At 35.2% G+C, this 72,089-nt stretch overlaps 4 protein-coding genes and 1 pseudogene across 5 annotated transcripts in view; 4 read left to right on the top strand and 1 right to left on the bottom strand.

Annotated features, from left to right (window-relative positions):
• The first annotated feature begins 22,797 nt into the window (after positions 1–22,797).
• On the top strand, positions 22,798–23,829 carry LOC138308857 (uncharacterized). The gene has a single exon (XM_069249891.1). The coding sequence runs from the start codon at positions 22,798–22,800 to the stop codon at positions 23,827–23,829; it is 1,032 nt and encodes a 343-aa protein (XP_069105992.1).
• A 24-nt stretch (positions 23,830–23,853) lies between these two features.
• LOC138308849 (cardiomyopathy-associated protein 5-like) lies at positions 23,854–24,786 on the top strand. The gene has a single exon (XM_069249881.1). The coding sequence runs from the start codon at positions 23,854–23,856 to the stop codon at positions 24,784–24,786; it is 933 nt and encodes a 310-aa protein (XP_069105982.1).
• A 10,562-nt stretch (positions 24,787–35,348) lies between these two features.
• Positions 35,349–38,030, bottom strand: LOC138309363 (uncharacterized). The gene is made up of 4 exons (XM_069250546.1): positions 37,945–38,030; positions 36,529–36,630; positions 35,855–35,956; positions 35,349–35,588 (listed from the first exon to the last, which is right to left on the bottom strand). Exons 1-4 carry the CDS (start codon positions 37,996–37,998, stop codon positions 35,418–35,420), a joined length of 429 nt encoding a protein of 142 aa, XP_069106647.1. The 5' UTR covers positions 37,999–38,030; the 3' UTR covers positions 35,349–35,417.
• Positions 38,031–41,446: 3,416 nt separating this feature from the next.
• LOC138315784 (uncharacterized) lies at positions 41,447–52,311 on the top strand (annotated as a pseudogene).
• Positions 52,312–69,787: 17,476 nt separating this feature from the next.
• The window catches only part of LOC138315772 (scavenger receptor cysteine-rich domain-containing protein DMBT1-like), a 14,067-nt gene continuing 11,765 nt past the window's right edge, over positions 69,788–72,089 (top strand). For both annotated transcript variants that reach the window (XM_069257038.1, XM_069257030.1), the window contains exons 1-3: positions 69,788–69,844; positions 70,290–70,565; positions 71,841–71,886. In XM_069257038.1, the coding sequence (XP_069113139.1) occupies positions 70,290–70,565; positions 71,841–71,886 (322 nt within the window). In that variant the 5' untranslated portion in view covers positions 69,788–69,844. The remainder of the gene's footprint in view (positions 69,845–70,289; positions 70,566–71,840; positions 71,887–72,089) is intronic.

Raw genomic sequence — 72,089 nt, 5'->3', positions numbered from 1 at the left:
AATCAATATCAGGCTGATTAAAATCACGTGCGCTTCCCAACACTCACATTCACACGAATTAATCCCGCCACACAAAGGCGACCAGCAGACTCAAGTCTTCATTCATGTTTTTATATCAATCAATATTGTCGTGCTCGGTCGGCTGCTCGTGGAGCATCAAGTACGTGTACTACGCTACACAGCGTAATAGTAGTGATATTTTTGCTCTCAGAAGCATACAGTCAGGACCAGAGTTAATGTAACTCGGGTCCTTGTTGGGCACACACAAGTATAAATTTATTGAATATTAAATTGTGTGTGTTATTTCTTGATCCTCATCGTACCATTACAGTGACACAGATTCTAATGTGAAAATAGTGAGGAAAATCACGATTAAGACTTCCTCATTTTCATTAATCACTACAATCCTATAATTACACCAGTAGTGTTGGCTTCGCTCTGCTGCTTCTTATTTGGTTGATACATTGTTTCTCTTTATTGTCTCCCTTGGATGTATCACAGATAAATGATAAACAAAAGACAAATTATTACACTGTGTACCAAAATGATACCTATGTTTTTTACTCTGTGACCTCTTAGTGTCGTCCCGTACGAACTATGTTTTTATAATCATCATTGTTGCAACCTCTAACATTCATGGACCGAGAATAACTACCAGTAATGAGACATGAAATGTATGTGTCTAATACAATCCCTTGGCTTTATAGACACGTAGCAGAGCAGAACTGGGAAGATGCTCCGAGAGAAAATATCAAATCGATAGTCAAGGTACATATTACTCATAACCGTGTCATTCCATGGCTCAACCTTACACCAAGTACTCAAAATCTGCAATTCAAGGGGACACAACTTTTTTTTAAACTGCATAAAGATTTCCTTTACATAAGTTTGTAGAAGGCAACTTTATACTATTTATTTCTCAAACGGTTTATTTGTGTGATTAATCAACGACAGCCAGGGTCATGTAAGGACGGCCTCCCATGTATGCGATGTGTTGCGTGTATGTGTGTGTGGTGCATGTTTTGGGAGACTGTGGTATTTCCGTGTTGTTTCCCCTTGCATTGTGGAACTATTGCCATTTTATAGTGCTACATTTGTATATCACTGAAGCATGCCGAAGACACCAAGCAACACACCCACCCGGTCACATTTTATTGACAACGGACGAACCAGTTGCCCACTCCCTTTAGTCTGAGCGCTAATAAAGCAACTTCGGTGTGTCTCAGCCAGGGAACAGAATCTTCAGAGACTTCCTTCAGGGACGAGCGCTCAACAGAAGGCCAAAAGTGAGGTAAAAAGAAGAGAAAAGATAGGATCCCAAATTTTGTCGCCTTTTACGATCTAACTCCCTACCTGCAGGACAGTCATGAAACGGAAATATAGGACCTTTTTGGTTCCGAATGTCCGTAATAATGAAGGTTTGAAGCAATTGGAATATGGGATTTGTCAAGATATATAACAATAATCAATTATTAGCTCTCCCCTATTCCAAGAATAGGGGGAGCTAATGTTGTCACCCCGGGGTCGGCGTCGGCGTCGGCGTCAGCGTTGGCGTCCCATTTCACGTTAAAGTTTTTGAGCAAGTTTCTGTTTCGTCAATTGTTTAAGCTTAAGTCATCATAAATGTTTATGATTTTATTTTCCTAATGTGTATGGATGCTGAACGTGATAATACAACCAATTTGGGGCCCTTTAGGGGGTTTTTGAGTCTGTTAATTTGTCATATTTCCATGTTAAAGTTTTTGAGCAAGTTTCTATTTTGTCAATTGTTTAAGCTTAAGTCATCATAAATGTTTATGATTTTATTTTCCTAATGTGTATGGATGCTGAACGTGATAATACAACCAATTTGGGGCCCTTTAGGGGGTTTTTGAGTCTGTTAATTTGTCATATTTCCATGTTTAAATTGTAAATACTTGAACATCAACTTCTTCTGAATAGGCGAGCTTTGCTGTTCTCCAACAGCTCTTGTTTTTATGTAGGTGTTACTGTCTGTGAATGTTTTTGTGCAAAACGTGGTCAGTGCGGGAATGTGTGAATCTATTAATACAGTTTATATATAAGCGTAGATTTACAACGTGTGACGTCATCAATATTAGAAATTGTACAGCCCCTTATCTTACTCGTGATAATGTGGTATTAATTCTGACCGTACTGTAATGTATTGGAAACAAAATAGTTGCTAACATACGAACAGCCATGTTTTATCTCACCTGGTCGTGCCAGCTACTGTTGGCGATAACATCAAACATACAAATGACAAACAATTCTAGAAATGCCAGCGATGTGTGCTGTGCTATTTTTCGTGTTAATGAATGGCGGGGTCTCCGCCCACACGTGGGAGGCACTCTCCTCGTGTACTGCACGTGAAATAAATATGCCATCGACCTAGTTGTTGTCATGTTTTTCTTTATTTTGATTTACTATTTAATAACTTGAACATGGTAAACATAAAAGGACATGTAATGAAATGTAAGATGGATCCGGAGTACCCATGACCTTGACCGTATAGTTATTTTTGTCTGGGATCAAAACAGAAAATAATACTATTTGTGACCACAATGGCACGCCACGAAATTCCGGCCAAACCAAAGGCTAAATAAACATATATTATTTGACAATGTATAAACATGAACTAAGAATGAATTCCGCCGAATCACTGTACTATGGCCAAGGTACGATATAGCTATCGCTTGTTATTGACGGACATTACAGTTTCATAGGTTAGGGAAAGTCAGCTGGTCAGCTACCACTCAGCTACCCTGCCACCCAGCTACCAAACCTTCAAATTAACAAAGTAAGTGGTGTTGAGTAAGAAACATTTTAATAATTGGCTTTGCAGGAGTTAGTCAAGGCGAGGAAGACAGAACTATGAAACGTTGTTATATATCAATAAGGATATTTTGTCATGAAAAAAATGAAATCAATTTTATTGACTGATTGTTTGGGTGGATATGGATATTTTGATAGCAATTTAGGATATGTACAATACCACGATGTTTGTATTAAGTGTTTATCTATCAGTATGATCTATCAGTACGACTGCCCTTCATAACCTATCGGTTAGTCACATACCTCCAGTCATATCATCTGTCAATAAACACTGTAATTGACATGTTTTGCAATTGATTTGTACCCGGAAACGCTTCACTAAACTAAATACCTACTGATTTATGTGTAATTAGATAAAAGATGACTATCTGTACGTCTGCTATCAGCATGGTCCTTGGGCCGTATCGGGTCGTATTACGTTCTGTGTCGGGGAGAGGGTTGCTCTAATTTCCGGGGTGGCTATGTCGACCAATATTATTTTAGCGGGGACACTCCCTGCTTTTGCGTTGTATATTTGTGCAAAACGCGGTTAGTGTGACAGCGCACTTTTAACAAGTATTTGACTTGCAGAACAAGTTATTTCACATCCAATAGGCTTGGCCAGGCTGTTTATATGACGAAGGTACATCATGTAGCATGGCGGAGGGGAAGGGAGGGGATTGATTATAATGGGTTAGGATTTCATTTCTGTACTGTTCAGATATACTGCAAATTCTGCAATAACAATTTTTTTAATCAAATTATTAAATCTAATAAATATTTTACAAAAGAAAACATATGATCACTGTAGAAAGGGAAACATTTTCTATTTCATATTTTTTTTCATAAAAGCAATTTACTAGATGTAGATTACCCCTTAAAACGAAACACTTCCATCTACATATTTTTAGCTTCCATCTTTTTTCCCAAACCTGCTTCCCCATCCATTACATATTCACTATAGCTTGATTTTAAGTGTTCCACCCTTCTATATTCTAATACATAATGAAATAAGTCATGAATGTCGAGCAGTCCTTAACCATCATCTGATAATTTGCATGTAATCGTTAATTTCCATCTACTTTGTATGATATAATAAAACAGGGATGGGTCCGCCAGGGTTGCCCTCTATTCGCAATGTTATCTTGACACTTCTACAGTGTGGTTAAAACCCTATTCCGATTCACCCCCAGGCGCATCATTAACAGCATTGTGTCATAGCGGTCGGTGACTAAAGGAAAACCACAAGACCAATTTACAAAAGAAATGTTTTTGAAGTTTGTCTTTTTCTCGTTTTTTAATATGAGCGGATGGAATAATCGGAGCTTTTAATGAATAAAAGTGATGTAAAATGCCCTCCTGTGGCGCAGCTTACCAAGATACACCCGCAGCGCAGTTTACCAAGGTCCGTCCATATGCATCGAAACATAACAGCACAATGACTTGAAAAGCCTTCTAATACATATTTTACGTTATCGCCGTACCACTTAGTAGGCTTTTAATTATGTATCAGGGGTATATATCATATCCACATACTTATGACAATCATTAATATATTCTGAATAACTCACCACGACGGCGGCACGCGTGTCTGTGTGACGTCACGGGTTTCCCAGTCAGTTACAGGGTTGGCTTAATTCAATCTGCAATAAAGAAAAGTCATACAACGGATGTTAAAATGATTAAGTAAGAATAACTTACTAATGAGCATTAGAAGGGCTAAAAATGTTGTCAACGTTAGTGTCTTAATCAAAATGCCAACATATGTAATTAGAATTATAATAATATCATTTGTAAAAATTACAACATGGCTCTGTTATATAGGCCACAGTTGGTGATGTTATCAAGTGTTATATTGGTCCCAAACTGGGTCTAGTCACCATTGTACCACAAAATGTTTATACTAAACATGATATAGTGCTATTCGATTGAACCATACTGCTACACTCTTCTTTCGGTTATATAAACCTGCTGACACGTCCTTATTTGTTCCGACCAGAGAAATGGAAACTACACCACGTCTCCTGTAGGGTTAACATCATTTAGCCATTTTCGAGGACAGCTACAATATGTAAGTTCAGTCACAAGAGGAGTTTGATAATTTTCATCGACATCATATCACAAGAGATAGCCCTTTCTTTAACTGATCTATGAGCTCCTGGTTTTGGTTCCGTTGTACAATGACCATTTATTTATACTTGTATAAATCATAATGTCATATTTTCCTTGTTTAACCAGCTTTGATCTCTTGGGGGTCATGATTTTGTTTTTGTATGAATAATCGTTATATTAAAAAATCGTGTTAAAATCGACATATGATATTAATATTGATTTTGTTTAAAATTTTGTTCCAACATTAAGAATCGATTATCGGTAAATCACAAAGACAGACAAGCTAATACGGAATGATCGAATTTTGTTTTAGAAATGTGTTTTTATGATGACAATTTTAACTAGAATATTGTAGTTAATACAATAAGTTCAAATTATTAGAATTTTTCACGAAACAGCCTATACAGTAGATTTATATTATTAGGACATACCGATCTTTCTGGCTAGCTATATTGTGTTGCGAATTTCGTTTTGCCCTACTTACCTAAATCTTCAAGTAAGGATAACTCATCATTAAACTAAATTTTAATTGTAAAAGTGTTTTTTTATCATAAACTTCCTAGAAATATATAAATATCTAATTTTGTTGAAATCTTGCATTTCGTCTCAAAAGCTAAAACTAAATGTCTCTGATGTATTTGTTAAGAATTGAAATGCTTCAGGTAATTCATTCTAATTTACAATGTGTAACCAAACCAATGTTTTATATTACGTTATAGTTAGTATTAATATCAACATTTCTTCCGTTTTCTAGGATGTTTATCAACATTATGAAGACTTTGTTGACATTATATACGGGTTCCTACTGCATGTAAAAACGTATTTTGTTTTCTTTTATCAAATACATTGTATATTTAATTCTTGATGTCTCCGTCATTTATCCGTCTTCTTCTACCGGCTGTCGACAGTATTGCGTAAACTTCATGTTTGCATTTGCACCCACTTCTCCAAACCAAAGCTGTTCTCTGTCATTCATTGAGCTTTAAGCATGGTTCGAAATAGATTATTATGATTTATATATTTAAGAATGTAGTTTCATGGTAAGGGAGACAGATCATGATTTTTTTATACAGACGCTTGAGTTATGACAGTGCCCCAAGCTCTTCAAGCATTTGAATGACCGCGATTTGATTAATACCCCCTTTTCTGAAGTTTGAATTTATGAATAAATTATTTTATTAGTTTTAAAAATAACAACACAAATAATCCTATTAATCTTAAATTGCTATTTTATGGTAAATATATATTGATTAAACATTGTTAATTATTTTAAAACTAAAACTATTGACATCTAGGCTATATTGTAACAGAAACTTCTGCAGTGAATGTATAAAAAGTATATATAATAGGGGAGATAACTATATTGTGAATCCCGTCTTTTTCAATGAAAAATGAAGGGTTTTCGGTGCTAAAAATGCTCTATCTTGACAAATTGTGGTTCAATTTTTTTGAAAATTGACTGATTATAAGCAACTTTGTCACTTTTTAGTCTTTTATCAAATAAATTGTATATTTAATTCTTGATGTTTCCGTCATTCATCCGTCTTCTTCTACCGGCTGTCGACAGTATTGCGTAAACTTCATTTTTGCATTTGCACCCACTTCTCCAAACCAAAGCTGTTCTCTGTCATTCATTGAGCTTTAAGCATGGTTCGAAATAGATTATTATGATTTATATATTTAAGCTGATTTAACTCTAGAAAATTGGAGTTAGTATTAAAGGGTGAAAACCGCTATTTTATCTAAAATACACTCCTAAACACATTTGTAAATTACGAACATATTTATATGAATTTTTATTTACATTTCTATATTCTTTTTTCATATTTTTGATTATTATATGATGTTATATGATTTTGCCTGTATTATCAGGATTGATATGGACAGCATTCAACTCATTTAATGAGTCTTTTAAAACCACGTCTCCGTATGTTCGCTGGTTTGATTGATTTTGAAATCAATATTATATTTAAAGCAGCGACGAGAATATTAATAACTATATCATAAAAATACTTGTTTGATCATTATAACACCGGCTATTACATAATTGTCCTTCACAGTCTGTACAAGGTTGTCCGAGCTTTAAAATGAGGAGGTATGCTTTTTTTTTGTTCTTTATTTGCTTTGAAATACGAACCAAGATTTTTCTGCGTCGTTGGTCAATAACATTTAATCATGCAGTTTTATTCCAATACGTCTGGTACTGTTAGAGTCATTAATAGTGCGATTACGGTATGGATATTAATTTGTGGAATCATGTTTCAAAATTAATGTCAATTTCTTCGTCACCGAAGCATTACTCACTGGAAATAAAAATCTGTAAGACAAATCTTTGTTCATGTTGAGTTTTTTATGCAGGTTTTAAATTATAAAGTTGTGCATTCCAAACTTGATATGAAGGTAGTGAAGCAAATGACAAAAATGCACAGATCGTTATCAGAGAAACAGACATACGGTTAGAGCCAAGCTAGAATCGGTAAATATAAAGTATTACTTAGTAAATGTAAAAAGTGAAATACGACTCAAAAACTTAAACGCCTTGTGCAATTTACAGGTGTCGAAATATTATTTTAAATCACGTTTAAGTCATACAGTCAAGTCGATAAGAAAGTGATCTAGTATTTGAATTAAGTGTATAGTAGGTGAGAAACTAAGGCCAATCCCATTTTATGTTGATAGATTGGATAGAGGGGTAAACTTTTGCAGGACCATAAGAAAACTTTCAATAAAAAATGCTACTAAAAAGGCTATGTCGATATTGTGATTCCCATGAAATAGTTGGTTTATTCATCTAATGAGTATGTTCTTTTCTGAATAATGAGAGAACTTTATATCTAAGAAAAACAAAATCTGGACTCATAGACGCTACAAATGTTAAAATCTTAAGAAAGCTGTGCAGGTTTATAAATGCTACGTTTAAAATAACCCTTCTGATTTGTCCTCTCGATATGTTGTATGTAGATATTGTTGCTTTATATACAATCACCATGTATACAGAGAAACACCAATAAAGTTGAGCATTGATTTTGAACCACAAACCACACCAATAGCCTGCCCATCAGAAAAATCTGTTTTCACCCTTACCTACCGGAGTATGCTATTATTCATTTTGAACCAGTATTTTTCATCAACATTATACTCGATATCGAAATTCATATTGAGAATCTGCTTTATTCATTTATTAATTAATTGATAGATTTAATAACAACATGGTCTAATTTAGGATGAAAAGTCGTGTTTCTTTTTTATCATCATGGTGTATGCATTTGCTACGAAGTTCGACGAATATATTACTTTCAATATTCTATTGTTTATTGTATTGGATTTATTGGTAATCAAAAATCCTGATTTACATGTATATTTTTTCTTCAAATAAAAAATTAAAATATTGCTTTGTTTTCACTACACTCAGAATATTTCAATATTTTATTATCAAATGTTAAAGATGCTCCACCGCTGGCAAATGGTATTTTTTCACTATAAAAAGGAGCAGACGATTTAGTATTTTTCATCATTTATAAAAGTTACTTACTTTACACCATTACCACCATTGAAAAGTTTGAGCTTCTAATTTTACTTCAAGTTAAAAATATGAAAAATAATTAATTACATCCCGAAAAAAATCCGTGACACTATATCCTATATGGAATGAAGTACTGATTGCGCATGCACCAAAGGCGAAATAAATTATTTTATATTATTTTTTTGTGTTAATAAGGCATATATATACACGATCAAACAACAATTATTGTTCCAATGATTAATATCATTTATGCTGTGTCGGCGGTGGAGCAATTTTAAATAGCAACCTACATGGTGATAGTTTCTAACTGAAATGTTTTGAAAACTTTATGGAATAGTGATTAAAATCAATTTTTAAAGGCATGGTCGGCAATTTACACGTCATCATTTATGATTAAATCTAAATGGTTAAAGATTATTCAAAAGGGAATTCAAATATTCAGATCATGGAAAAATATTAGGAAATTTAAAGGAACAGTTTGACTTTGTCTTCAAGGGCATCTGCTAAGATTAATTAAAATATAACAATAAATAATCTTGTTTTCTTTCCAATTATTTCTGAATAATTACTACATTATAACTAATCAAATAATTAAGACGATATCGTAATCTAAATTGACATCACTTAAATGCCTCAATGTTTTCTCCAGTCACCTACCTCAAAGTCTTTAGCTTGGTAACGTGTTGGACGCGGCTAATAACGGATGTCATGTGTGTCTTACAGTCGGGACTTTACTTGCATTTTTGAAAAAAAGAATTTACCCATCATCCTACAGCTTTTATCCTTTGACGTCATGACCGACATGCGTAAATGCACGTACTAACAACCGTACGACCCTAATAGATACGGTCGTAATCCTTTTCAGTCATTGAGATCTGTTGATTTAAATCGATGCCGTGAATTTTATCTGATGTGACTTTCCACGTGACTGGAGACTAAGTATGCAGGTTTACAATAAAACAACCTTCACATAATCACTGTGTACTTTTAACAATTTAGTCAATATGCATGTGCAGTGATTCTACTTTGGAGAGTACCACCGCCTGGTACCGGCCTATATACCGTCTGTACGATTGTCTGTCCGCACCCACTGGTACTACATTAATTATATAAATCGGTCAACGTGAACGGTCTGTCTGTTCTTCTTCTATCCACGATGCATTACATTATAGATTACCTGCACGTTGATTGTTATAACAAATTCGGTCATTCACCAAATATGGTATTAAATCCTTAATCAAAATTTAAGTAAGTGATTTTGACGTGACGTAATTATACATGCAAAAACATAAGAATCTCGGATAACATGGAACAAAACATAATCATAAATTCTAATTTGAACTACTTTTAAAGAAATAATAGAAAGAAACACACTGTTTCTAAAGAAAACCATTAACACCTTTAAGATATAAACATATTATCTGACCATTTTCATTTGTGATCGCAATAAATGTCGGCCTACTTTTAACCGTTGTATTTGTTCGAAATGACACATCGGTATCAGACTGTCACACAAAAATTTAAAGCACACAATATAGGAGCTGGCACTCAGAAGACAATGCTAAGTCATTACACAGAACCAAGATATTATTACATAATAATATAATACAGTTTAATATCATGTGTAAGTGTATGCATAAATTTATTTTAGGTCCAAAGGTTAAGCAGTGCGTTGTTGAACCCCCGCAGTCGTTTAAAATGCTTATGTTGCACATTTTCCAATTGGCGTTTAAGAGCCCCGTCTCTTCGAGGAGTGGTAACACAATGAATTATTTACAGAGACGCGGTAGATATATATGTAGTTTTATCTATACACCACATCGTCCACTCGTCTTATAAATAATAGATTTGATTAAAACGAATACTTTCGAACGACGATAAAAAGTTGATTTTAAACAGGTTATTATGTAATATTGATAAGTTGTTGATGAAGCATCGAAAGCGTTTGACACATATTGCGTTGAGATGTGAAGATTGTGTTGATGTGTGTAAGGTATAGCTAGGTGGAGATCAGACTATTCTACTTTCACTGCACTTCTCTGGAGAATATATAAATGTGTGTAATTGTAAGTGAAACGTTTTACGACACGTTCTACGATTTCTACTCATTAAAGAGTCAAGAAAAATAGGATTGAGATGTGTGCTAGCATAGTCAATTCCAAGAATCTGCTTTGCTCATTTGATTTATAAACGTTTACATCTAAATATAATGATTTAGGAATTGAACTTTAATGGACATTATAACCAAACATACAATCTGACACAAGCTTGAACACAAAAGAACTGAATAATCTGTTAAATTTAATTTCACTATATTTACAAAACCTAACATGCACAGGTGTTATTTAGAAAAGTTATTTCAAGTTTTAGACAACGTATTTAAACATGTATAACAATTGACGTTATACTAATCTACATCAACATTAATATTTAATTGATTATGAATAAAATACAATGATAAAGTATGTATAGATATGAAAGGGCATTTTATAGCTTTACATTCACAATCAGTACATGTACTTCATGATTCACATGGAGAAATTTGGCGTACTCCCGTATTAATTGCATTTATAGAAGGGAAATCTAATAATCTTTATTATATGTTATAATACACAGCACGTGGCAGAACCTATGTTGGTTATTACTTAGTTAGTATACATCTAATTATACTTAGATATACATATCATATCTTAATATTGTGGTTTTAAATAAATGTGCTTACTACTGGAATGTCCCAGAACACGGTGTATTTATTAAGAAATCATAATTATTATATATTTTTTTCAAACTTATAATTATCTTATTTTAATTATATTTCTTCATTTAACGTCTAAACCAATCAACAAATGGTGTCCAATGCAGACATCTGTCTCGAAATTCCGTAAATAAGTAATAAACATTTAACACTTTATGTATTAACGATTTGTTAGCAATAAGGAAAGCGTCTTAACGACGTCATAGCTGTCTATCCTTATTAGACTTTGATGATTTCATAAACAGATTATTTCTGTATTACATATTATAACTATACAAATGTATATTAAACTTTTGACTTAGTACATTTCATTTTTATGCATAAGAATTGCGATAAAAAAAACTTTTACCATATCCTTGGTCATTTGTTATGATTTCTTTTACATAAAATACGTATTACTGTATCGTAAATGATCATGTATAAAGGTATGTAACAAGATTTATCGATTGATTTATTTTGGTTTCATTCTTTCTTTATTTCGCCATATATTAAGTTTACTTTCCTGTCTATTGACGAAAACTTTAAACAGATCATATCCATTCGGGATGTTTTATTTCAATTTTGAGTTTTATTAGTTATTTGTTGAAGCCAAATTTACAATAGATTAAAAAAAAACCCGTACGTGAACTTTGCAGAGCATTAAACATGTTACGATATAAATATCATCATGAATTCCTGCAGTGAAAGAGGAAAATAAACCTTCGACATTTGAAACCATGTCGAAACAAACGTTATTTATATATCTGTCAAACAAAATGCTGTCAAAATATTTACAATATCAGATGATATTTTTATCCATTATTTTCTTTTTCATTTGCTGCGTTAGAAGGGTTGTAAATGGAGGTCATTCTAATGTGAGCTTACATGTCTATGTATATTAATTTTGTCTGTTAGTACAAATCCATATTTGGTATCAAGCAAATTATTTAGTTAGGGTGATGGAATAAATATAGTGTTTGATAGAGAAAGTCAATTCTAAATTTTGTATACTATGTGACTCACCGTTATGCTATCTTTTGTTAAAATATGATATATGGGTTGGTCAACAGGTTGTCTGTTATTGAGAATAAAAGCTGGAAGACATCGCCGTATCTAAACAATAGGGATGTTGTCTAAATGCACTTTAATTGTACCCAGTGTCAATGAAATTATTTGTACATAAAATATTTAATTTGATATTTATAACAGGATGTAGATACCAGGCCGAGCTGTATGAAATTTTATCTCTGCCACACCCGTCTTAGCTATTGATTACATTTAGATATTGGCAGGTTATAGTTTTAGATACAAACCTATCCAAAATTGAAATTAGTCTGCTTTCCAATTCTAACAACTGCGTGACCCGATGTAAAATGGGTAACAATGTTTTCAATTTCATCACTCGAATACGTGCATCAGTCGATGTAAAAATGATCTAAAATGTATTTAGATTTAATTTTTACATCGAGTCACCACGGCACTAGTTACTTTTGATACGGCAAATGCTCGGAATATCAAGAGACCTATCACATTTCTATTTGATTTATGTTTATTCTGCTAGAAGTCCAATAAGATGTCAAGGTCTATTTGCGAAAATATCTAAATTAAGAAATATATATTATCCTAATGTTAAACTGGAATGGTTGCTTGAGAATAAGACAATGCGCGGAAGGGTAAAATATTGAGGTATGGTATTCACTTCCTATGTAGTAAATTTTATTTTTTAACATATTTTTGTTTATTTTTGATAAGTTTAAAAAACTCCTGTACAACTTCGTTTTTTGAAAAATGAAACAGAACAATCAATACATTTAATCTAAAGATATGTCAATGATGTAAAATCTTAAAAGAAAGTATTGATTAAGTGGGCAGGCCAAAATAATGTCAATAATGACACAAAACGAATTGCTCAACATGTACACAAGACAAATATTTCGGAATACTTAATCAAAATTTCAGAATTTTTAATTATATTTTGTAATTTGGATTGCACTTTTATCAATTGTTAATGATGCCATATTATCGAATTTAACATATAATAAGGATTTTTTTTTTCAAATATGAAGAAAAAGTAATAAGTCAAGAAAATAAGTCCTAAAATCGATTGTATGCTCTTCGCTTCATAAAGCGAATTTTTTCTTAATAATAGTTAAAACCTTCGTTAAGATAAAAAGGCAGAATGGTCAGAATTACTAAATAAGCACGGCCACCCAGCATTGTATATGTATTTCTGCAAAAATCAATTAGGACAGCACAACCGAATAAGTAACACTTTCACCGCATGTTTTTCTTATTCTCAATATACCACGAAAATACAGTAAAGGCTGTGAGAGACCTTTCATATTCCCGACAGCGTAAAGTCAAACTTAAAAATAAAAACAAAAATAGAAAAGACAATTACTACTTGCTGAGTTTCTGCCAAAAATTAAAGAAATTGTCCAAAAAGCTCATCCTAAAAAAACCTTACCAAACATATATTATAATGATGGGTGACATAAAAATATCATTTTTTCTAAAATAAATAGCTTTCCGTTGATCATTGGTTGAAAGACGCGTAATCAATTCACATATCTATTCAATAAGTACACGTACATGGCAAAACTAATGTTTTGTCATCATCAAAGTTCACTTGTTTAGAAACCAAAATTGGTTAATATCGGTATAAAAATTCTTTTGTGTTTCTTATAGCATAAATGATAGCTTCTATTAACTGTTATAGCTGTAATAGTTGTAACCTCGACAAGATATTAACTTGATCAGCTTATTTAGAAATAATCTCATTTCCTAATACCATGGATTTAAAAAAATATATTTCCTTACTTCTATTAGCTACTCTTGATTACTTTAATCCAACCGGATATAATATAACATACAGATAAAAATTTTATTATTATGAAGTTAATTTATCTGGAAATCAATAAAAAATAACTAGAATATCCATGCAGTTTCAACAATGTGATATGTCTCTTTATTGGCTTATCAACGGTGTTTGAAAATTCTTAAAATATAGCTTAATTGTTAGATTATTTAATCCTTAATCAATGTTTTGGGAATTTTTAAAAACAAAAACACCCAACAAAGCAACAACTTATACTTAAAACGTTTGCGATATTTCCGAGAAAAAGAAATATTGAGTGCGTTTCGTCGTTTATCATATTATATTTGCTAAATATTTCTCGTTATGTTCATGGTATAAAACTTTCCTGTAATCGAATACAACTTTTTTTAAACTTCTATGCTAACTTTGAACCACATTATGTTCGTAGGAAACAAATGTTATAACGTTATAACGCGAATTAAAATGTTCCGCGAAAACTTGTTTAAAACGCTACATCAGCAAAAGCCCTTGATCACAAAAAATATTTAAGCAAAATAAGATGGGTTAATCGCCTTAACTATTCATGGAATATGTTTCTTCAATATTGTCAATTATATATTGTATATGTTACCATTGTTTTGTTGTTATATACTATACATGTAACTGGATTTGTTTTATTTAAATATACATATGTATATATATTTAATGTGTAATATAGTTCTAAGTATCAAGTACAGACGATTCATTTTCACATTTCTTAACTGGACTTGTTTTATTTAAATATACATATTTATATACATTTAATGTGTAATATAGTTCTAAGTATCAATTACAGACGATTCATTTTCACATTTCTGAAGTGTGATATTTTAATAAGAATTAAAATTGAAACTTACATGCTATACATATATATGATCATCTGGTGCTGATCATATAAATAATGTTTTATTTATTAATATGTTTGTAAAATCTTCTTAAGTTATCTAAGAGCTAAGGAAATGCGAATGTTATGTAGACGATAAAGTAATAGGTTATATTATGCAATGCAATGTTGTTTACGGACAATAATTAAAATTTTAAGTATATGTTTTAAAACTGAAAGTTCAGTATATTGATAAAAATCATCTGAATACCGGGGTAAATATGATTCTGCACATAAAAGAAGCCCCCTTTGGTAGAATTGAAAATTAAGATGCACTTAAGATAAAAATAATAATCAAAACATCTTAAAAATACACCACTTTGTGATATATATATACTAACTAACATGCCTATCACCTCTTACACACCACAAAATTTCCGCTCTGATGAGTCATACTAGAATTAAAAATATGGATGATTCAATCTTGAATAACATAATTCATCGCAATATTTTCTTTCTTTACTTGAGAGAAAAGAAGTATCTTTCTTTGTGTAAGGTTTTTGGAAAATATTGTTAAAAGATTTTAGAAAAATGAGAACATGTTCAATCATTAAGAAACGTCATGAGTACAATTTTATTGCTGAATATTCTATGGAGAAACATGGCAGCATTAGTACAAGAGGACTTAATTGGAGCTAAGATCAATCGAATCCAGTCCCTCCGGTATGATGAATACACCACGTGGTATTGGATTGCTCTTTAAGATAATAGAGTCATTTTTTTTTAAATATGATTACATTTACTTTCATCATTTTAATGGTATAAAACTTGTTATTGTAGAAATAACGAACTTCGTGAGTTTCACGTACATTATATCAATTGGATAACCAACATGATTTTGCAGAAAATAACAGAACTTCTGATGGATAAACACTCCAAAATCAAAACATTTTTGAATAATTCAAAGGCAATATCTTACCTTAATGTTTTTAGTTTAAAAAACAACTGTTTTCACCTTAATAGCTGCAATAACCACGTGTGCATGACACCTAGTCATTTTTTTCGAAGCCTCATTATGGAAGGGCGGCAACTCTAGCTATTTCCTTATTGTTGTTCGTTTACCCAGCGGTTAGCAACTCCTTTGTTAAATATGATGCAGTGTTTTGTAATATAAAAATATCCATCACAACATATCTCACTTTGGTATACATATAGCGTTATCAAAATTAACAAAAGCAGAACATCTACCTTGAAAGCGCCAGATTGTCAATCCAATAGCCAAAGATACACAATCTCAGAGTCACAACAAAAGTAAAAATATCGAGTCACACATGGTTTAATAAGCCTGAAATACGTCTATTTCCTGTAGGACTTTAATGATTTGATAAATATGTAAATATTAGATACAGCCACTCCTGAAAACCACAGGCCTGAAAGGTTGTGGTTTTTCCGTAGTGGAGTTCAGCGTCCCCCTCCTTATGCCGTACAAGTATTGATATAATTATACAACAAGGTTACCGAGGACGACTGCACCTAACGACACTCAAATGTCCAAATAATGTTTTCCTATCCAAGATATCAAAACCCAGCAAACGCACCTGCATCTAACCACAAAGCCGCAGGCCCCTAGTTGGAACCCCTTTATGCGCTTTTTCGGCTTATCCTCTTATAAGTCAATATTTATTAGAAATGTCATCTTTAAGAGATACACGTTACGTATTTTCTCTATTGGCAGCTTAAAACTCATAACTAGATATCATATTGGTGACATAACAACTTTACTGTTTTCCCTAACAATTGCCTTTTGTTTGAACAGTACCATATCTCTTTAAGGTTAAACATTACAGGGTCGTAGTCCAGGGAGTGATGATAACAAATAATTAATTAAATTTAATGAGGGATGGGTCTAAAATACAACCATAATTCTAGTAGGGAAAACAAAAACAATAGGGTCATGATGCAAAATTATATAGATGCATTACAACCCGAATTTATTGAGAGATAACGCTAAAATAACAGCATCATATACATATGCTATTCAATTGAGGTGAGAAAGCAATACAAAATACAATGGCAATCTCTTCCAATCAAAAAGGGATGATATCAATAATACATTAAAGCATTTATAAGCTTCTGTAATCAGGTATTTTATCATCAAATGTACCTATCTCGTTATAACATTAATATCATTGCTAGTTACACACATTCAAATCAAATGTAGCCATTTCATTATAGCATTATATTACATTATTTTTCTTATGATATGATACATATTGGACATTCAAAACGAAAGGTATACACCATTACTCATTATCAACTTACAAGCAAATATATTTAATTTTATTAGAATAACTGACAAATTATTAAATTTCATGAACATGTTTCTAGTTTTTATTTACTTCTCCGTTTTTCTAGATTTCGTCACTTATTTGTTGAATCTTGAATATTTTTAAAAGCTTCCTTCAAACACGTTTGACATACCTGTATTGCATTATGGACAAGCTTTAGTCTTATGTCAGACAAACAACATTTTATACATTTAAACAGTCTTATGTCAGACAAACAACATTTTATACATGTAATTGGAGAATGTAAACCAAATATTAATAATTATAGATTACAACGATCTATTAAAGATTAACCGTTTCCAAATCAATATGCAAAATCTAATATTGTTTTTTTTTCGACGCCACAATAACGTCTTTTTTCCATAAACGTTTGAATGGAAACACGTTTAACTTTTAACATAATTGAGGTTACGTTAAATATCTTAAATGGTAAAGGATGGATGAGGTTCACACAGAAAAGAACCCCACCGACCACCTATAGTGTGTACCATGTAAGCACCGTAACAACAACAAAACCATTACTCAAAGTCAGAGAATAAATATGTCACTAAGGTAGGGAGTGCTGGATTTGGGTACGGTCTCTTATATACGATTTTAGCCGATGAGCCCTGTGTTTGGGCAAAGAAAACAATCACCAAAAGCATTTTCAAAAAGCATATCTACCTACTACAAAGGTTAAACAGAATTATTTTGGGGTATGATCGTAATATTGGATGGCCTTCCATTAAAACTATATAAGAGCCAAACTTTACAGGATGTTTCATAGCAAATCTTTACACAATTTGCTGAACCAAACAGGAAGGAAATCGATTGAACACTACTAACAATATGTAAACCTGTCATTCATACTCTTCATTTATTTACGTATTTTAATCAGACGCCATTATATATAAATATATTTATAAAAGAGTTAAAATGTTATAAAAGTAGGCCGTGCACTATTTCATTTGTAAAGGACACAGGATCGGTTTGACTAAGTCTAACCCTAATAACCATCAATGTATGATTATTAAAGCATGGTCCTAAGTATATATACACCATAAGTGTATAGCTATTAATACGACACATTTTGATCATAAGTGTATAGCTATTAATACGACACATGATATACTTGATCATTAGTGTATAGTTATAAATGCGACACATACTTGATCATAAGTGTATAGTTATAAATGCGACACATACTTGATCATAAGTGTATAGCTATTAATACGACACATACTTGATCATTAGTGTATAGTTATAAATGCGACACATACTTGATCATAAGTGTATAGTTATAATGCGTCACATACTTGATCATAAGTGTATAGTTATAAATGCGACACATACTTGATCATAAGTGTATAGCTATTAATACGACACATACTTGATCATAAGTGTATAGCTATTAATACGACACATACTTGATCATAAGTGTATAGCTATTAATACGACACATACTTGATCATTAGTGTATAGTTATAAATGCGACACATACTTGATCATAAGTGTATAGCTATTAATACGACACATACTTGATCATAAGTGTATAGCTATTAATACGACACATGATATACTTGATCATAAGTGTATAGCTATTAATACGACACATACTTGATTATAAGTGTATAGCTATTAATACGACACATACTTGATCATAAGTGTATAGCTATAAATACGACACATACTTGATCATTAGTGTATAGTTATAAATGCGACACATACTTGATCAGAAGTGTATAGCTATTAATACGACATATACTTGATCATAAGTGTATAGCTATTAATACGACACATACTTGATCATAAGTGTATAGCTATTAATACGACACATACTTGATCATAAATGTATAGTTATAAATACGACACATACTTGATCATTAGTGTATAGTTATAAATGCGACATATACTTGATCATAAGTGTATAGCTATTAATACGACACATACTTGATCATAAGTGTATAGCTATTAATACGACACATACTTGATCATAAGTGTATAGTTATAAATACGACACATACTTGATCATTAGTGTATAGTTATAAATGCGACACATACTTGATCAGAAGTGTATAGCTATTAATACGACATATACTTGATCATAAGTGTATAGCTATTAATACGACACATACTTGATCATAAGTGTATAGCTATTAATACGACACATACTTGATCATAAGTGTATAGTTATAAATACGACACATACTTGATCATTAGTGTATAGTTATAAATGCGACACATACTTGATCAGAAGTGTATAGCTATTAATACGACATATACTTGATCATAAGTGTATAGCTATTAATACGACACATACTTGATCATAAGTGTATAGTTATAAATGCGACATATTTATTTCATATATATTAACATTATACTGACAACGGGCGCACCAGTCATCATACTCCCTGTATGCTGAGCGCTGAGCAGGAGCAGAGACTACCACTTTCACAGACTAAATTGACTTTGGTTTGTCTCAGCCAGGGACAGAACCCAGAGCCTACCTCACAGGGGCGAGAGCTCAACAGAAGGCCAAAAGTGATAACCTAAATTAAGTCGCCTTTTACGACCATACAGTAAGGACAGCATGTACAATTCTAACGCCCTACCTCCATAGCCATAGTTATGAATGAGTTCATTAAAACAAATTAACTTATGATTTCAAATTCTGTTGCCAGGTATTGACTAGGTACTAATCTACTTATTGAAATGAGATTTGTAATTCATTTCACTCCACTACGGTGCTCTACGATGTGTTCCAATACAATATTTAACCACTCTCCATTCGTGGTCCCCACAACATGACCCTATATAGTTAGCCAACCACAGCGTCGCCTATGGATCTTTCGCTATGATGGGTTCTTTCGTTATATCTTGTATCGAAGAAAAAAATAGAGGCTCGGAAATTAAGCCTTATTTTTTTCTTATGATTTAAAAAAAAAATTGTCAAACAATATTTCAATTTTACAATAATCACATAATCATGAAATATGAATATAGTTATCCTCCATGCACATCTTTCACTCTGCCATTCTTTCATTCATCAGTATAATTACATTGTTTGGGTGTTTTGATAGAGAGGGAGGATTGAGAGAAAAAATAAAATAAAGAACAAAGAATTGGGCAGGAAAGAAGGATAATGGGATGAACTAGAAAGGAGAGATTGTGAAGAATAAGAAATAAATGTAGCTATAATCTTTAATGAAAAGTAATGAATAAACCAATGAAAACATGAGTAAAAAATATAGAAAGAAAAAGAAAGAAATGAAAATAAAATAAAAAAGGAGGCAAGTAGTTAGATAGACATTTTATTTTTGGTATTGATAATTGAATTAAAAATTACTGCTCAACAACCCGATTAAAGGCAAGCATGGCACATGTATGTATGACAACAAATAAATATTTATTCTATTTTAGTAAAAGATATGTACAACTGTCAGGGATTCGTAAGTTCTACTAGCTTTATCCATTTTTAAGCCTTATTTTGATTAGATTCGGTTCTGACCGTAGGTCTTAAAACGGTGGATTGTTTCTTGAGAAGAAGCCAAAGCGTTAATACATAGTGAAATAAATTTTAGATGTGACAAAGGACATTTCACCAGGGGGTCGGTCCCTAAGCCATTTGATGTTATTGGTTAGTGATGTACATCTAAAACGGAACCAACGTGCTGATAAGTCGGTCTATCAACTTAGCAAAACGGAATGTGGCTGTCATATTTAAGAGAAAGCAAAATGACGCATGGTCACACCATTTTTTGATCCAAGTAAACGTAAGACGGAGTCCATTTTGTTTGGTTTATTATTTTAAAGTCCTATTACCAACTAGGGTCATGTAAGGACGGACTCCCATGTATGTGGTGTCTTGTGTGTGTGAAGTGCGAGGTGCGTGTTTTAGAGACTGTAGTATATTGATGTGTCTTTTTTAGTGCTATATCACTGAAGCATGCCGCAAAGATAAGCAACACATCCCAACCGGTCACATTATACTGACATCTGTCGTCCTACGGCTGGGCGCTAAGTAGGTGCAGAAAATAGTACTCCAACAACGTTAGAGGTTAACACGACAAAATACTTTTTAACATTGCGTCGTGGGACCTCTAACGAGCACGGCCATTGATTCCTGATGCTGGGCCACAGCTGATCAAAATGATGTAAAATGTATCAAAAGTCACATTTTATATGTTGTCACTTAGTCCAAGAAAGGGACAGAACCTTGAGCCTACCTACCTACGCTTCACAGAAAGCCAAAAGTTAGGCGGTGTAAAGGGAGGCGTTCGGAAGAAGAGAAATGATTAGATCCTACATTAAGTCGCCTTTCACAATGAGGTATAGTACATACCTTCGTGCAGTAAATGTTTGTCTGCTCTGTGATTTGGGGTAACAATCTTGTTCTTTTCTCAGGCAGTAGGGCAGGTAGGGCGTTAGAATTGTACCTGCTGTCCCTATTGAATGCGTAAAAGGCGACTAAATTTAGGATATTATATTTTTTCTCTTTTTCCTAACATCTTTTTTTCTTACTTCCTAACGTCTCCCTCTGAGTGTTCGTCCCTGTGACGTGGGTTCTCTCCCCTGTTCGAGACACACCATAGTCTATAAAAGTGGAAGTCTCTGCTCTTGCTTAGCGCTCAGCATAAAGGGAGAAGGACGACTGGTTCATCCGTTGTCAGTATGAGTTGCTTAATGTCTTCAGTGGCACGCCTCAGTGATATAGCACGATCAAAATGCACGAGTTCCACTTTAAATTAAGATACAATATGAATATCGCATTCACCAAAAACACGCAACATACATTTCACACACGGAAAACACCACATATACCAGAGGCCGTCCTTTAATGACCCTGGCTTACATTTAATAAACCACAACAAATCAAACCTACTTACCGATGAAATAGATCAGGGCCCTCAGATTGTATGTACTAATGACAAGGAGCAAGGACCATCGCCAGTAATTGTCAAAGGTATGGAGCAAGGTGTCAAGATTAGGGAGCTGGGCGCACAGCTTGTACTTGACATGGATCATGGCCCAAAGTCAGTGCTTGACAAGATTAGGGAGCTGGGCGCACAGCTTGTACTTGACATGGATCATGGCCCAAAGTCAGTGCTTGCCAAGATTAGGGAGCTGGGCCCACAGCCTGTACTTGACATGGATCATGGCCCAAAGTAAGTGCTTGCCAAGAATAGGGAGCTGGGCCCACAGCCTGTACTTAACATGGATCATGGCCCAAAGTCAGTGCTTGCCAAGAATAGGGAGCTGGGCCCACAGCCTGTACTTGACATGGGTCATGGCCCAAAGTCAGTGCTTGCCAAGAATAGAGAGCTGGGCCCACAGCCTGTACTTGACATTGATCATGGCCCAAAGTCAGTGCTTGCCAAGAATAGGGAGCTGGACCCACAGCTTGTACTTGACATGGATCATGGCCCAAAGTCAGTGCTTGACAAGATTAGGGAGCTGGGCGCACAGCTTGTACTTGACATGGATCATGGCCCAAAGTCAGTGCTTGCCAAGATTAGGGAGCTGGGCCCACAGCCTGTACTTGACATGAATCATGGCCCAAAGTAAGTGCTTGCCAAGAATAGGGAGCTGGGCCCACAGCCTGTACTTATAATGGATCATGGCCCAAAGTCAGTGCTTGCCAAGAATAGGGAGCTGGGCCCACAGCCTGTACTTGACATGGGTCATGGCCCAAAGTCAGTGCTTGCCAAGAATAGAGAGCTGGGCCCACAGCCTGTACTTGACGTTGATCATGACCCAAAGTCAGTGATTGCCAAGAATAGGGAGCTGGACCCACAGCCTGTACTTGACATGGATCATGGCCCAAAGTCAGTGCTTGCCAAGAATAGGGAGCTGGGCCAACAGCCTGTACTTGACATGGATCATGGCCCAAAGTCAGTGCTTGCCAAGAATAGGGAGATGGGCCCACAGCCTGTACTTGACATGGATCATGGACCGCAGTTAGTGCTTGCCAAGATTAGGGAGCTGGGCCCACAGCCTGTACTTGACATGGATCATGGCCCAAAGTCAGTGCTTGCCAAGAATAGGGAGCTGGGCCCACAGCCTGTACTTGACATGGATCATGGCCCAAAGTCAGTGCTTGCCAAGATTAGGGAGCTGGGCCCACAGCCTGTACTTGACATGGATCATGGCCCAAAGTCAGTGCTTGCCAAGAATAGGGAGCTGGGCCCACAGCCTGTACTTGACATGGATCATGGCCCAAAGTCAGTGCTTGCCAAGAATAGGGAGCTGGACCCACAGCCTGTACTTGACATGGATCATGGCCCAAAGTCAGTGCTTGCCAAGAATAGGGAGCTGGGCCCACAGCCTGTACTTGACATGGATCATGGACCGCAGTTAGTGCTTGCCAAGATTAGGGAGCTGGGCCCACAGCCTGTACTTGACATGGATCATGGCCCAAAATCAGTGCTTGCCAAGAATAGGGAGCTGGGCCCACAGCCTGTACTAGACATGGATCATGGCCCAAAGTCAGTGCTTGCCAAGAATAGGGAGCTGGGCCCACAGCCTGTACTTGACATGGATCATGGACCGCAGTTAGTGCTTGCCAAGATTAGGGAGCTGGGCCCACAGCCTGTACTAGACATGGATCATGGCCCAAAGTCAGTGCTTGCCAAGAATAGGTAGCTGGGCCCACAGCCTGTACTTGACATGGATCATGGCCCAAAGTCAGTGCTTGCCAAGAATAGGGAGATGGGCCCACAGCCTGTACTTGACATGGATCATGGACCGCAGTTAGTGCTTGCCAAGAATAGGGAGCTGGGCCCACAGCCTGTACTTTACATGGATCATGGCCCAAAGTCAGTGCTTGCCAAGAATAGGGAGCTGGGCCCACAGCCTGTACTTGACATGGATCATGGCCCAAAGTCAGTGCTTGCCAAGAATAGGGAGCTGGGCCCACAGCCTGTACTTGACATGGATCATGGCCCAAAGTCAGTGCTTGCCAAGAATAGGGAGCTGGACCCACAGCCTGTACTTAACATGGATCATGGCCCAAAGTCAGTGCTTGCCAAGAATAGGGAGCTGGGCCCACAGCCTGTACTTCACATGGATCATGGCCCAAAGTCAGTGCTTGCCAAGAATAGGGAGCTGGGCCCACAGCCTGTACTTGACATGGATCATGGACCGCAGTTAGTGTTTGCCAAGATTAGGGAGCTGGGCCCACAGCCTGTACTAGACATGGATCATGGCCCAAAGTCAGTGCTTGCCAAGAATAGGGAGCTGGGCCCACAGCCTGTACTTGACATGGATCATGGCCCAAAGTCAGTGCTTGCCAAGAATAGGGAGCTGGGCCCACAGCCTGTACTTGATATGGATCATGGCCCAAAGTCAGCGCTTGCCAAGAATAGGGAGCTGGGCCCACAGCCTGTACTTGACATGGATCATGGCCCAAAGGCAGTGCTTGCTAAGAATAGGGAGCTGGGCCCACAGCCTGTACTTGACATGGATCATGGCCCAAAGTCAGTGCTTGCCAAGAATAGGGAGCTGGGCCCACAGCCTGTACTTGATATGAATCATGGACCGCAGTCAGTGCTTGCAAAGAATAGGGACCTGGGCTCCAGCCATTATGCGTTTTGTATATAGTTTCCACTACACGATCAAAATTATGAACCGTTCGCCCTTATTCCCTATTTATGCAGAGTATTAAGTGGGACAACAACTAACAGGAACCAGAATAAAAAAACAAAGAAAGATATCATCGGCATTGACACATTGGAATTGCATGGTGATTAAAACTCAAAATTTAAAAGGTTATGAATAGTATTCCGAAAGTAAACAATGTTTAATGCTATAGTTCTGATGCCCTAGGAGTTGATGTGTCTGTAAAGCCCAAATAGTGTCCTTGTTGTGATACTATAATTACACTTCATGCCAACTAACCTTAAATCATTGTAATATTTCTGGAAAGGTATCCTCTTTCGTTGTTGGTATTTCATGTCTGGTAAAGTTCCAATGCCCTGGTTGTAGTTTTCGTCTGGCAATAGGTCATGTTTTCTGTTTTAAGAAAAGACAAACACTCATAATAACAAGAAAGTAATCCAAACAAACAGTGAAGCATTCCTTTCCTAATACAGCTCCTAAGGCCGTTCAAGAGGCTTTTCAAGAGGAATATTTGTTTTTTTGGTCTAAATTATGATTTATACGAACAATTCGTTTTATTATTGAACCTTAATTGTATACTCATATCACTGTCTGATCGATAACTACAGTAATATATATATATACATGTATGTGTCTAGAATGATGATGGTACTTTTATCTTATCTATTATATTAGAATATGTTATTTATATTCAAGCAGAAGAAAGGGGAAAAAACCCATAAAGTCAGCCACATGAAATCCTATGAAATATTGTTTCAATGCAAAATGGTAAAGAGCACGAACACTTCTGAGACATGGAAATCTGCTGACATGGCAGAATCTGTACACACTGTCTGCTGTAGTATCATACGACGTGTAGTAAACAGGTCCGAATCACTGGGGACCGGATCCGGAAATAGGTCAAGGTCGAGCCATGGAGCCGTGTTAGCTGGAGATCAGAAATATTCCAGTAAGTTTGGGGTGATAAATTTGTGCTGAAAGCTACGTACAAAGTCACAAAGCGGCGCTTCATCGATTGATTTCGTTCTGGCTTATCATCGAAGAAAGCCAGAACGGACTTCTATTTACCGGAATTTCTACGCCACAGGAAACACATTACTTGGAAAGTGTGGAGCCGAAATACTTACACTTAGGACTGCATGTCTGGAAAGTACAGTGGAAACAGAGGAGAAAAGGAGACTGTACCTCCGGAACGCTCGCGTGCCATTGTCTCGTGTGCTATTATCGGTACAGTAGGGAAATCCGTAATAAGGTTACATCATCTAAAGGTCAGCGTTGGCGTTATATGTGAGACCGTCTACCAAATCATCAAATTCATCACATTTGGCTGTATCCAGAAATAACAAGTCGTATTCTGAACTGAATACCTTGAGCTGTAATTATAACGCAGACAAGCTTTCTTTTAGACTTGATTTAAGACTTTCTATAAATGCAACTGAATGCAAATTGCTATTTTGACAGTTGAGTTTTAATTTAACTTCACACACTGGTATGGAAAACGCAGTATTTAGCTAATACTAAGAGAAACAATAAGGCCTAGATTAAATCTCATTTTGCAGAATCTTATCAAATATTATTTGAATTTTAGTGAAGCACTTAGGTCAAAGATTTCATTTTGTACAGCACTGTGGTTATATGTGATTACACTTTTTACTTAGCTTGTGTCTCCGGTTCAAATCAATACTTGAACAATTGCCCATTTGATGTTAATATTCTGCTTGTACCAATTTATCTCTTATCTAAACTTAAAAAAGAAAGTTAGGATAATCATTGATTAATGATCTCAACAATGATACTTGATTATGGAGGAACCATCATAACTATTTCCTGTATTACCGGTCTTACAAAGTATGATTGAACTATTCAATCGTAATTATGATAACACAGAGAAAATACCCCATCAGGTGAAACTCTATGAAGACTAAAATAAGACATCACCGAATCCACCATACAATCCAGGGCAAATCCGGCTTATGCTACAATGTACTTGTACTTTAGCAAATAGACATAGGGTTATGATAAAATAAATAGCAACAGAAATGTTATCAAGCTGTCAGTTTTTACGATGTACAGGTGCTGTCTGTTATTCCATACCTTTCCTTGGGTCGTTTTTTTGTGATTCGGTGGGTACATTATGGCCGTTTTGGAAATTGCTTTCGTTTTAATGTAATAATTCGATATTTTGGTCCTGTGGCATTTCGATATAGAGTGTACAATGAAGAACCACTACAATGACCTGTAACAGAGGAAAATAATGTACACACACTCTCTCTCACACACACTTATGCAATAAGTTACCTTTGTGGTACCAGTTTACCAGTCCGATGGTCAAATGTCCACTCTATGGCCACAGTTGTCTATCCAACCGCCTCAGCTAGAATAGTAAAGACCCGAATGTTGATAAACACCAATGGTAAAACGGTGCCGAAAACAAACGTCACCAAGTATTGATGAGCTTAGGCGATTAGAACAACAAATTCAGGTGTGATTCAGCGCTTGAATTGTTGCCAATATTTGGTCACCATTCCGTTATAGAACTGGTATATGACTACTAGGTCGTGATTCACCTTCGGATTTGTCATCTATTTCACTCACATGGTGTACGTTGTCATGGTAAACAAATACAATGTTACCATAGTATAATAACTGCGTAGTTTACCAGAACTTGCCGTTACAGCCTAAATACTAAAATTCTAACAATTCTCCAAAATCTAACCAAGTTTTCTAATTAAAACCTCCCAGCTTAGTTAAAGAAATCTTTAAAAACAAACCGTTTTCAATGTTATTCTTGCGATAATTAAATTAACATATAAACAAAAAAAATCGATACTGTCTACTGCAGTGTCTATTGCGTCTCACTCGTGGATCCGAGGAGATACAGTATATAGGTATAGGGAGTCGTGGTGATCGTTTCTGTAATAAGCCTATATACGTTCCCATGACAATTTGGTATAAAACATTCAAAACTGTTATTCTACCCGCGTGTTCAACACAAATTGAAATAATTGTTATGTTTATATAAAAATACACTTAAAGATGCTCCACCGCCAACAGAGCATAAATGACATTCATCATTTGAACAATAATTGGTGTTTAATCATGTATATATATGTGTTAATAACATAAGAAATAATATTAAATAATTTATTTTGTCTTTGGTGCATGCGCAATCAGTACTTCATTCCATATAGGATATAGTGCCACGGATTTTTTTCGGGTTGCAATTAATTATTTTTTATATTTTTAATTTGAAGTAAAATTAGGAGCTCAAATTTTTCAATGGTGGTAATGATGTAAAGTAAGTAATTTTTGTAACTGAAGAAAAATATTAGATCATCTGCTCCTGTTTTTGATAGCGAAAAAATACCAGTTGTCAGCGGTGGAGCATCTTTAATAACAAAACTACAATTTAAATGCTACTAAACGATAGAGAGTGAATGTTTGAAATAAATACACAGATTCCCGATGCTCTACGGACAGATTAGAACCGGAGGTTCCGATAGAGGTAACCTTTTCTGCTTCATCATCGCCAGGGACCATACAAAATTAGACGAAACATAGGTCAATGTTGATTATAACTAGAGAATTATACCTGCCGATTTTAGAAGCCCTCTTGTGATACTGAAGTAAGTTACCATAGTAAAAAATCGTAGTACTATCACAGATAAACGTTGGTTCGTTAAAATGTTCCTCGTCCGACCAAAGACTGTAGGTCATGTGTTGTGTGAAGTATGTATTTTTTGGGAGACTGCGGTATATTATGTCTCGTTGTGATAGTGGATCCCTTGTTCATTTTAAAGCGCTATCTCACTGAAGTATATTTTCATGCCGAAAGACTTTCTCAATCATGGTGACTTAATTTCGATTTGGACACATAAGCTTCTTTGTTTTATTTTATTAAAAGTATCAACATTTATTAAGAGATTTTTTATCGCCCGCAAAATATACGATTATAAATAGCATTCGATTATAAGACAAACTGTCGTGGGACGTATTTTATATCTGTTATTGTAGTGGGACATATTTTATATCTGTATTTTAGTGGGATGTATTTTATATCTGTTATTGTAGTGGGACATATTTTATATCTGTATTTTATAGGGACGTTATATTTTATTTGGTGTTATATTTATTTAGTGGGACTATTTAATCTGTTTAGACGTATTTTATATCTGGTATTGTAGTGGGGCGTATTTTATATCTGTATTGTAGTGGGACTATTTTATATCTGTTATTGTAGTGGGCGTATTTTATATCTGTATTGTAGTGGGACGTATTTTATATCTGCTATTGTAGTGGGACGTATGTTATATCTGGTATTGTAGTGGGGCGTATTTTATATCTGTTATTGTAGTGGGACGTATTTTATATCTGTTATTGTAGTGGGACGTATTTTATATCTGTTATTGTTGAGGGCGTATTTTATATCTGTTATTGTAGTGGGGCGTATTTTATATCTGTTATTGTAGTGGGACGTATTTTATATCTGTTATTGTAGTGGGACGTATTTTATATCTGTTATTGTAGTGGGACGTATTTTATATCTGTTATTGTAGTGGGACGTATTTTATATCTGTTATTGTAGTGGGACGTATTTTATATCTGTTATTGTAGTGGGACGTATTTTATATCTGTTATTGTAGTGGGACGTATTTTATATCTGTTATTGTAGTGGGACGTATTTTATATCTGTTATTGTAGTGGGACGTATTTTATATCTGTTATTGTAGTGGGACGTATTTTATATCTGTTATTGTAGTGGGACGTATTTTATATCTGTTATTGTAGTGGGACGTATTTTATATCTGTTATTGTAGTGACGATCTGTTATTGTAGTGGGACGTATTTTATATCTGTATTGTAGTGGGACGTATTTTATATCTGTTATTGTAGTGGGACGTATTTTATATCTGTTATTGTAGTGGGACGTATTTTATATCTGTTATTGTAGTGGGACGTATTTTATATTTGTATTTAGTGGGACGTATTTTATATCTGTTATTGTAGTGGGACATATTTTATATCTGTTATTGTAGTTGGACGTATATTTATATATCTGCTATTGTAGTGGGACATATTTTATATCTGCTATTGTAGTGGGACATATTTTATATCTGTTATTGTAGTGGGACGTATTTTATATTGCTATTGTAGTGGGACGTATTTTATATCTGTTATTGTAGTGGGACGTATTTTATATCTGTTATTGTAGTGGGACGTATTTATATTTTATATCTATTTTATTCTGTTATGTAGGGACGTATTTTATATCTGTATTGTAGTGGGACGTATTTTATATCTGTATTGTAGTGGGATATTTATATCTGTATTGTAGTGGGACGTATTTTATATCTGTATTGTAGTGGACTATTTTATATCGTGTAGTGGGACGTATATTTATATCTGTATTGTAGTGGGACGTATTTTATATCTGTATTGTAGTGGGACGTATTTTATATCTGTATTGTAGTGGGACGTATTTTATATCTGTTATTGTATGGGACGTATTTTATATCTGTATTGTAGTGGACGTATTTTATATCTGTATTGTAATGGGACGTATTTTATATCTGCTATTTTATAGTGTGGGACGTATTTTATATCTGTTATTGTAGTGGGGACGTATTTTATATCTGTGGGACGTATTTTATATCTGCTATTGTAGTGGGACGTATTTTATATCTGTATTTTAGTGGGACGTATTTTATATCTGTTATTGTAGTGAGACGTATTTTATATCTGTTATTGTAGTAGGACGTATTTTATATCTGCTATTGTAGTGGGACGTATTTTATATCTGCTATTGTAGTGGGACGTATTTTATATCTGTTATTGTAGTAGGACGTATTTTATATCTGCTATTGTAGTGAGACGTATTTTATATCTGCTATTGTAGTGGGACGTATTTTATATCTGTTATTGTAGTGGGGACGTATTTTATATCTGTTATTTTAGTGGGACGTATTTTATATCTGCTATTGCAGTGGGACGTATATATATCTGTATTTTAGTGGGACGTATTTTATATCTGTTATTGTAGTGAGACGTATTTTATATCTGTTATTGTAGTAGGACGTATTTTATATCTGCTATTGTAGTGGGACGTATTTTATATCTGCTATTGTAGTGGGACGTATTTTATATCTGTTATTGTAATGGGACATATTTTATATCTGTATTTTAGTGGGACGTATTTTATATCTGTTATTGTAGTGAGACGTATTTTATATCTGTTATTGTAGTAGGACGTATTTTATATCTGCTATTGTAGTGTGGGACGTATTTTATATCTGTTATTGTAGTGGGACGTATTTTATATCTGTTATTGTAGTAGGACGTATTTTATATCTGCTATTGTAGTGAGACGTATTTTATATCTGCTATTGTAGTGGGACGTATTTTATATCTGTTATTGTAGTGGGACGTATTTTATATCTGTTATTGTAGTGGGGACGTATTTTATATCTGTTATTTTAGTGGGACGTATTTTATATCTGCTATTGTAGTGGGACGTATATATATCTGTATTTTAGTGGGACGTATTTTATATCTGTTATTGTAGTGAGACGTATTTTATATCTGTTATTGTAGTAGGACGTATTTTATATCTGCTATTGTAGTGGGACGTATTTTATATCTGCTATTGTAGTGGGACGTATTTTATATCTGTTATTGTAATGGGACATATTTTATATCTGTATTTTAGTGGGACGTATTTTATATCTGTTATTGTAGTGAGACGTATTTTATATCTGTTATTGTAGTAGGACGTATTTTATATCTGCTATTGTAGTGAGACGTATTTTATATCTGCTATTGTAGTGGGACGTATTTTATATCTGCTATTGTAGTGGGACATATTTTATATCTGTTATTGTCTGTTATTGTAGAGGGACGTATTTTATATCTGTTATTGTAATGGGAAGTATTTTATATCTGTTATTGTCTGTTATTGTAGTGGGACGTATGTTATATCTGTTATTGTAGTAGGACGTATTTTATATCTGCTATTGTAGTGAGACGTATTTTATATCTGTTATTGTAGTGAGACGTATGTTATATCTGGTATTGTAGTGGGGCGTATTTTATATCTGTTATTGTCTGTTATTGTAGTGGGACGTATTTTATATCTGCTATTGTAGTGGGACATATTTTATATCTGTTATTGTCTGTTATTGTAGTGGGACGTATTTTATATCTGTTATTGTCTGTTATTGTAGAGGGACGTATTTTATATTCTGCTAGTGTAATGGGACATATTTTATATCTGTTATTGTAGTGGGACGTATTTTATATCTGTTATTGTCTGTTATTGTAGTGGGACGTATTTTATATCTGTTATTGTCTGTTATTGTAGAGGGACGTATTTTATATCTGTTATTGTCTGTTATTGTAGTGGGACGTATTTTATATCTGTTATTGTCTGTTATTGTAGAGGGACGTATTTTATATCTGCTAGTGTAATGGGACATATTTTATATCTGTTATTGTAGTGGGACGTATTTTATATCTGTTATTGTCTGTTATTGTAGTGGGACGTATTTTATATCTGTTATTGTCTGTTATTGTAGAGGGACGTATTTTATATCTGTTATTGTCTGTTATTGTAGTGGGACGTATTTTATATCTGTTATTGTCTGTTATTGTAGAGGGACGTATTTTATATCTGCTATTGTAGTGGGACATATTTTATATCTGTTATTGTCTGTTATTGTAGAGGGACGTATTTTATATCTGCTATTGTAGTGAGACGTATTTTATATCTGCTATTGTAGTGGGACGTATTTTATATCTGCTATTGTAGTGGGACATATTTTATATCTGTTATTGTCTGTTATTGTAGAGGGACGTATTTTATATCTGCTAGTGTAATGGGACATATTTTATATCTGTTATTGTAGTGGGACGTATTTTATATCTGCTATTGTAGTGGGACGTATTTTATATCTGTTATTGTAATGGGACATATTTTAAATCTGATATTGTAGTGGGACATATTTTAAATCTGATATTGTAGTGGGACGTATTTTATATCTGTTATTGTAGTGGGAAGTATTTTATATCTGTTATTGTGTGTGGGGCGTATTTTATATATGCTATTGTAGCGGGACGTATGTTATATCTGTTGTTGCGCCATTGATTATTTCCTGTAATGCTAAGAAGATCTTAACGAGCCAATCAGCCAACACTGTTCCGAGAAGTACAACAGAGTCATTCAATAATGGAATTATTTGCCCGACATCTGCCGAGAGGGTGTTTATGTCATTACCCATATTCTACGTTGTGCAGAGAGCCTGGTAAAACCCAGTCTTACTGTATCAGTCTTTGGTCAATACAGCTCCTGTCACAACTCCAAATATGGGCAAACAGAATATGTTACGTCAAGAAGTCATTTACATAAACCATCAATCCTATTGCAGCTGTACAGGTACCGTACCTTTAATTATACGTGTATAAATTTACAATAGTGAATATGAAACACATGGAATTGATGTTTCATCATGATTTTATTGAAGGATTACTCGCTAAACAACTGCGCATGTTATTTTATGAATGGTTTCCTACTCGTGTGCACGTCTCAGGTTGTGTGATGCTTATTATATAAATTACGCGCCACACATATATAGATACACATTTCAGGGCTAATTTGATACATACGTGCACATGATTTAGTACACATGATAAATTTATTGCCATATCTCAACTCAACTTCACATAAGTCTAATTAACAGCTAAGATAGGGCTTTATAGTGGTTCCTGCTGCAGAGGCGACTCAACTTGGGGTCTTTTCTCCTATCGTCTCCTTTGATACCGCCTCATGCCTAGCCTTGTGTCGAGCGCTCGCCCTGTGATAGTTTGAAATTCTATTGACATCGGTGTCTTTTAAGACACCTCCCGCTATAACATCGCTATAACATAACAGCCAAATTGTGTATAATATTTTTTTATCCCACGGGGAACGCGTTTGCGGGAGATATTCTTTTGGGCTCCGTCCGTCCGTCCGTCCGAGATTCTTTTCCGGGCTATAACTCCAAAACCGTTCAATGCAGCTCCTTGCAGCTTTCTGTGTACATCAGACAAATGCCCCAGTTGTGCCTTTTGCTATTGCGGACCTTCCAATTTTAGATTTTTTTTTCCGTTTCTTTTTGTTTCCGGTCCATAATTCCAAAACCTTTCAACGCAGCTCCATGAAACTTTCAGTTTATATCAGACAAGTGCCCTTGTTGTGCCTTTTACTATATATTCATGATTGGTGTTTTTTCTGTTACCATGGAAACTTAGTCAAAAATACCTAGTAACTGGTTCTTTTTATTCCGAGCTATAACTCAAAAAACGTTCAACGCAGCTCATTAAATACTTTCTGTATACATTAGAAAAGTGTCCTAGTTGTGCCTTTTGCTATAGTGGACCTTCCATTTTTTCCGTTACCATCGAAACCTAGTCAAAATACTAAATTACTGTTTCTTTTTGTTTCAGGGCTATAACTCCAAAAATCGTTCAATGCAGCTCCATGAATATTTCTGTGTATGTCAGATTACTGTGTCTTTTTGCTGTTATTATTTTTTTTTCAGTTTAACAATACTCACATAAATTTAAAGTCATACTTGAATAATTGTTACTTTGACCTTAATGTATTTGAGTTTTTATACAAACTGCGGGGCGCGGGGGATAATGCCACGCTTTGCGGCTCCATATTTTTATTTTATTCCATAGCCTAATCTATACCTAAACCTAACATCTATGTATTATATAATCTATAACGTTTCCTTTATTTCAAGAACACTGTTTTCTTTTCTTACGAAAATCTACCTCCAAAGTATTATATAAATAACGTGGTGTTTACACACGAGACGGAGAACTGGGGTTTACGCATCCATTATTGTCGAAGTACACATTGTAATTGAATGTCATGCAGATTCCTGTTGGTATAGCAAGTCAAAGTAATGTTAAAACATGCAAATCAACAAATGGATGTTTAAAGGTCGATGAAGAACACCTTAAAATCATGTTTGACTGTACTTTGTATTATTTAAAAACACTTTTTTTGATAAATCAATATAGAACGTTAGTGTATAGGTCGTGACGTCACATTTTCTCTTTTACATCAATGATTTGCTGTAAAGAGCTCTATACTAAGAAGGACAACTCTTATAAAAATAAGAACAGACGACAAATATATAATATTTTGTAGTAAAGTATAACACCATGAAATGCTTTATTTAGCAATTTGTAAAATGTTCAATAAAGACAGAATAGCGGAAGTGATGTCAAACCGGAAAAAAGAATGGAGAAAAAGGAAAATAAAGGTATGTGATATTCAGATAATAGTCAATCAAATTTCAAAAATGTTAACTTATTACGACGAGATGGCCATCCACGATAATATATCCCCATTTACGTAGATGACTATGTTGACAAATCATGTTATAATTCAATTTGCCGACATGACTATCTCAACGAGTCATAAAAATAACTATTTGACATAGTTATCTTGGCAAAGTCGAGTTACAGTAACGCGACCTAAAATAACTTGATGGCAGACCTTTGTGTTTTCAGATATATTTATTATATCTATTGTTAGTCTGTTATGGACATGATTTCCAGGACATGGATTACGGCAGTGCCATGAATGTAGGAGCTGCTGTTGGTGCTGACGTTGATTTCACCCCAAGATCGTACATCTTGTGGTTGCGACAGAAGTGCAGAACGCCCCTCGAATGACTACCAAGATCGCTGTTCTGAAGCATGGCCTCTCCTCCAGTTATCAACTTGATCATAGCCAACTGACAAACAAGGAACAAATAGAAATAATCATTAGACTGTCGTTCGGGAGATCAATTCGACAGAATTATATTTTAACATGTTTTTTTAGTATATATATTTCATTAACTTGCTGCGAACTAATTAAGACCTTATAATTTCTATAACAATAGTAGATCTATTGCAGATTATATGTCTCGTCTTAACGAGCAAAATATCTAGATATGAAATCCAGTTATCATTTTGATGATTATTCGTTATATTATCTTTCTTTTGTCGCTGTAGTTACCTCCAGCATTTCCAGTCCCTGTTCGGTATGGACGAGTTGTTGTTGTGTACTGTGTAGTGGCCAGATATAACAACTACTGGTCGTCTTCCCGGCCAGATAGTGCTGGAATGTTTAGTATTGTTTACAGACTGATACCACATAAAGTAAACATAATTTACTGTTCACTGAGAATCCAACTTCTAACCACCCCTTATGTTTAACGCTAAAATATGATTTTTACGTCGTCTTTGTACCCTTCTGATATTATTTCCATCTTTCTTTTTTTATTCTCGTAGAATAACTGGCAGAGCATTGAAAAAAAGCAAAGATAGTTTGAAAAAAATGTTACAGTTCAGCATGCTCTTATATATAAAGCTTTCTGTAAGCCAGGATACATATCTTGAACCATCAAGACTTGTGTTGATTTCAGCTTTTATCAAATGTTATCATTATTACATGAATCGGTTCTACTAAGAAAGAGAAAACCCGACACTAGGTAAGGACCTAAAGTATACATTTTGATTCCAGGAATAATTTCTTTTCTTTTGTCTTTATGTTATATATACTGCATTAGCATTTTCAATATTTTAACTCTAATTTAAAAGAGACATATTTACTTCTATCACTGAATAACCTTTACAGAAAAGGATTGTTTGGACAATTGATCTCGGTTATGGTTTACAGACTTATATTACCGTATTGGAATCGTAGAAGAACGAGATTGTCCCCTTTTCTGGGTGATCAGTGTTTGGGGCATGCGTACCGTGGTGGTGTCCATGGTGACCTGACGGCGTGGTCTGAAATACAACATAGTTAGGTCTGAAATAAACGTTGATGAAATCGCTGATTATAATGGAACGCCTGGATCCAGTTTTCTGGAGGCTGATTATCTTATTAACTTTATGCTCAAGGTAGCCATGTGACTTGGTATGTAACTCTACACATTACATTATCGATGTCGTATAAGGCGAATAGTATATTGTCGAAAGAGACAGCAATGCTCTTACGGAACGCCTGGACCCTACTGGACTAAAAATGTTCATTAGCGTACTTGCTTTATCTCCATGGTTTTCTGATGATATAATGTTATATAACACATCATAACGCATTATTTATCATGAAATGTGGGAGAAGTAGAACATTTATAGCATGCCTTATCATGCGGACTCCACCCACGTTGTGGCGTTTACACAACCCATGCCTAGTGACGGATATACTCACCATATATATATATATATTTACTCATCGAACTGCAAGTTGAATTCTAAAATAATGGATACTGTTGACTTTGTATCATTGCCGGTTAGTTTTAAAGAAAATTATATAAAATATTTTTGTTGCGATTTTCGCGATACTTATTGATCTATTTACGGATTCCGTAATATACTTTTATTTATTGCACAGTTTGCTTACACTTCACCGTTTCAACATTAAGAAAAACGTGTTTTTAATTTCTGTGATAGCAATCATTGTTTGTGGTAGGTGACACGTACACAAACAAGTATTCCGACAAAGTCATTAGAATCGCAGGATACGTTTGTTCATGTCTTGAATTTGATCTCTTTTGAGTTTGGATTCATCTATTGCATATCTAACCAGTAAACTAATTTGACTATTGAATATATCAGTTAATGACACCCTGTAGTCATGATTATAAGAAAATATTCATCTGGAAATAAAAATGTTAAATACACGAAAAATCAGTTCACAGATACAAATAAAATCATGAATATAAGGTGTTATTACTTTATTACCAAAATCATGTGTAAGCCTAGTTACATTCAATTAATATTTCCTTTATGAATGTGTAGAAATATTTACGTTGTTATGCATTCACTGTCGTATCCTATACATGTCTTTAAAATTATAATTTGGGGTTTTATTTCACACCACAATGTAAGTGTTTGGTACCTGCGCAGACGAACACGTACATGTGTCCTAGCGCTATTCCCACTCTATTCAAATCCAACTGAAAATTCCTGTTTCCTGATATTAGGTAGGTGCCCTGATTACTACCTGTTTACTTTCGTTTTTATCAACCACCTATAATTTGCGCGTCTTGTCAGTGGATTTTCAAACTAAGAAACAAATAACAAAGCAATGATAATTACCATAGAGTAGCCGATAGAGGCCAGGCCCAGAGTTAGGAGGATAGATCGGAGCATGTCGGTGTCCGGTCGTACAATACTGACCAATATAAATCTTTATCTATTGAATAACAGAGATAAGGCGTCTTGATCACTATTGCGCAACGTCACGTCGACATGGTTACAAGATTACTTATAGATATTAGATAAAAATGATTATATATAATAATAGATATGGTAATAATTTTGGGCATGTCGGCAGACAAAAAAGAATGTGTTACAATAACTTTGAAAGGTGGGGTTGCAAAATCCGCCCACGCGCCGATTTTTTTCAAATTTTGCAGTGTTAAATGTCTAGGTACATAACTACTTTTTATGTGTTTTTTTTATTTATTTTGTATGTTTTAAAAAGGCATAAAGGGCCTAAAATGATGTTTTCTAAAATTAACTTTGGGTATACGGCAAGGGGACCCCTTGTGTCCATATTTTGAACATAAAATTTTATTTTTAATTATTTGTGTTAATAAAAGATACTTCATTCTTTATTTCAGATCCATTTATAATGATATTTACGAATTATTTTAACGACAAATTGATTTTCAAGCAAAAAAACATCAAATTTTTGTCAGGATAAAAATTGAGGATATTGGCTTTGCTCGAAATATTTGGCATTTCATATCAGAAATCAAATAATTATTGGAAAGAAATATAATTTCGTCAGCAACTTAAACGCAAAAGATACAATTTAAGATTATCCATCTCTCTTATTTAGATAGAAACTATTTTAAATTGAATTAAACATGATTAAAGAGGGAAACAGAGTTACATTTGATTTTCAAATAAAATATGTATAATTTAAAAATAATACCAGCACCACAAAGGCTACAATCTTAATTTTGACAGCTTTTTTTTGCAAAACAATGTATTTAAAACTGTTACTATCTCATTCGGCATAACCCATAACCCATACGTACCAATTTTCACTAATATCTAATAATATCTAAATTTCAACCAATCAGAGGCCTCCATTTTGTTTCCATGGTAACCAATCTTTTAAAAAGGGATTGAAGGTTATTCAGCATATTTTATAACCCATATATACCAATTTTCACTTAAATCTGACAATATCTAAATTTAAACCAATCAGAGCCCTCCATTTTGTTTCCATGGCAACCAATATTTTTGAAAGTGTTACCATGTTATTCAACATACATTGTAACCTCTATATACCAATTTTCACTTAATTCTAACATCATTTAAATTTCAGCCAATCAGAAGCCTCCGTTTTGTTACCATGGCAACCAATATTTAAAAAGGTGTCACTATGATATTTAGCATCAAAAATGATTACTGTACACTGATTCTCACTTATATCGGACTCTGGAATCATAAAATGGAAATGTATAACTAGGTATACTTACAAAGAAGTGGTCCGTTGCTACATGCACTCTTTATTTTTAAGTCACTCAAAAACAGTTTTCCCGGATTTTAATTTTGAACCAAATTTACACATAGACAGAAAATGTCATGGGAGTATTTTTAATTGGGGGTAAAATTGTGGACAAAACCAGTAACAGGGTGAAATGAGATGACAAAGAGCAATGTTTTGTTTTCATTTTTTCCAAAAAGTGTTACTTTTCCGTAAAAAATATTATTTCAAACAAAATTTTCCGTTAAAAATCTAAAAGAAATGACTTAAATATAAAGTATACGATCTACTCAAGTGATAAATGAATAAAATAAATGTAGAATATTTCACAAATGCTAACTTTTTTTGGCATGTTTGTGCAGTTAGTTTTAATGACAATGAGTACAAAGAATTCAGGCCCTTTGGGCCTTTTTAAATCACAAAAGGAAAAAGTAGTGTCATTTTAAAGGGACAACTAGAAGTACTTACAATATGCAAAGTTTCAAGAGCATTGGGCTGTGGGCAGTTTCTATGGGATTTTTAACATAAGCTTGAACACCACCTTTGAAATTCTTCTGAATCTGAATAAACTAGAACTGATTCCAGTAGGTGAAAGGTTATTGCCTGTAAAGGGATCATTGCCACAAATTAGTAGAAGTAGAAGATAGTGCATACCGACGTACGATCTGAATCATATATATCCAGCTAACTTTGCCGCAGGGGTATGGTAGAAGCTAATATTTGCAGGGGGTATGGTAGAAGCTAATATTTGCAGGGGGTATGGTAGAAGCTAATATTTGCAGGGGGTAGGGGTAGTAGAAGCTAATATTTGCAGGGGGTATGGTAGAGTAATTCGGGTATGGTAGAGCTAATATTTACAGGGGGTATGGTAGAAGCTAATATTTGCAGGGGGTATGGTAGAAGCTAATATTTGCAGGGGGTATGGTAGAAGCTAATATTTACAGGGGGTATGGTAGAAGCTAATATTTGCAGGGGGTATGGTAGAAGCTAATATTTGCAGGGGGTATGGTAGAAGCTAATATTTGCAGGGGGTATGGTAGAAGCTAATATTTGCAGGGGGTATGGTAGAAGCTAATATTTGCAGGGGGGTAGAAGCTAATATGGTATGAGAAGCTAATATTTGCAGGGGGTATGGTAGAAGCTAATATTTGCAGGGGGTATGGTAGAAGCTAATATTTGCAGGGGGTATGGTAGAAGCTAATATTTGCAGGGGGTATGGTAGAAGCTAATATTTGTGTTTGTAAAGTGCTTAAAATTTCATCTAGTCAGTAAAAAGTATAATGTGGTGATTTTTTCGGGATTTATCAAAAGGACCACTCAACATCGGGGAGAGGGGCTAGCTACTCACTACCAAGGGAAGATAGATGAAATGCACGTAGTCGAAGAAATCACATGTTATATATATATAATAAACCACATACCAGCCTGTTTTAAGGTGGATACTGTGATTTATCAAACCTCGAATGTGATAGGACCCTCGGTCTTCGGCTTTGGGTGTCACCGTATCCACCAGAAAACATGTAGATACTTGTTAAATGGCAATCGCAAAAGGCAAGACCGTCTCGGATGACAAGAACAAGTATAACCCTCAGCTCAAAGATAGGACTCTGACGCTAATGTTTCATCAATATTGATATAATTTCTTTAGTTTAGGATGTCCTTGAGTTATGGACATTGGCAGTAAAGAAAGAGGAAACATGTATGCTATAGCCGAGCGATTAAAAGATCCCTCGACTTTTGATACAGGGATCACCACACCAACAAGGAAGCGATTAATAGAAATGTACCCACCAAGGAACCATGGAAGACGAGAGACACAGACAGTGGATACGCTGGGAAGATATTATCTCCGGAAGTGTTAGTGACATGTCAGATTTTCTGTGGGCCTCAACGGTATACCAAAGACAGATACTGGTAGAAAGAATAAATTAAATACGCACACATACAAATCTTTATATTTTCTTAAATATCCTTATACCCGTAACATAACTAAACTCTATCAGGAAAATGAACGATTAGGTTTCTCAATTTATTCCCGGTCAAAATGTTATGCTATTTTAGGCAAATACCAATGAGGTTTCTAAACACTGTTAACCAAACAGTATTTTTTAATTTAGTTTTCTACGGAAAATGCTTGGCAAATTGAGGTTAAATACAGTGGCTACAGATGTCGTAATTGCCTAGGTTTCAAAGACGTCAAGTTCGTTAAGGAGAGCTTTCGGTTGGGATAACCATTTCATCAGAGTTAACTATATCTAGTGGCCATTTCTACAGCTGATAAAACTTTCAGATATTATTGGACACAGGAGCACAATAGATTATGGTGATAAGATACCATTGACGATTCTCTGTGGTGTTGGATATAGAAGAGATCCGAAAGATATAATAAGGGATGCCATTAGTAAATTGTTATAGTGTTAAGATCTTCGAGATAAGACATTTGTTAAACACAATATTATAAGCCTATGTATAAAGTGTCATTACCTGCATGTTTTTTTCCTGTTGTATTATTAATATGTACAGTACATATATGTACTAGTTGGTCGCATAAATTCAATATTTACAATATTTACATGTATATGAAAATGAAATTTTTTATCATGTTATCGTATAATGCATGCGATATATCAAACTAGAAATGACCTTGACATTGTGTAGTGTTTACAGTCTGATAAAACACACAGATTGACTGATAACGAAGTTTTAACTCAACTGTTCTACACACCAATCATTTTTTTGTTATATTTTATATAATTTAATGCCTTCTGCTTCTTAGACGGTGACCTCAATATGCCAGGAGAATTCCCGGGATGTTCTGATGGAGCCTGGCCTGAGGTATTTACAATACCGGCCATGTCGACTCCATCTGAGGTGAAGAAACCAGGACAACTCCCGGACCATATTATCCGGAAATACTTTGAGGACGTATGTAAAATATTTATATTATTCCACTTCTTTGTAAAGTACATAAGTAATCAAATTGATAAACAATTGCTAATTGAACTGTATTGTTATTATCAGATTAAATACAGAAACTCTGATCGAAAGTTATGTTATGTTGTAATTACTCCAAATAAGGCCCCAGATGTACGCCACACTATCGCTTATAAACCCCTGGGATCATAGGCTGCATTTGCCGTGGTCTCATGAATTATTCATTACCTAAATCATGGTCATTTGAATGGCTCCGCCTAAAACCCGGCGAATGCAATAGAATTTTGTGCCTCAAAACATACCTCGGGTATAATTTGGTAGACTTCAAGGACGCAAATGATGTATGTTCTTGATAAATTATGATATATTTAGTACTACTCGCAATTTCTACATAACTTTAAATGCGTGATTACTTTCAATTTTGTTAAATGCGTTCATTGTTTAAGTTTGTTTATTATACATGTTTCATATGATATGCTTGTTTCCAAGCTTACGTAATAGTCGTCTGCTAAAGCAATGTCCTGTATCTATGCATGTGAAGGCTAGCTTACATGTGCCTTGCTTGAGTTCATATCCAGGCCGATATCTATAATTTTCTTGTTTTTTGGTTCACTTTCACATGGTTGCCGATAACTTGAACACGATTGTTCATTTGTGGAAAGCTTTAGAAATATTTATTAGAATCAAAGCAAATGCGGCCCAATGTGGTACACCTGGCACCGAGGATGGGTATACTATAGGGCTGCCGAACACTAGGCGGTGAAGCCGTGAGGGTCTCATAGTAATACGTATTCTCCAAATAGTCCGGATATCTTTGATCACTGAAATGATACAGGTCATCCAGTGGCCATTCATGGAAATGACGTAAATAACGATGAAGCAAACAATAAAGAAAGACTCAAGATATACCAATAGTTATATCAGGTATGAAAGGTTTCAGAATTGTTTGATATTATCTTCACTACGATGAGAGACAGTACATCTTCTAAAACACACTCTATCAGGTATGAAGGGTTTCAGAATTTTGATATTTCTTCACTACGCGAAGACTACACTTAAAACCAAGTATGAGGTTCAGAATTGTTTGATATTATCTTCACTACGACGAGAGACAGTACATCTTCTAAAACACACTCTATCAGGTATGAAGGGTTTCAGAATTGTTTGATATTATCTTCACTACGACGAGAGACAGTACATCTTCTAAAACACACTCTATCAGGTATGAAGGGTCTCAGAATTGTTTGATATTATCTTCACTACGACGAGAGACAGTACATCTTCTAAAACACACTCTATCAGGTATGAAGGGTCTCAGAATTGTTTGATATTATCTTCACTACGACGAGAGACAGTACATCTTCTAAAACACACTCTATCAGGTATGAAGGGTTTCAGAATTGTTTGATATTATCTTCACTACGACGAGAGACAGTACATCTTCTAAAACACACTCTATCAGGTATGAAGGGTCTCAGAATTGTTTGATATTATCTTCACTACGACGAGAGACAGTACATCTTCTAAAACACACTCTATCAGGTATGAAGGGTTTCAGAATTGTTTGATATTATCTTCACTACGACGAGAGACAGTACATCTTCTAAAACACACTCTATCAGGTATGAAGGGTTTCAGAATTGTTTGATATTATCTTCACTACGACGAGAGACAGTACATCTTCTAAAACACACTCTATCAGGTATGAAGGGTTTCAGAATTGTTTGATATTATCTTCACTACGACGAGAGACAGTACATCTTCTAAAACACACTCTATCAGGTATGAAGGGTCTCAGAATTGTTTGATATTATCTTCACTACGACGAGAGACAGTACATCTTCTAAAACACACTCTATCAGGTATGAAGGGTCTCAGAATTGTTTGATATTATCTTCACTACGACGAGAGACAGTACATCTTCTAAAACACACTCTATCAGGTATGAAGGGTCTCAGAATTGTTTGATATTATCTTCACTACGACGAGAGACAGAACATCTTCTAAAACACACTCTATCAGGTATGAAGGGTCTCAGAATTGTTTGATATTATCTTCACTACGACGAGAGACAGTACATCTTCTAAAACACACTCTATCAGGTATGAAAGGGTTTCAGAATTGTTTGATATTATCTTCACTATGACGAGAGACAGTACATCTTCTAAAACACACTCTATCAGGTATGAAGGGTCTCAGAATTGTTTGATATTATCTTCACTACGACGAGAGACAGTACATCTTCTAAAACACACTCTATCAGGTATGAAGGGTCTCAGAATTGTTTGATATTATCTTCACTACGACGAGAGACAGTACATCTTCTAAAACACACTCTATCAGGTATGAAGGGTTCAGAATTGTTTGATATTATCTTCACTACGACGAGAGACAGTACATCTTCTAAAACACACTCTATCTATCAGGTATGAAGGGTTTCAGAATTGTTTGATATTATCTTCACTACGACGACGAGACACAGTACATCTTCTAAAACACACTCTAATGGAAATTCTAAAACGTCCTCCCTGGCTCACTACTGGTTTTCTTTGCCCGACATATTCACTTTAAGGTTGATTGTTTTGTTTACTTCGGAGAATGAATAGCTTGTTGTTGTCATCCGACTTGGTATTATATTAAAAAAAACAACACATTTTCTCCCGTTTGCCGACCATAACATCCTATTTCCATTCATTATTAGCAAGATATTAGTGTCTCTAGTTGATGTCCATAGAAATGTGTCATTCATTATGCCAATGAGACTAGATTAATCCAATTATCATCAGAATGTGTTATCTTCTTCAGATTTATACGAGAACCTTGGATTTCACGAAAGGCTTATACAAATGAATGAGGATTTTCCCGGTGCTAATATTCTAGTGATCAAAACAGCTCGGCTACCTGAGGTAGGGTTATAATTGCTAGAAGTTAGAAGTTTTATCAAATCATCATGCTACAAACATTGAAAAATATTATCTTACCGTTAATTGAGCACTTATCGTCATTTCATGAACAACTAAAAAATATAAATCAAATATCAAGTTTTCCTTTGATGCTTCCGGCGTCGTCCTAATTACCACTCAGTAGTTGACTATCTCTACCCTACATTGTACTCGGTAAAACAGCGAAATGAACCGTCATTATTAACACCGATTACACAGAAAATCTAGCATTTGTTGGTGTTGTAACTTTATCTTAGGCCATGGATAGAGATATTTTGGCGTTACTTTTGTTTCAGGAGCGTGTTGGGCCTGTAAGACCACTCACCATAATTAAGTTTATTTAAAGATGCTCCACCGCCGACAGAGCATAAATGATATTCTTCATTTGTATATATGCCTAATTAAAACAAAAGATAATATAAAATATTTTATTTCGCCTTTGGTGCATGCGCAATCAGTAGTTCATTCCATATAGGATATAGTGCTACGGAATTTTTTCGGGATGCAATTTATTATTTTTTCATATTTTTAACTTGAATTAAAATTAGAAGCTCAAACTTTTTAACTGGAAAAAATACCATTTGTCAGCGGTGGAGCATCTTTAAGGATTAACTTGAATAGATTTTTTATGTTATGGAGATATAACAGAAAAATCTTGAGTGTACTCTAAATAAACAGCGAAGCGCTTTATGATGAGAGTACACTCAGATTTTTGTGTTATATCTCCATAACATAAAATATCTATTCAAATTACTCCTTATAATTCAATTAATAAAGATAATCTAAAAAATCTAAAATATTAAAAAATCATTTTGGGACTCTTTTGTCTATGAAATTATTACGCCGTCATCTCAGCCTATCAGAAGCGACGTTACGAACGGCGACGCCATTTTTTCATTTATGGGCTGATAAAGAAATATTTTAAGCAGATGAAAATGCTTGTAACAAGCAAAATTGAATTATCATACCTTAAGTAAGAATCCTATAGTCTGATTGATCGAGAGATATTTGATATTTTACACTATCACACGGCGGTTAGCATTATAACAACAGAAGACAATAGATACGTTCGTAACGACCCCCAGCTACAGTGTATTTTTGACAGTATACAGTTGTGTCATGCCTTTTCAGTCAGCATTCAAAACTCTTTACCGAGGTGTTGGGACCAACCTGATGGTCCAGGCCGGCCTCGGGAAACAGTTCATAGGGTTGGTCCCAACACCCCGGGAATGAGTTTTGACTGTTGACTTAAAAGGCATGAAACAACTGTATAATATTACCGTCCGAAAAGATGCTCACTCGTTTCTTCTTTCGACGCAATCTTTGTTTTTAAAGCGACGCTTCAAAATTCATCTGGACGTATTAGTAATATTTTTGCCAAATTAGTCTGTTAATCAATGTTTTCTTTTCAAATTAAGTACGGAATTTTCCGTTTACATCTTTTCGCTTACCACCCAAACGCTGTGTGTTGGTTTTTATTAATCCCGTCGTTGATTAGGTGAACGGAAGACATGCGATTGCAATCGTCTTCGTGACGTTGCTAAAGTGGTATACAAACGACCGGACGAAACCAAAATTCATTGAGATTTCCAAAAACGTTAAGATTTTAACAAACGCAGGAGACAAGATAACAGAATATTTCACTAAATGCTTATTTTGAGTATTCTCTTTTACAATGCAATAGTAATAAGCGCTACTGAGTAGAAGCTGATATGCTATTTTACTGCTGACGGTGAATTTTCGACTTTTGCTAAAATCAGTTAAAATGTTTCAATAGATTGCAAATACTTGAAAGCTAGTCTTGTTTCTAGACTTTTGGTATAATAAAATGAATACTACCTGCATTAGAGGGTGACACTGCCTAGTGTTACCCTTTAATACAGGTAGTATTTATATAATACCCCCTGCAACGAAGTTAGGGAAATATACTGGAATACTGTAATCCGTTTGTCCGTCCGTCTGTCTGTAGACACAACTTTGTTCAGTTAACTCCCTAACTACTTGACAAATTTTGATACTAGGTACACAGAACACTGACTATAAAGGGTTCTGCAATATCATCTATAGGGACCGCAGAATCAAACCAAAAATAGATTCATGGAAATTCCCTTGTGGGCACAAGATTTCACAAAGATGTGAATGTTTCGGAGCCTGCTGATTGGGTAATCATGGCGCATAAGTTTCAAATGTTTAAAATGTGGGATGGACATGTAGATGTGAAATATGTAAAGACATTTTATAAATATATATATATCTTTATTTCGTTTAGCAAATAGGCTAAAAACCTTTGTGCAAAACAAATACAGACATGAAAATGGTAAACAGACTTTTCTGGAAAAAGGATGCACACTATATACATAAATATAAACCAAAAGAAACCAATATAGAATTTATAAAATACTGTCTGGTCTGTTTCTGACAGGGGGAGGTAATCAATATTGGAATTTCATGAATATTTTGGTCAATTTTTGGTGCGGAATTCAACATAAGATGGCATCCCACATAAAAGTTTAGCAAAAAGGTAGGTCTTAATTTCTTTTAATTCACAGGTATGCGAGATGCCAATCTTCAAAATTAGTCACAGGTAACCAGACTTGAAAACTCCATTTAACCTTGACAGTTAACATGGTCGTCTATGGGAAATCAATTGGTTCTGTAGTCTCTATTTATGGAGTTATTACTATTTGTGCAGCGCGGGGATTAATCGTCTGGCGACAGTTCTAGTTATATTTGTATCTTTCAGGAAAAAAACTTAATCAGGAACACAATCTTTATCTTTATCTAAACTGGCCTTAAATATAAATGTTATAGTTGTATACATATTTTGTGAACAATACAACATGTAGTTATCAGTTTCATGAGTTTCATATTTCTATGCGCAATGTAAATTACGATGGTTTATAGATTTTTCATGATAATGTTTTTGTATTAATCTAAACATTTATGGCGGTTTTACTTGATTGTAATCAAGTATGTGCACTATAAGTAAGCATTTCAGTCTACTAGTAATCTCGTTAGCTCCTGCACTTATATTAACGATGATGATTGGCGGTTATATGGTACGACATTTTCACCGGCATTGAACGGCAGTTACACGTGCGAGTGCGAGCACGAGGCGTGGCTGGCGATCGGTCAATGCTCCTTCTACAAATGTCTTTATTCTGGTTCATATTCATCTGAATGATTTTATAAACGTTTGATACCTTTCATTTATTATGTTGATAAAATGTATATTACCCTATGAACAACTGATGACAATTCTGTTAAATCAGCTCAGTGAGAATATTCTAACTTGCCCCATCCATAACTTAGGTTTGGAAACGAAAACCTATTTCTTTGAAACTCTGAGTACATAAATCCGATGATCTGAAATGTTATGTAAACTATGTACATTTTGTAGATCAGTCTAGGACGACCTGCACCAAAAATAGAAACAGTGTGTATGAAATAAATTTAAGAAATCCGGGCGTGTTGTACTGTGTTAAGTTCATCTGATGTTATTAATGAAAGGAAGGCCGTGAATTGAAGTCTAAATGCTCACTCGTCTAATGCTTTTGTTTCATAATTCTTGTACTTTTAGATAGTAGAATTTTAAATGATATCTGCCTTTTCCTTTTTAGCCGGTTTCTTTATTTTCTAGCATTTAGCTTATGTCTTCATTTTTATATCAAGCTTTAACAGTGTTTTAATTTTTAAGAATAAGAGAAAGAATGATGTTCATTATGTTGATTTCATACAGAATTTTTTTAATTTTTTTTTAAATTTTTTTTTATTGTATAGTTGTGAGATGTTATGCTTCAGTATTTGTTCATGTTTCAGGCTTTGAAACGACTTTGGACCAATGAAAGACTACTGAACGTCATTGAGCAGTTGATTGGTCCTAATATCGCGGGAAACCCTGTATGGAATCTTCGTGCTAAAATTCCAAATGATGAAGACACTACAGTTCCTTGGCATCAAGGTGATATAATAATGCATGCTTACCAAGCAATGGTATATTTGTGATATTGTACCTTCTGGCAACACCTCTCTCCCGAACATTTACACATCGCATCATTCGTATGTAGTTAAAATGTATTACCCTTTAATTTATCTTCTCAGACTCTGCCTACATGGACAAAGACTCGTATAACATCCTCATTCCGACGGCATGGATACCTTTCGTGGATACAAACTTTGATAATGGGTGTATGGAGGTATATGTCAATCTTCTAGTTTCAAAGTTTAAATACGTAATTCTTAATATCCCAGATTGACTATATAGTTTGTCTTTTCCATACCAATGATAAATTATCAGACCAGACCAGTATATTTACTGCCTACCGGTCAGATTCACATATGAACACTCTCTTTAAACGTCATTATTCTTCAAAGATTAACTCTTCTGCATGCATTTATAACTACTGTTATAATCTCGTAACCAGTAGATTTAAAAGATTAAAAGAGAAAACATTTACGGATATTTATTTCCATTCCGACTTAATAAACAAAAAATAAATACAAACCATTTGACAAATAGATAAGAGTAAATAATTGATGGGCTGACGATTTTTTTCTGCAAGGGGACACAACAAGTTGAAGGTCATAGACGACAGAGCACATGGTTACCAATTATGATAAGGTATATGCGTGGTATTAAATGGTTTTTTTAATTGTTTTTACAGTTTGTAAAGGGAGGCCACAGGCTGGGGAAGGTAGCTACCCACCAATGTTGTTCCGGAGGGACATGGTACACCATACTGGAGGAAGATGAGATGAACCGAACTTTAGGTAACAATATAAAAAACAAAATTAGTGATGATTACAAAATAAGTAATTTATTCTTTAGCTTTAAGCAAACAAAATAAAATATTTTTCTTACTTTATGTCAAAATAGAATATAATACTCTGTTACAAAAGGTGTGGACTTATCCAAAGATAGGCAGGTAACCCCGATACCGTTTGGAGGGATGGTTCTCTTCTCCAACATGATACCCCACCGTAGGTAAGACAATCTTTTGTATCTTAGGTATAACCTACATACTTTATTTGCTTATCTGCGTAAAGTTATGACACATGGAATTTCAACGATATTAACGATAAGAGAAATATTATGATGTAATTTGGTTCTCGGCAATATGTGAAAATGTGTTTCATTCAATAGTCTTTCTTTGTTTTCAATAATACGTGAAGCCTCCCGAACACGACCTCTCAGATTCGGTGGACGGTAGATTTAAGATGGCAGCGTCCTGACACTCCGAGCGGAATGTGGGGTCTTAAGGAGAAGATCGTTATGAGGACATCAGAAAACCCCAATCTCCACATAGACTGGGAAACCTTCGACTCTGTGGACAGGAACGCCCAACAGCAGGCCTCGGTCACCGGACTTGTGGAGGTATCTTACAATGCTATTGTACTTAAGGTATTGGCTCCTGTTTAACCGCCATTTGTATGACAAGGTCAAAAAAGAAGCGATATGTATGCTTTTGTCGAATCTACTATAGGCATTAGTACACATAATGGTATGGTTGATTGGTAACAGATGTATGGACCCTGTCGACTGAATGTACATTTATTTAGCATATTTTGCCAGAATTTACAAACAACACAACAATCTACGAGTCAACAGAAACACCTAAGGTTAGGCCCGATGCATACACACTTTTTATCAATTTAGTTGTATATAAGTATACCTACGAAGTGAAGCATGTACCATACAAAATATGATTTGGTTACACAGGGGCTAATGACTTCATAGTACCGAGGATGGAAACAGACATTTTATTTCTTATGTAATCTGCCTATAATATATTTTCATTATGAAAATTAATACTGAAAACTATTAAGATGATTAAAATGTTTCTATTATCGTTTGTTTAATTATAGGCCTTTTGCAGGTTCCAATACTATTTTTTTACTATTTGTATTTCTCATAGGTCAAAATTGCGAAGTGTTTTTTTTTCTTCTCATTACGACCTGTGCCTTTATCGTGTTTTCATCTTTTACTGTTATTTGGTGTGGCGCTTACGTTTTAGTAAATTTGTGTTATAGAGTGCTGAAGACCCCGAATTGGATACAACCATCACAGGGCCCTGGATGAAACAATGGGAAATCGTGCATATGAACAGACATGTCAAAGTTTGAGTTATTGCGTAGTGTTGAAGCTAATGATAATACTTATGAGTTTAATGATTGATAGTACACTGACGAACTTGCTCCTCCGACATTTCATCAGTAACTCATTATTTATGGATCTAGGGTGCAATACTAACACAGGCCTGGGATAATTACGAGGTACTAACTTTAGGTCGACGATGTTATCCTAGCAACATATGTACTATTCCCAACATAGTATTCTTTAAAGATGATCCACCGCCGACACATGGTATTTTTTCACTTTCGAAAACAGGAGCAGACGATTTAGTATTTTTCTTCAGTTACAAAAGTAACTTACTGTACACCATTACCACCATTGAAAAGTTTGAGCTTCTAATTTTGCTTAAAGTTAAAAATGTGAAAAATAATTAATTGCATCCCCAAAAAATTCCATGGCACCATATTCTATATGGAATGAAGTATTGATTGCGCATGTACCATTTTATTTTACATTATTTTTTGTGCTAAAGTAAACAGTCGGGCAAGGAGAGTTAAAGTTGGTAAAAATGGTGTGAATGTATCCGGTATTATTTGGAATAGAAAAATAAAATCTCCCGTCAAAAACTCTCTGCATGTGAAGAAATTAATTTATAGTTTAGGAATCCTAAAACATCCTTCCGACTGACTATGTCCGTGGTTACATTTCCACGCAGCCTCGCTTTCAAAGAGTTATTTCAATGGTCAGAACAGGGCAACGTAAGCAGAACTTGACCGTCGTTCTAATATGTGAGAACATTTGGAAGGCCAATGAACTCATTTAGACTGGTTTTCTTTGCCCGACCATTCACTTTAATTAGACATATATATACACGATTAAACTCCAATTATTGTTCAAATAATGAATATTATTCATGCTCTGTCGGCGGCGGAGTATCTTTAATTAAATGATGACGGCACTGGACAGAAAGAGAAACACATACAAGTGAATGATCAAATAAAATTACAACAATCCTTTTTTTTTAGTTTTCCTTTCTGATACGACCTGTTGCTTTTATTAATAACATAATTTTAATCAAAAAGGGAAATATTAAAGGATCCGAATCTCTTGAGTTTTCAGTCTCGTTTCGACCTAGATCACAGACGTCTTGTGATTTTCAAATAAAATGTATCAATATCTGTAGCATTTTTGCTGTTTCGAGCGAATTTTTGCAATTAATCTGGCTCGTTGTTTTTGAATGGAATACACTTTGGTCACTTTATAACTTTATATTTCATGGTAATTTAAGCACTTGTATTAAAATATCAAAATATTGAAAAATAACAAATATTTAAAAGGGCGAAAAATGTAAGAAAACGGACAGGTAATTTTTCTGTCTGATTTCAAAAGAGCAACAATTTCGCTATAGAACTGCAAATTATTTTCAAATGGTTTTACGAAATCTGACACAATACTTATCAAATAAACACATAGCATTAATATACAGTACTCAACAGACTACACACCATATTATTGTTTTTATTTAATAACCGGTCACATTAACATCTCACAAATCCGTAAAGACAAGACACTGCAATACAATATTTTGTAAGTTTCGCGATGAGCTGTCTAAATTCACATTAATGTTTTCTATTTACACTGTACAACAAAATATTTATACACCATTACCTATCTCTTTTGTGCTTCAGTAGAATTACCTCCCTTGCGGGTAGGTATCGATTGTTACATCAATATTTTTTGAGCGCAATTCACGTCGTTTTCTCCGAAAAGTATGACTTTACGCTCGCAAACACATGACGTCACAATCAATACCTACACACAAGGGCAGATAAGTCTGTTATATGCAAATATGAGAATTTTGAGTATACAATATTCCATATCTCAACATAATCCCGAATAAATGAATTCGCGACCAAATATTCTCACTTACAATCGTGTAGTCTTCATAGTGACTGTACGCTTTATAAACTTATTCACAAAACATTTTAATTCGAGTTGGATCGCCATCGCGAAGGTACGCAAAAATTTTATAGCTCGTGGAAATAAAGCGGTTTACAGTATTACAAAGCTGTCCGTTAAGTCTGCGCACACAAGGAATTCGCTTGTGGCCCTTAGTATTAAATCAGTGAAAAATCGAAGAATATGTTTACAAAATTTAACTATTGGGATTTGTTATTCAGTTCGAACAACAAATAATTAACAAAAGTAATTTTAATGCATATCTGCGGTATTTTCAAAGTACCTACCCAAGCTTTGGTTTGTTTAGTTTTACGTCGTATTAACAGCCAGGGTCATGTAAGGACGTGCCAGGTTTGCTGGTGGAGGAAAGCCGGAGTACCCGGAGAAAAACCACCGGTCAGCGGTCAGTACCTGGCAACTGCCCCACATGGGATTCGAACCCGCATCCCAGAGGTGGAGGGCTTATGGTAATATGTCGGGACATCTTAACCACTCGGCCACCGCGGCCAACCTACCCAAGCACTTCGGACATGTCCGGTAAGACTTCAATAATAATATTTAGATATTTTTCCGATGCACAAACATCGACCACCGGAAGTCCATGTCCTGCTATCGTTTTTCATTAATGGGGCTGCGTTTTTCATATAGACACTGTATTCCTTATATATACGATTAGTGATTAGATCATAAAATACGACAATAATTACTGTTGAATGCCTCCATATAAGTTCGTAGTATAACTTTCGTGCTTCACCGGATCCCGTGACGTCACATGAAAAGAGCAACAAAACAGTTTACGTACAGGGAACGTATGCTCCAAAATCCATCATTGATGCTTATTTCAGTGTATCAAAATTTCACAATAAACTTTCAGGTAACGTAAATGCAGCTCAGCATTGAAAGTTTTATTTTTATGCTTAATTTTGTTGTATTATAGAAATATGGCGTCGAAAACTAGGCAACCTTCATTTATGAATATTCATAAGGGAATATGTTACTGTAACATCACGTGTTAGGATAGTTCGATTTTTTTCACCTTTTAGATGCTTAACAAGTGTTTTTTAACAATAACGCTGAACATACACACATTCTATACGTTTTATGACACTTCTGATAGATCTGGACTGTCTAAACAAAAAAGAGAGTATTTTCAAATGAGAGAGTACCAAATATCTGATAGTCTTAATTGACCCGATTTGTTTATGCGCAGATTTAACGGACGCGCAGAATTACTTGACACAATTGTACGTGGGGTAATTCTATTTTTAGAGATTCGTATCACATGACAAAAATCGATACAATCAGGCTAACACAATGATTGTCTTGTCATAATTAATTCGTATCTATTCCACACTACGATATCTAAAGCCATAATGATGAACATTATCAACGTGCATTCGGCGAGAAATGGTAAAATAATTGGTAACCCGAGAATCACAATAAACTTACAATAAACTTGAATATTAAATGAAACAATTAGCTAGTGCTAACATACAAAACATGTTTTTATAATCTGCATTTAGCGTTATCGACCACCTGCTTCATTACTTAAGGCGAAATTTAACCTAATTTATTCTGTGTATGAAGACCACTTCACTATGAAGATAATTTTTCTTGGTCCCTTGAGTTGTCTTTATAGACAAGTTTTGTTCGATTATAATTTCATTGTTTCCGAAAATAAGATTGAAATGTATTGGACATGTTTACGGTAAAACTTTTAAAAATATAAAATCCTATAAAGAACCGGTATTTACAGTTATTTTATGTCATCTCAACCAAGCTATTACAAAATAGCAAATGTACATTGCCAAGAACGAGACACGCTACAAAACGAAAACTAAAAGCGATTTTAGATAATTCAAATAAATATTAAATGCTATCTTGTACATGTTTAGACATAACAATCGTGTTTCCGATTAAAATGTAATTTTGTAATAAAATTAAGTGATTTGGACCAATTAATCTTTTGAAAAAAAAAATCCATAAGAAAAGTGAAATCACGTGACACAAGAATGTGTGTTTTATGAAAGCATTCCTAGATAATTATTCTCTTCATGAAAAGTGTTGGGATGTAAATGTGTTTGATATGTGCCATTTTTACGGAATATGATATCATTAACACATCAGTATGATTTGCTGAAAATTCAAAATATCACAAACACATAAAACATGTAAATTAGTATTCTGACATGGAAAAGTTTTGAACGAAAACGAGAATTCTTATCATCATTGGTACTTGTGTTCTGATACATCTTGTAATACGATCAGATAAATTTTATTCTAACATATGAAAAATATGTTAAGGTTATTGCATGATTTTTTGTCACTCTGGATTTATTACCCCCTCCCTCCGCTCGGGTGTAATAAATCCCGTATCGTTCGAAAGCCTATAATCATCACAGAGCTAATATCAGCAAAACCATAAATAGCAATTGCAAACACAGATCAGTAGCCTTGTCAATGATGACGGTGGAAAAAGTCAAGAAATAACGATAAAATATCCTGTACTGTATCATATTTCATACAAAAGCGCTCTCCCTAGACACCCTCATTCAAATGCTTCAGACAATTAGAAATTATATAAAACGTAACACGATTGCTGTGACAATGACTAAAAATAATGTTATTGCACAGACACGTAGCAACAACTCATTACTCTCGCGGTAAGCTGATATATGACATTTACTGAGAACACTTTGATGAAATGCCACACTCTGTGTCTTCATAATTTGTAGCGTTATATCCTGAGCCAACAATCACTAAGCACTGATTTATAATATACTATACAGCACTTCGATGTCCTGGCAAGATAAAAATGGTATGCTGAATACATATATACACTTGTTGCTATTAGACAAGGTCACATGCTATGGCTCGCGGTCTTTGAAGTTATGATATAGCCTAGAACATAGCAATCGGTTTCTTACACATGGGCACCTGCCAAAGTTACCTAGTCAATCATTTAGTCCCAATATTTTACCAGTAACTGTATGGTTTTATGGGCGTGTCTATGACTGGTATACTTAGTCCGCTTCTGATTGTCTGCAAAACTCTGACATATATACATATATATAAACCATGGATTCCACGAACGTGTAATGGTTATAATTACATTACTTATTTATTTGAGGTCTCTGCTTTAAAGTTGCTTAGGTTAGACAAGGAAAACTGTTTATCAACAAAGGTATTTTCTAAGCAACAGCAATTTAGGTACAGTAATTTTGACGGTGAGATGACGTTTCCATGTCAACTTTAGTGGCGCAATTATTGTCACGCTTTTACGTGTTATTTATATCCAGATAGACTTTGGTCTGGTTACTGTAGTTCATATCATAGTAGATGGGAAAATGAAAGTAAATATAGCAATAAGGCATTATTAAACATGTCCCTATAAAGAACTTCTTCTATGACGGTTTTGCTAATCTTCATAATTAAACACTCTGTTCCTTGATATTACTCATTTTCTGTTTCTTATCATTGTTGTTGTATACTAGGGCATCGTTCCTATCCCGGACCTCGGCATATTGATAAATCGACAAAAACGTATTGACGAATATTGGAATGATCAGAGAGAACATGAAAACCCCGGAGAGAGCACACACTGATCCAATGATTTTTCCGATGAATGTTTTCGGTACCATGTCTCCATACCCAACGGTTGTTATAGTAACCATGCTCCACCACCAAGCTTCGGGAATGCTGGGAAAATCTTCGTTTCGCTCAAAAAAATAGATGAAATTCGAGAAAAACAGCACTCCAAAGAAGACATACAGCAATATGAGAAAGATATCGTTTTTTCCAACTTTCATCGAGTAACAGAGGACTTTGTAGGCCGTAACGTTGTCCAGTAGTCGGCGCAGCCTGAGCACCCGTAACATCTGGAGATATAAAAGGATATCGATGTTGTCCTGATATTCACTGATGTCCAAATAGGTGACGAGGCTTCTGGAGTAGACAGCCGCTAGGACGAGAATATCGATCACATTTTGAAACGAAAACACATATTTCATCGAACGCGGACAGAAAATCAGACGAAGAATCAGTTCACATGTGAAGAAGATGTTTGTGGCATATTCTATATACATATAGGTAAAGTGTTCTTCGTTCGCTGCTGCCTCGATCGTAAGGATCTTTGAAGATGGAGGATTCGGAAGTATTTTGTCGATTATTTCTTTCACTTGTTCTGCGTTTCTTTGACCATTTCCTGTGTCGTCTTCCGTATCATTGTCAGCAGCGTTCACTTTCTCACCTGCATCGAACGTGGGGTTGCCTCTATTCCTGTGCTTGACGTTGCTATTAGCGTAACTGGCGAAAGTATCAGGAACCGTGACATTCACAATAGAGTCCGTTGTCTCAGTAGTAACCTGGGAAGTTTGTCCCGTGTTGTCCGTTTCGTAAGCAGTCATATTTTCATTCACTCCGGATATGTTGTTGACATCAGCTATACTCCGTTTCATGCGGATGTGATTAAAGTCCTGTGATTTCTCATTTCTCATCGACATACTTTGACCCCCAATGGATGGGCTTTTGGAAAAAGGAATGCCGTACGCAATAGATGACTTGTCTCTTTCGTCATTACCTCTCTTAACTACAATATCATTCACATCAATAGCACTGTGGATTATCTTAATCTTTCCTTTAGGAACACCATCATGAACATCTTCTCTAGGCAAAGACCTCTTGCTAATTTTAAGTTGTGAAAGGGATTCATCTTTAGTTTCCATGATTTTAACTTGCAAATCCTTTGTCTGTGTCGTGTCTTGAATTTTTTTCAGAATATCACTTGAGAGGTCTTTAGAATAGTCTTGTTGATGTTTTGCATTTTGTTCCATTTGATGAATTTGTTTGCCCTCTTTTTGATCCGTGTCATGATTTCTTTGTAAGATATGGTTTTGTAAAGAGGATTCAACGTCTGAGACCTGTATTCCACTTTTATGTAAATCATCACCAGATCTCCGAACATCCTCGCGATCTTTGTGTTTGTCAACAGTTAAGCTATTAACCAATACTCCGGGTCTCTGCATTAGCTGATGACCAGAGCTGTCCTCATGAGAAGGCGTTCCCCTGTATTCAGCCTCGTCTCGTTTTACTCTGCGATTGAATGAGAAATGTTTTGGCGTATCCACGTCAATGGTATTCGCTCCAAGGCCAATGGTGTTGTTGATATTCATCTCGAAGTTTTCGACGGTGATATTTCTGACAGGATACGTCAGTGTTCCCAGGGCAGTGGCGAAGATTGCGATCAAGATGAAAACGGTGGCTACGCCGAAATAGATCTGAAATTGGAGAAAAAAATTCTTTACGGAAAATTTCATAAAACGCCAGATAAGAAAATAACTATTACAAACACTAAACATTTGAGAAGACGAATGTCATTCTTATAGAACTCATGCATCACCTTATCATAAGAGCAGGTGCAAATCATTGGACAAACCGTCTAAATTTATTTGTGTTTTGCTTATTTTGGCATCTCTCATTCCATCAGCAGGCGAATTTAAGATAATGACTGCGTGCTTGTAATCCAGTGCTTAATTTTTTTTCCTTAGATTATCTATAGTTTTCTGCTACATACATGCGTAAATGAAAAAATAATTAATACTTGTATTGAACAAAGACTTTTTTCTTTTACTTTTGCAATTATGTAAAAATACATGCATTTTTAATATCATTTTTAGAGAATAATTCTATCTCATGGCATCATTTAAATATATTTTAAACTATAGTTTGTGTGTTAGAAACTGTTAATGAAAATGAGCGGTTTTCTCGTAATATGTTTAGTCACAACGGAATGGAATTAGTTCGAAGTGTGCATGTAAAATATTCCTTCAATTATTTCTTGCCAGTTAGGATTGTTTTCGTCCTGATGCGTTACGTTTCGTAATATCAGCTTCATATGATACATATTTATCTAACAGGTAACGGATACCAGATAGGAAGCAAGATTAAAAAATCAAAAGGCTATCAATAGAAGTAGTCATAGCACAATTGCACAAAAACAATACCACAATAAACATTGATATTTTTAATACCTAATCAATGCGTATGTATATTAAACATCTGTGTACTTTCTTGATACTTTCACCTTTTATACTTTTGTATTCCAGAATTAAGGAGAGTAATAATGTATTATTGTCTTGATAATTAACTTTCTATTGTAGGCTTGTAAAATTTCAACAGATACAATTGTTAAATTAAGCTTTTTTCATTACGTCATGGGTGCGTAAAACAAACACGTGATACACAATAAAGTTGTTACCTTGGTTATCACGGAGTTATCCTTGTTATCCAATATGGTCCATACCCGGGCACGTGCCCGAGCGATCTGGGAGGACCTATCCGACAGCAAAGCCTCCAATTTCTCCTCCGTCTGAATGGTTTGCTGTAGGAAACCAGTCAGTATTTGCTGGTCTCGTGCGAACGTGACATAACGATGATAGCAACAGTTCTCCATGACGTCAGGATTTACACCCCAGAATTTCATTTCCTGCCTAAAGGCGCCGGGGCATAAGTCGGCAGGCATATGTAGCTGTCCTGTCTGGTGAAAGGCCAGAATTGACTCAAAAGCTCTCCTGGGACGCTCAAAGAAGTTCCCGCGACTCGTGTCCTTGGCTATCCGGTACAGTCGGGATCCTGGGACTGACTTCATCACTGTTTTGCTGATCTCGTACATATTGCCCCCAACACTGATATGGCAGAAATCCCGGGCATCATCTTTGGATTTCGGTTCTGTCACAAGATCTTAAAAGAATTCAGATGATTGTTTCAAATTACGCATATAGAACACAAGATAAAAGAGCATTAATTCATGAAGAAATACATTTGACTATGGGGTTTTGCCTCTATCTATCATTAGTTGTGGTATGTATGAGAATATTTAAGACAATTTACATTGGTAAATAGAAGTACACAGGTATCCCTCTTTCATTAATAAACATATCTATTTGTAACTTTTTAATTTTCAAAATATATTGATTTTTATAATAACTATTCGGCATGTTACTCGTCTTTAAAATAGCGTTAATCGCTAAGTAGGGTAACTAAAGAGGTTCGGATGACCAAAGATATAGTTCCGATTGTTGAAAGTTTATAGCTTCCGATTGATTAGAAATATAACAATGACACCTTTCAGATATTTTAGAAATAAGTATCGTCATCTTAAAAATTAATCGTGTATCAGTAATGTCCAATTCGAAAACAATGGAGATAACCAAGGCGGAACGTCCAGGTATCATTGACAGAGTAGTGATGCGGTCCGATGCGAAGCTAGCCGCCATATTTGATTTTCACCCGAGAAGTTAATGTTACTGCCTATTGATGGCATGACAGATGAGCTGTTGATTGTAAGTCATGGCTGTATCGGTCTACGTACGCAATATACATCCGAAAATTAAATTCTTCATAGTCATAACTTCATTTTATTATACGGATGATGGTAAAAGTGTTTACATGGTGTGTGCATTTTGAATGTGAAGGATAAAGCTGATGATAAGGTTTTGGATTAAGTTTCTTTTTCCAGGAATCTGTATTTAATCTGTTAATGTATTGAAAGCATCGTTTCAAGAAGTTGCCCGAATCGCTCTCCAAGCAGATGTCCCTATATTGGGGTGATTCAGTGAAAACACTTGGTTGTAGTCTAGACAAGCGGTTCATTTTGTTGTTATGAATAATGAATGTAACAATACTTGATCACATATTCCTTTTTGATATTAAATACATATTAAAATTAAAATAACATGAATTTTCATTGTAAATTTTCAACTTCTTTCTTTCTATACATTAGGCCACTTACAAACATAATATATCTGTGCCACCTAAGTCTTGAGGCCATAATCAGAACGAAAACGACGTTTACTTTAATATGTAATCAAAGAGAATATGTCATCTATGAAAAAGTAAAATGTAAACTAAGTAAGTTTATCTATAGTATCATATGACACAACATTTTATCGAAGAGTGAACTTGAAGTAGTCCGGTCCCATCCAAACCTCATCGGATATTATCGCGGAAATACGGTTATAATCTAGCAGATCCGGATGATTTATTACTACCATGGGTTTATATTCATACATTATTGAGCTTATGCTTATTTGAACGCAACATTGACTTCTATTGACTAAAAATATCCTTATGTGTATTAGAAACATAGCCATCACGAAAACGGACAGAATATTCTTAATTTCTAACAGAAATCCGCTTAGGGTTGTACATAGCATGAAATATATACAGTACTAAGGCCACTGAAAAAAGTATCGGATCTGCAAATAGAGTATACTAAATTATGGGTACTGATAATGAAATGAAATCTCAAAAATCATGCTCGTTAAATCAATACGTCTACACGTTTTCGCGACAGAAAAAAAGCATATACAAAACAAAAAACAAAAGCAAATACCAACACAAGATTTCGTTTTTAGAATATTCGGATAATTGGATGCAGCATAAACGTGTATGTTTATACATATTGATACATGCGTGCCAAAATAAGCATTAATATATAGCTAAATTGTGGGTCTGGTACAAATTAAGGATTGGATTATTTATATCTGTGTTGAACAAAATCAAAAACATGCATGTACTTTATGCAATTCAACTACACAAATTACATAAAGTTTATCATTATCAGAATCCAAACGTTGATAATATTCGATCTTACCTTGCGCCATTGCTGTCTGTTTGTCGTGTCGTCAAATGCTGAACAAATCCTGCCACCCACCTTCTTCGACTTTTATAAGGCGATACATGGCTGGCAATTTATTACCAATGTACGCATGCGTAAGCCAAAGTTAGAACAATATTTATGCTGTTGCTCAACATCGCTATAAATCGAGAACATTAAATGATAAGGCACACCTGCTCATACATAAATGTTTAAGGTTTTACATCAAAATCAGCGGTTATTAAATCGAAATTATGTTCATTTCCTTACATAAAGCCTAATTTGATCACATATAAATAGTTGCGAAAAACGCTATAGTCAGTTCGTAGGGACAAACAGTGCAACGTTGTTCGCTTTGGAAATCAGCAACATTCGTTCATCTTATGTAAGGAGGATTGTGTCTTTAGCCATTGCATGAACTGAGTCAAAGATAAATAGTATACCAGAAATGCGTGGGTATCTATTTCTCATGTGTTGTCTGATAATACAGGCTGGTGTTGTACAGACCAAAATCGCGCATTTAATACAGTTTTTAAAACAAGCCTGCTACATGTAATATGTAAGGTTAATGTCAAGTGATGTTAATGTAAATCACAATCGATTAAGACATGGGTAAACGTGAACGAGATATCGCAAAAAGCATTTCAAATCCAATCCACAGAGAACATAACAGAACAGTCGCCTCTTTTTATAAATGTAGTTCTAGGTCAAATCTGTGACACACTAATCATGGAATGCAAACTGAAGACTGGGTTGGTCTAAACATGCTTTGAACGATAAAATTATTTGATGTTTGAATTGCTTGATCTCTTGAAGCCTTTGGTCCTTCATTTTTTGTACAGTACAGTGTGCCCTTCCTACTGATTAATGATTATGTTTAGTCTTGTTAGTTCTGAATTGTCTCTATGAGTTCTAGACACACGATACTATCATATCAAGTTATTATAAAAAGAAAAACACTCTGCAATTACAAAATTATATGATAACTTTTTGAAACGCGTTCCATTATCATGCCAATGAATAAAGAATAATGCGAACTTGTCTATCGCGCGACTATGCATCTTATCAGATTTTCTTTATATAATTTTTTCTCATTCTGATGATTTTATGCCGCGTATTTCTTATTTTATTGTTGTGTTATTTCCTTTTTTAATAAAAGTTGAAAGGAAAAACAGATATGAATAACAATCTAGAATTAAGGGACATTGGAACATCTTAAAAACGGTACAAAATGTATAATATTACTAACATTCGTTATTCTTTCGTAACATGAAGTAACCAACATCATCATATGACCGTTACCACACTTGTAAATACTGAACTAGAATTATGTCAGTATGACATGAAAAGCCGCTGCAATAACAAATTTTGATTGCTAATTCGTTTCTATCCTACAGATCGATGAGCTATGAAGGACTGCATCAGGACATCTCGATAGTTGGAGACCTCAGCACTTGGAGTTGGAGTCACTTCGGCACTTTTCCGAGGTCAATTCGGCACTTTTTTTCCAGATATCTCGGCACTTGTCGGTACAACGATAATAATGGTAACTGAATTTGACATTTTGTTAACAATATACATCATTAGTATATAAAGTCTCACTGATAAGGTCTTGATAAATGTAATACTTCATTCATATATAGTTATGCTTCTGTATATATATTGACAGAATACGAACATAAATTGTAAAAATTAAGATTGATTACAATTTGCAGCACTTGTTTATTTTGAGTTACACAAATATTTGTAAATACATGTACAAGAATATTGAATAATTCCTATTTTTTTTAATTCTAAGCAACGATGATTCATAAACACAATCCCGAGTGTGTCAATTTACGATATTTATATACATATATATCGATCGAAATATAGTCAAAATACATTAGATATTTTATATATAAGTAAAATATCCATAATATATTAAAACGATTAAATGCTAATAAATTAGAAATGTGTTTGTTCCACAATTATTGTATAATGACTAAAATATAACAACTTTTAAGCAACTTTAATTTTTGGTTTTATCAGTTTAACGTGCTATAAACAGCCAGTGTCATTTAAGGATGTGCCAGGTTTGTTTGTGGAGGAAAGCGGTGTGCCCGGAGGAAAACCACCGACCGCAGCCCCTTAACAACTTTCATCGGTCGTCACTGTTGTGCAGCTGCACACACACAACGAGTTATTCCCCTCATAAATTCGGATAAAATTATAGAAAAGAAAGTCAATATTTCTCGTATAGAGAAAGCCTTATAATATTTCAAAATCTTTGTGTTGAATTCTCTTCACAAAGTGTCGAACATTCCAAATGCCGAAAAAAAGAGCCGATATCCAAGTGCCGAATATCAAAGTGCCAAGGTCTCCAAGTGCCGAGACGTCTCGCTACGTTCGTGCGGCTTGTCATTTTTGACATGAATCGGCAAAGATATTCGTCATTGTTGCGCATCCTTTCTGCAGTCGTGGGTTCTAATTCAATACGATGATTTCCTAAAAGATATATTGAAGGCATTTACAGTTTCAAATATGATTATTTGTGAACGTAACGTACCTGTAGTTCACGATCAGTTGGAGAATCAATACTTTACTTCTCGGCCGCCATGTTTTGTTGACGCAGTCAGTGTAATGTGATTAGCCGAAAATTTTCTGAAGCCACTAACCTACCTGGAAACATGCTAATAATACAGTTAAATGCATCACGAAAATTCCATTTCTATTTGTGAACTGCAAAAATATCAAGTTATGATTATAATAATATGAACAGGTTGATGACATGGCTATCTGTCGAACTGTAAATACCGGATGTCAGCAGATGCGCACGCGTCAACCGGAGATGGGTCCAACACGCACCTATCTGAACAAGAGATCCCAGAGGGATCTTGGCGCCCACCATAGAATGATCTATGTCTGACAATGGAAAGAAGGATCTTTTTCCTGCTTTTCAAACTTTTTCAAATATACAACATATGACATTTAAGACAGATCGCTTTATTGCTTTCTGAGAATCAGCGGTGAAATCCAAATGGCGACAAGTTGGCCATCTTGTTGACCAGTCAGTCCCAAAAGTACTATACACAACTAAAGCCCAAGGGGAAACTACGCATGAAATATGAGAGATATCCCTTCAGTAATTTAACTATCAAAATCCAAGATGGCCGCCAGTCGGCCATCTTATTCACCGATCGTTATCAAAATGCAATATGCACAACAAATGTCCTAGGGGAATCTACATATGACATTTGAGAAAGATCCATTTAGTACTTTCTGAGAAATAACGGTAACAAACTTTAACTATCAAAATCCAAGATGGCCACTCTTCGGCCATCTTGTTGACCGATCAGTCCCAAAATATAATATGCACAACTAGGGTCCTAGGGCAACCTACGTATGACACTTGAGAAAGATCCCTTCAACACTTTCTGGGAAATAGCGGTAACAAGAATATTAACGGACGGACGGAAGGACGGACGGACGACGGACCACGGACGAAAGACGATTTGAATAGCCACCATCTAATGATGGTGGGCTGATAAAGCCGCTTGGCTCAGCCGTTATCGGCTTTAAAAATATGTCAATAAACGGAAAACATACATCAGTATAAAATTGCTCTACGAGGAACATGATGTCCGGGCAAGTCAATGCTCTCTGCCTCATCTACGACTCTAGGTTAAAATAGGATTAAGTTAGAGTATAGAATAGAAATAGGACGAAAGATTATACGATTATCAGATCAATCGATCGAAATTACCAATGACCAGTATATATATTAGTTAATTATTCACAAAATTATAAGTTTCGCATTCGGTATAATTGTCCGAAATAGGTCTTCTTATTTCCCAAATTCAACACACTTTTGATTACGTTTTAGTAACAGATCGCTTTGTTTCATTAAGCAATACTTAAAACATAGTTATACGGACAATAAAACTCCTTTTTTAACTCCATTTTAATACATTTTGGAGGAGTGTAAACATTTGTGTTGGCCGTATCTGGTGTCATTCGACAAAATTTTACCGCAATTTACTAGTACTAATTACGGCGCGTTATAGCCAAAAGGCAGGTAAACCTTCGGTGTTATATAACGGGTTTGTACCGTTTAATGCAAATCAATGCCAAGTCAAACAAATCAAATTAGCCCTGTAGCTATAAAGATACCATTATTAAAAAGCACGTGGTGGTACCACGGAGCTTTAATGCATTAAGAGTGTTGTTTTTCTGACAGAGGCTTTATAACGATTACAAGAATTGTGAGTAGCTAGCGATTTATTAGATATTGTTCACCTTTCTTATGTCTTATATTTGTCATAGTGCAGACCAGATCATTAAAAGATGTTTTAACTTGGACTTTCAGAAAACTATATCATATATATATATACGACTTCATACTTGTAAAATTTTGTGAGCTTCATTATGGAAACCGAAAAGACAAAAATGAAGTAATTATTTTGGATGCTAAAGTATAAAGGCGATACATGTCTGACAATATATTATCAAAGTACACATGCGCAGGCCACTGTTACCCACGTAGATCATTTTGTGTTGTTGCTTAGCATCGCTAAAAATCGAGAAAATTAAATGATAACGCACACCTGCTCATTCAGTAATGTCTCAGGTTTTACAATAAAATCAGCGGTTATTACATCGAAATTATATCCACTTTATGGGGAATACACCAAAATCGTCTTAAAATAAGTTTTGAACTGGAATTTGTTAAAGTAAAGAAATCCAAAACGACAAGCCGTCGTACATTAATATAAAACAATTGTCATGTAGTTTGTTATCCTACAACATTTGCTTTGTGTCTTCGGCGGCATGCTTCAGTGATATAGCACTATAAGAAGGGCAACAGTTCCACTTTACAAGAAGACGCTACATGAATATACCGCAGTCTACCAAAACACGCACCTCTAACAACATACACGCAAAACACCGCATACATGGAAGGCCGTCCTTACATGACCATAGCTGTTAATAGGACGTTAATTATTCAAACAAACAAACAAACAAACAAACAATCCTACAACATTCTTCAAATAAATGTTAATTAAAAGATTGTCCCAATGCCCTGCTGGTAGGTGTTAGAAATGCACCTTATTGCATGCTCGTAAAAGGCGACTAAATTTACGATCTTATATATTCTCTTCCTCTTAAGTTACTCTCCTTTTCCTAACGTTTCCTTTGACACCGCCCCTTTTTATCTTCTGTTTAGCGCTCGACCATGTGATAAAATGTCAGTTTCCTTTCCTGCTTATCATTCAGGATAAAGAACTTGGGACGACTGGTTTGCCTGTTGTTAGTATATTGTGACTGGGTTGGGTGTGTTGTAAGGTTTACACTATGTTCTCGGCGGCCACGGCAGCCCGTGTCCCCGAAACATGGTGCGCCGTGGAATTTTGGCTATTTTTGTCTCTGTATTCAAGTTGAGCTAGGTCTTATGAAGTTTTGCCACGGTCTTTTACGGATTACGTGGTGGACCGTGGATATAGGGGAAAGTGCTGTTCCCGGAGGTTAAAGGTACACTACGACTTTAGCACGGTCTATCAAGGTACCACTACGTTCTCTCCTGACCTCTTACGATCTGATGAGGTCTGCTACGTTTTACATGTTTTGATCAAGCTCCGATACGTTTTCATGTTCTGCCAAGGCTTACTAAGGATGAAAGTCTGATGGTTGGCGTTTTTGGAGCAAATGAAACAATTTTTATTGCCGAAAATAACATTTCAAACACGTTTAAATTACAAAATATGATAAAAGAAAAGAAAATCTTAACTATATTTGGTATAAATACATAATTATAAGAACCGAGTTTTTCTACGCAAATATTTTTTTTCTGTAATGGTTCTCACTTAATCTGCCTTTTGCAATAATAGCTTTGGTTTAATTTGATGGTTTAAATGTGTTTGAGTATGACTATTTCTATTTATTAATAAAAATAACTCCATGAAGTAGCAAATATGTACCAGGTCAGGCAATTATACTCCATCATATATTGCTTGCAACGTAAGACCGTAATAAGACGTAACACGCCGTATCACGTCGGGCTTTCAACCGCTACAAGCCGTGATGTGCCTTGACAGAACGCATCGAAACGGCTATCATCCACCTTGGCTTGCCGTCAAAACCTTGACAAACCTGGACAAAACGCCACAAAACGTGCATCCAATCTGCATCAACCGTGATAAAACATGGAAAAAACGCAACAGAACGTCACAAAACTTGAAATCACAGTAATAATCCGGAAAACGTGCTTGCTGCCCGTTCCACCACGGACCGTCTGGAAGTTTTTTTATGGCCTCGTACGCACTGTTACGTTTTGTTACGTCAATCCCGTTTTATTACGTCCTGTGTCGTTCACCATCTGTTCCGTGACTGCCGTGGCATTTTTTTTGACAGTTTGAAAATCTGGCACGGCAATCACGGTATTCACGACCGCCTACGTTTATCTATCACGTCCTTCTGCGCTGTCTCACGTTGTCTCGCGGTCACCACGTTTTGTCCACGGTGGTCTGAAACGGGGCTGCCTTGGCCGCCGGGAACATAGTGTAAACATAGCATAATATATGTGTTGAATTAAAGCATCGGCGTTCGTCACATGGCTTAGTTCTCTTCAGAAAAAAAACCCTAACAAAAACAAAGCAGTTTATTGTTTTATACTATTTATGACTTGACCAGAGGAGTATAAATCAAATCTTTCCTCAACGTTATTCCACTCTCAGACATTGTATAGATGTACTTGGTGTTGGATAAATATATTGATGGTCTACTAGAGGAATAACACCTTCTGGGCCCAGTTTCATGAACATTCCTTAAATTTAAGGAATTCCTTATCTTAAAATTCACCTTAGGAAAACATTACGGAATTAAGGAAGCGCTCCTTAACTTAAGATTTTTCCTTATCTTCTATAATGATTTCCTATGTAGAATTTTAACTAAGGCATTCCTTAAATTTAGGAATGTCATGAAACTGGGCCCTGGTTTTTTGATTGGTCGATATTTTAAACTTTAGCCCAAACTACGTTTTTGTCGTGGTCACGTCACAGATTGCTGACGTCATGTTGATGTACATTGATCGCTGCTTGCAGAACAAACCGCTGTTGAAATCGAATGTATGACGGCGTCGAAGTCTTTTCTGTTTTCCCGTTCGTAACAAAAGCTATTGACATAAAAATTCATAATTGGCTTTTGTTTAGTGGTGCATCTTACCTTACGAGGACCCTGGGGTGATTATGGTAGGGTTGACGCACTCAGACCGGACTTTAACTTGGCTACAATGGTTTGATGATTATTTGGCGGGAAGAAATGTAGTCCGACAATGACTAGGTGACTGAGGTTACTGGTCAAGTATCTATAGAAATCTCAATTTAAAAAAAACCGTTCGGTATGGAATTGCTGTTCATAATTTAAATGATTGGTTATTACATATAATACATTATTTAAGCAATTAAGATTTTTTAATATTCATGAGTGCATATTTGCTTATGATGACAACACTACACCTTATTTGTATATGTCGGCAAATAACGCTATCTTGAGTTAGCCTTCTTGTAGATGATTAAAATGTGGTAGAAACAGGTCACATATTTTTTTTAATTATAAAAGACACTCGTTAAAGCTCTTGTCTTTTAAAATCTTTCAAAAAATGACTCAATCGTGTGTTATATGTGCAACCTCTATAATTGTTATGAGCTGAACGGATTCTGAATGCTATTTAATATACTAATTTATTTCTGAAGAAATAAGCAAAAGGTAGAAGTATTCAAGGTTAATTTTGCAATACAGATAAGGAAAAAAACCCAGAAACACGCCAAGCGTCTTGTGCGTACTGACGTAAAATCACCTCTTTATAAGACATTTACTGAGACACCTTATCTGGTCATCTGTCGGGGGTTATCTCACGTGTTAACCCAATTACTGTTCTCAGACTCTACGGCAAGGTTAGTACAGGTTTATGTACTGTGTGTTCTTATGGCGTTATTTCAGTGTTATTTCTAATGTAACCAAGGCTTCAATAGTTGAGAATTGGAAAATATTAGCATCGCTCCTACTGATATATTCACAGTTAATGGTCCGTCAGTATGTTTTGTAGGCCCATATCATGTGTATGTTAAGTATGTCTAAAGAACTTGCTTTCCTTGCCTGTAGTACGAGAAATTAATAAGGATCAGAGCATGACGGAAAAATGATGTTCGTTTTCCTTCAGTTGCGTTAATTTTGTTGCATGTCACAACCACATACTCATTTAAGATCGTTAACCATTATTTGACTATATCATATGTGCGACACTATTTTGTTTATCAACCGTAGATTTATTTATTTTTTATCATCAATTTCAAGTTTCAATGGGGTAACTCTGTCATGATTTTTTCTTGTATTTACCAGATGCTAGTTTTGGGGATAATCGTACTAGCGTCAATAAGAGTCGGCAATTTCTCCCCACTGTCATCTGACAGCGCGTCTCCATTCCCTCAAAGCTTACCTGAGAACAGACACCACACCATCTCCTGTGAGATATGTCCGTACATAGCCCATGCAAAGGTTATGTGTGTCAACATCCACTCAGAGTGTGACCGACACGAAGACCGATGTTTTCCGAGCCTAGGCAGTCAGCTGGTCAAGTTCGGATACGCATACAGCAAGATAGACTATGACGGTCAAGTAAGATTCAAGCCAAATATCTAACAAGAGGCCAAGAGGGCCTATATCACTCACCTGTTTTGTAATGCCAAGTAATGTTGTGAAGGAATGTGAAAAATTACCTCTAATTCCCCTATTTGGCCCCACTTTTTCTGCTCCAGAGGGTCAAAGCCAAAATTTATATTCTGTTACCCTTCCCCCAAGGATGTTTCTGGGCTAAATAGCAATTCCTGCAGAACTCTAGGATTAGAAGCGAATTAAACGATTTGCCTCTATTTTCCCCTTTGGGGCCCCACCCCTCCTTCCCCCAGGGAGTCAGAGCTATATTTTAGGCAAAATCTATTCCCCTTCCCACAAGTATGTTTCAGTCCAAATTTGGTTACAATCCATGCAGAACTCCATGACTAATAGCGATTTAAATGATTTATCTCTATTTCCCCTATTGGACTCCACCCCTTCTGCTCGCGGGGGTCAAAGACAAAATTTATGAAAACTCTATTCTCCTTCCCCCAAGGATATTCTTGGCCAAATTTGGTTTCATCCATGCAGAACTCTAGGACTTAAGTAGCGATTTATAGGGTTTACTCTATTTCCACTTATGCGTCCGCCAGTCTTGCCCCCGGGAAGGTCAGAGCCAAAATGTATACAAACTCTGTTCCCCTTCCCCCAAGAATGTTTCTGGCCAAATTTGGTTTCAATCCATGCAGAACTCTAGGACAAGTAACTATTTATAGGATTTATCTCTATTTTCCATTTTGAGCCCCGCCCTCCTGCCCCCGGGGGGTCAGAGCCAAAATTTATACAATCTCTATTTCCCTTTTCCTAAGGATGTTGCTGACCAAATTCGGTAGAATCCATGCAGAACTCTGTGACAAGTAGTGATTTCAAGAATTTACTTCGGCCCCGCCCTTCCTCCCCCCATGGTCACATTATACCGACAACTTGCAAACCAGTCGTCCTACTCCCTGTATGCTGAGCGCCAAGCAGGACCAGAAACTACCACTTTAACAGACTATTGTGTGTTTCAAACTTAACCCAAAGCCTTCCTCACAGGGGAAGACTCTCATCGCAAGACTATAAATAATGAAGCGCGATTAAGGGAGATGTTAGGAAGAGTAACGCTGGGAAAGGTGAAAAGGCATATCCAAAATTTAGATGCCTTTTACGATATCCTTAAGGATTTTGAACACTAGTCTCAGCAGGCGTGATTGAGATCTTGTCGAAAAAAATAATTTGCTGAGTATCGTATTATTTAAGAGAATCTCTATTTACATTTTTAAATTTTGCCTTTTGTAGGTAGCTTGGGCCCGGACTGATACGACGATCACTAATTGTACCAACGGTAACTATCATCTGACTACATTTGGTCTCCACCATATAATCAGAATAATGGACTTTTCTGGAGTCATGGTAACTGTATGCTGATACCCCTACAGAATAATGGGGTATTCTGCAGTCAGGGTAACTGTATGCTGATACCCCTACAGAATAATGGGCTATTCTGGAGTCAGAGTAACTGTATGCTAATACACTACAGAATGATAG

The sequence above is a fragment of the Argopecten irradians genome, chromosome 1 (assembly GCF_041381155.1).
Source record: "Argopecten irradians isolate NY chromosome 1, Ai_NY, whole genome shotgun sequence".
In the NCBI taxonomy this organism is placed as follows: domain Eukaryota; kingdom Metazoa; phylum Mollusca; class Bivalvia; order Pectinida; family Pectinidae; genus Argopecten; species Argopecten irradians.
The sequence above is the reverse complement of the archived record's forward strand: the minus strand, read 5'-3'. Positions and strand labels throughout refer to the sequence as shown.

Excerpts from the sequence above, each read along its gene's own strand:
- LOC138308857 (XM_069249891.1), top strand. The coding sequence starts at position 22,798 with ATGGATCATGGCCCAAAGTCAGTGCTTGCCAAGAATAGGGAGCTGGGC.
- LOC138309363 (XM_069250546.1), bottom strand. The coding sequence starts at position 37,998 with ATGCTCCGATCTATCCTCCTAACTCTGGGCCTGGCCTCTATCGGCTAC. Across the intron at positions 36,631-37,944 it reads CCTCTATCGGCTACTCTATG|ACCACGCCGTCAGGTCACCA; the intron begins GTAATTATCATT and ends GTTGTATTTCAG. Across the intron at positions 35,589-35,854 it reads AGGGACTGGAAATGCTGGAG|TTGGCTATGATCAAGTTGAT; the intron begins GTAACTACAGCG and ends CTTGTTTGTCAG.
- LOC138308849 (XM_069249881.1), top strand. The coding sequence starts at position 23,854 with ATGGATCATGGCCCAAAGTCAGTGCTTGCCAAGAATAGGGAGATGGGC.